Source organism: Gorilla gorilla, chromosome Y (assembly GCF_029281585.2).
Source record: "Gorilla gorilla gorilla isolate KB3781 chromosome Y, NHGRI_mGorGor1-v2.1_pri, whole genome shotgun sequence".
In the NCBI taxonomy this organism is placed as follows: Eukaryota; Metazoa; Chordata; class Mammalia; order Primates; family Hominidae; genus Gorilla; species Gorilla gorilla.
This window is the reverse complement of record NC_073248.2, coordinates 9269616-9341059: the sequence shown is the minus strand read 5'-3', so window position 1 is coordinate 9341059 and position 71444 is coordinate 9269616. Positions and strand designations below refer to the sequence as shown.

Genomic DNA, 71444 nt, shown 5'->3' with positions numbered 1-71444 from the left:
CTACTGAGACCTCTCTCCTTGGCTTGTGGATGCCATCTTTTCCCTGAGTCCTCACAGGGTCGTCCCTCTGTGCATGTCTGTGTCTTCATCTCGTCTTTTTATAAGGTCTGCAGTCCTGTTGGATCAGGGCCCAACCTAGTGACCTCATTTTGCCTGAATCACCTCTTTTTTTTTTTTTTTTTTTTTTTGAGACAGAGCCTCGCTCTGTCGCCCAGGCTGGAGTGCAGTAGTGCGATCTCGGCTCACTGCAAGCTCCACCTCCCAGGTTCAAGCGATTCTCCTGCCTCAGCCTCCCAAGTAGCTGGGACTACAGGCACGCCCAGCTATTTTTTTTTTTTTTTTTTTTTGTATTTTTAGTAGAGATGGGGTTTCACCGTGTTAGCCAGGATGATCTCCATCTCCTGACCTCATGATCTGCCCGCCTCAGCCTCCCAAAGTGCTGGGATTACAGGCATGAGCCACTGCACCCGGCCTGAATCACCTCTTTAAAGACCCCATCTCCAAACACAGTCACAATTGGAGGTCCTGCAGGTTAGGACTTCCATTTGTAAAATTGAGAGGGGTACAATTTGGCTCACAACAGATTTAAACCATGGAACATGGTCAATTACAATGGGGATGCCATTGGACAGCCTGGTTCAGTGGAGATAACCAGGGTTTGGGAATCTGGAGAGACAGTTTCATCTCAGCAACATCATGCGCCTGGCCTATGCCCTCAATAATACTCTTCCTTAATTTTTTTTTCTGAGACAGAGTCTCGCTCTGTTGCCCAGGCTGGAGTGCAGTGGTGCAATCTCGGCTCACTGCAGTGCAATGGTACAATCTCAGCTCACTGCAACCTCTGCCTCCCAGGTTCAAGCAGTTCTCTCACCTCAGCCTCCCGAGTAGCTGGGATTACAGGCACACGCCTCCATGCCTGGATCAGCCCAGAATCCAGCCACATGCAGATTCCAGATCAGCCCAGAATCTGGCCACATGCAGATTCTGAAGCACTCCCAGAGGTTGGGATTCACAGACTACAGCAGAGGTTCCCAGCCTCAGCACCGTGGCTGCACACATCGCTCACAGGTTTAGGTGCCTCTGGCCCCTGATCCATCGGGGGAATCCCCAGGAGCTTAGCCGTGTCTGGCAGAGCCCCACCTGCAAGCAGAACCCCACTTTTCTACCCCCTGTGTGCCAATGAGAAAGAGGAAAATGGCTGGAATGAGGGGGGCCCTCACAGGAAGGGTCAGTTGTTATCCAAGAAAGGGGAGACATTTCTTGGACACTGTGCTTGTCTGGTAATTGGCTCCAATATTTGCCAGATGTCTTCACACTCAGGTGCCAAACAGCCGTAGACTTTTTCTGCACAGCCCCTTCCTACTCCAACAAGGAAACTATGGAATGCTTAGCTTCTGGGTTATATGTGCCATGGCTCTATGCCCTATGGGAAAAAGATCCTACAAGTGCATTCTGACAGTAAGATCCATTTAGAAATGCCCCAGACAACTATACCATACCTCCTATACTGTACAGGACAACTATACCTCCAGACAACTATACCTCCGGACAACTATACCTCCTACAGTGTACAGGACCATGACATTTCCAACCTGTCCCCTTTCGCAGGGTTAGAAGTTACAACTAACAGCAGGTTCTCCACTACAGCACTAATGACACTTGGGGCTGCATAACTCTCTGTCATGGGTGCTGTCCCGTGCACTGTAAGGTGTTGAACAACATGCCTTGTCTCCACCCACCGAATGAGAGAACACCCATCCCAGTGCAACTACCAAAATTGTTTCCAGACACTGCCAAGTGTTACTTGAGGAACACAATTATCCCTGGGTAGCAGAAGAATGTCATAGATAGATGATGGACTACTAGATAAATAGATAGATTGATAGAGGGAGGGATAGATAGATACATAGATAGATACATAGATACATAGATAGGTAATAGAGATGAGAGTTGGATAGAGAAGTAGGTAGAAAGATAGATAGATAAATAGATAGATAATAGATGACAGAAAATCACTGACAGATAGATTAGGTAGATGATGGGTGTATATAATAGAGACAGGTCGATGGATAATGGTAGACAATAGATAGATCTAGAGATAGGCAGACAGACAGACAGGGTCTCTCATGCTAAGGCAAGATTCCTCAGCCTCAGTCCTACTGACATATGAGGTTGGATCATTCTTTTCTGTGGGGCGTCCTGTGCACTGCAGGGTGTTGTCCAGCATCCCTGGGCTCCACCCACTAGATGCCAGGAGCATCCCTGCTATCAGTGTGGCAACTCAAAGCCTCAAGATATCGACAAGTGTCCCTGTGGATAAACATGATCCCTGGTTGAGAATGGCTGGATGGCAGCATCTGTATCTGGGGGTGTCACCTTGGGCCTGCATAGAGTGAATGACACATCTCTGAATTGGAGAGCACAGAGCTGCCTCCCCACTGTGGCAGTGATCCATGAGACTCCACGCAAAGGTAACCACATGGTTGCACACAGAGTCATCATCTCTTAAAAGAAGCACATAGCTCCGCTTGGGCGTCACCTGGGGTGCTTCTTAAAATGCAGGTCTCCCAGCTCCCAAATGCCTGACCCACACCTGCTGAATAAAGATCTCAGTGGGTGGGGATTGGGTGGTGCTTTTAATACCTCCTCCCTTCAAGGTGATGACCTGCACATCAAAGACAGAGAATCACTGCACTAAATGGCTACATGCTCAAGGTGACAATGGCAGGGAAATGACCCATTTGTGGTTCCCTTTCCACACCTACAAATTTGCTAGATCCTTTGCAGGGAAGGAGAGGGCAGGGAGAGAGGGGGCACCAGAATGGAAGCAAGTCAAGAAAAATATAACTGAGACGTAGGATGAGGCTGGCGTGGTTTGGGGTTCTGTACGCTGGCATGGTATGGCTTCTCACCTTAGGCGATCATCATAACTTTTTTTTCCTTTTTTTTTTTTTTTTGTTTTTTTTGAGATGGAGTCTTACTCTGTCACCCAGGCTGGAGTGCAGTGGTATGATCTCAGCTCACTGCAACCTCTGCCTCCTGGGTTCAAGCGATTCTCCTGTCTCAGCCTCCTGAATAGCTGGGATTACAGACACCCCCCACCATGCCTGGCTAATTTTTGTATTTTTAGTAGGAACAGCATTCTGCCATGTTGGCCAGGCTGGTCTCAAACTCCTGACCTCAAGTGATCTGCCCAACTCGGCCTCCCAAACTGCTGGGATTACAAACATGAGCCACTGTGCCCGGCCCACAACTTCCCCATATCCCAATTTTTAGAAGTAAACTAAACAGCCTGTGACAACCTAATGCAGCAAGTAATGAAAAATACTTGGCACAATCCTCACTTACCTTTACTCAACAGGAAGTACTCAGAAATATGATTTGCTACTGTTCAGAGCTCTGAGTGATCTTTTTCATAAGTCTTTTTTAGTCTTTACATAGAAACACAGCTCTATACAAATGCACACACATTTTAAGTCACGTTGATACGGACAGGAGGCAGGAAGATACTAGATAGAAGAGGGCAGTTCCCCAGCAAAGGCCCCGCCCTCAAGCCTGGAAACCTGTAGTCCTAAATGGAAACAGGCATTCCTATTTTTGGCCCAAATGTTGCCTTTTGACCCACCTTGCCTGCCTGTCCTGTACCCATATAACCCCAAGCCCCAGACCCCATGTGCAGACAGACAGATGAGCAGAAAAGGCGAGGAACCAAAGAGCAGCACAGCAGAGAAGGAGAGAAGAGAAGGAACATCTGAACACTGAGAGGTGTTCAGCTGGGGATGGTTGGAGAAGAGGTTAGCCGCAGGACAACCAAACTCCAGGGGAAGATCATCTGCCCACTCCATCCCCTTTCCAACTCCCCAACCATCCCGCTAAGAGTCATCTCCATCTGGCAACAAACTCTTCTGCATTCACCATCCTTCAGCTGGTTCACGTGACCTGATTCTTCCTGGATGCTGGACAAGAACCCGGGTACCAAGACGGCACTGAGCTGGCTAACACTTAAGCCACGTGCGGATGGCAGAGCTAAAAGAGCACTGTAAAACGCCCACTGGGGCTTCGGGGGTCGCAGGCACCCATCCCTAGATGCTACCGTGGGGCCCAGAGCTCAAAAACACTCACAATAGCTGCTGTACCTGCCCATCTGCAAGTTCTGCCTCCCATAAGAGGTTTCAGTGTGTGGCGGTCAAACAGATCAAACATACCCCTGTCACACATCCTGTGAGGGGGGGTCAGAGAACTCTCAGGTTTCAAATCTGATAAGGGAATAATGTACAATAGACTTGGAAGAGACTGTCTTAGCTGCTGTATATCCTGGACATTATCCTTTTCTTTTAATTTATTTTTAATTGATGCATAACAGATGTACATAGCTTCAGGGTACATGTAATAATTTAATACATTTATATAATTTGTAAAGATCAAATCAGCCTACTTGGGATATCCATCCACCTTAAATATCTGTCTTTCCTTCATATTAGAACCATTCCGACTCTTCTATTTTGAAATCTACAGTAGATTATTGTAAACTAAAGTCACCCTGCTGATGATCTAAACACTAGTGCTTATTTCTTCTATCGAACTCTGTCATTTTCTTTTTTTTCCCCACAATAAATGACATTTCATACGCTGCCCTTTGGGGTTTCCACTTCTGGTTCTCAGCTTCTTCTCAGCTGTTAGAAGACCTGATTTTGTCTCGTGTTCCTTCATGCCCCTCTGGATTGGACGGCAAATACTAATTAAATACAGTGGAAATATGGGGTTGCTAAAATGTCAACCTCTGTTAGGAATATGGCCGTCTTGTGATTATCTTGTTTTGTATTGATAATTTAGTAATCATAATAATGATTTACAGCATATTAACCATTAACAATATTCTGTCTTCTTTATTTTATTAAGTTCCGGGATACGTGTGCAGGACGTGCAGGTTTGTTTCATAGGTAAACATGTGCCATGGTGGTTTGCTGCACCTATCAACCCATCACAGAGGCATTAAGCCCCACATGCATTAGCTATTGATCCTGAACAATAATCTGTTTTCTTAAGTACTTCGTAGCAATCATCGCACCAGCCTTGCAGAATGTTTTTGGGATCTTGGAAATGTGCTCCATTTCCAGCTGGTGATGGCTGGGGATGTAACAGGGTCGTCTGTGCATTTAACTAATTTTTACCCAGGACATACCCAGCTGCTGCATGTACATCATCTTATTTACACAGAAGGGCCCTGATCCAGACCTCACTTTCTTTCCAGTCCCTCCTGTAACCTCCCTAAGGGGTGCTACTTGTGTCAGAGGCACTGGAACAAGAGCGACTCCATCTTGAATAGGGTCTGGGCAATAGAAGGCTGAAACCTACTGGGCTGCATTCCCAGATGATTAAGGCATTCTGAGTCACAGGATGAGACTGAAGGTCTGCACAAGATACAGGTCATAAAGACCTAGCTGATAAAACAGGATGTAGTAAAGAAGCCGGCCAGAACCCACCAAAACCCAGATGGTGATGAGAGTGGCCTCTGGTTGTCCTCAGTGTTACACTCCCACCAGCACCATGACAATTACAAATGCCATGGCAATGTCAGGAACTCGGCATGGTCTAAAAAGGGGAGGCATGAATAATCCAAGCCTTGCTTAGCATATCACTAAGAAATAACCATAAAAATGGGCAAGCAGTAGCTCTAAGAGCTGCTCTGCGGAGTAGCCATTCTTTTATTCCTTTACTTTCCTAATAAACTTGTTTTCAGTTTACAGACTAGCCCTGAATTCTTTATTGAGCGAGATCCAAGAACCCTGTCTTGGGGTCTGGATCCGGACCCCTTTCCTGTAACACTTGGAGAAGGGATGATTCTGATTTTCAGAAGACAAGGCTTCGGATAGAGCAGGATGCTCACTGGAGTCTTCCCAGAGAGAGCTACAAGACAGCTCAGATTCTGCTGCCGGCTGCCCCCGTCCAATCCTCAGGTGCTTCAGTTTACCCATATCTGTGATGGTTAATACTGAATGTCAACTTGATTGGATTGAAGGATACAAAGTATTGATCCTGGGTGTGTCTGTGAGGGTGTTGCCAAAGGAGATTAACATTTGAGTCAGTGGACTGGAAGGGGCGGACCCACCCTCAATCTGGATGGGCACCATCTAATCAGCTGCCACTGTGGCTAGAATATAAGCAGGCAGAAAAATGTGAAAAGAGACACTGGCCTAGTCTTCTGGCCTATATCTTTCTCCCATGGTGGATGCTGGAACATCAGACTCCAAGTTCTTCAGTTTTGGAACCTGGACTGGCTCTCCTTGCTCCTCAGCCTGCAGACGGCCTGTTGTGGGACCTTGTGATCATGTGAGTTAATACTTAATAAACTCCTCTCTCTATATATATTTCTATTGCATTAGTTCTGTCCCTCTAGAGAACCCTGACTAATACACCATCTGTAAAATGACATCAGGCACGACACTCCCGTCATAGGGCTGAGGGACAATCAACTAAGTTAATCCATGCCTAGTGCATAGGAAGTGCTGCTGTCATTCAAAGAATTTGGCACAGGACAGGGTGTGGTGGCTGATGCCTGTAATCTTAAGATTTGGGGAGGCCAAAGCAGGAGGATCGTTTGAGCTGAGACGTTCAAGTCCAGCCTGGACAACATAGTGAGATCCCGTCTCTACAAAAAGTTTTAAAAACTAGTCAGGCACAGCGGCAAATGCCTGTAGTCCCAGCTACTCTGGAGGCTGAGGTGGGAGGTTTGTTCGAACCCCTGGGGTGAAGACTGCAGTGAGCTATGATGGAAACACTGCACTCCAGCCTAGGTGACACAGTGGGACCCTCCCTCAAAAAAATTAAAACACATTAAAAAAAAGAAAACATTTTATGTCACAAGTGCATTTAATACAACTACCCTACCAAATGCCATAGCTTAGCCTTATCTGCCTTCAAAGTGCTCAGAACACCAGCCAACAGATGGACAAATCATCTAGCACAATGTCGACTTTATGATGAGGTGTTGCATACATCACATAATTTATTGAATATTGTACTGAAAATGAAAAACAGAATGGCTGTATGGGGCCGGGCACGGTGGCTCACATTTATAATCCCAGCACTTTGGGAAGCCGGTGGATCACCAGAGGTCAAGATTCAAGACCATCCTGGCCAACATGGTGAAACCCAGTCTCTACTAAAAATAGAAAGATTAGCTGGGTGTGGTGGTGGGCGCCTATAATCCCAGCTACTTGAGATGCTGAGGCAGGAGAATTGCTTGAACGTAGGAGGTGGAGGTTGCAGTGAGCTCAGATTGTGTCACTGCACTCCAGCCTGGGCAAGAGAATGACACAACATCTCAAAAAAAAAAAAAAGAAAAAAGAAAAAAGAAAAGTTGTATGGGTACTCAAAGTACAGTTTTACTTTGTACTGAATGCATACCAATTTTGCACCATTGTAAAGTTGAAAAATCTTAAATTGAACCGTCATGTCAAACCATGGTAAGTTGGGAACTGTCTGTATCCGCACTTTGTAGAAGTTGATTTGCCCAAGGGGATATGGTTAACCTTTGGCTCTTACTGTGAATGATACAAACTCCTGGAAGTACTTTTCTGGGGAGGTGGGTTTACTGTTGAACATCTCCCTGTAAACAGAAACTAATGAATGCATGGCCGCATTGTCCACTTACTCGGTGAGATCTGAAGACAGCACAGAATAATAAAAAATTCTCACTGCAGATCCTAGACTATGTCCACCAGGATCTATCCATCCCGACACCGCCTCCGCCCATAAACAACCAACTCCAATCTTAATGACGTCCATGTCTTTAAATAGGATAAACAGGAAATGCTGCCACAGGGACATCTGAATGATGTGTTTTAACTCCTAACAGAAATACTTCTCTCTCTTAAGATGCGCCCAGGCGTTCCCTTCTCTGAAATCGCCACATTAAAATGACCAAAGAAACTTACTCAACCGTTGTTCAAATCCTATACTTTATGAGTTCGTTGGAGTTTCTTAAAGAGGTCCTCGCACGGAACTAAAAAATCTAATCTTGGATCTGGGACAGCCAGCCTGCAAGTTTATATCGAAGTTTTTGATGTGAACAATTCAGGTGGTTTTAATTTGCAAGAATGAATGACAGTGTTTAGGAAAAGATTTAAAAATCTGAACAAATGCAACCCTTCCGGCAAACGAATCTCTGGTAATCTGCCCCACGGGATGAAGTAGTTTCAACTCTACTTTTACTGTATGGAAATGGTCAGAACTAATTTTTAAAATCAGAAAGAAATGACTGACATTCCACACACACCCAGTCATGCTTGAATCATGGAGTTAAATAGGTCATTTTTTAAACGGGTGGGACACATGGATCAAAACAGGAAAATATGGCGAATATCTAGATGGTATCAGCTAACATCCTGCCCTTCTGGATCTAATTCCCAGATTCCAAATTGGAGCAGCCCGTCTTCTCCCTCCCCTCTCAGCCACCCTTCGCTCTTAGTCTCCTTTCTAATCCCATTGGGCAAATTATCCCCATTCACTTCATAGCAACTCCTTTGGAAAGAGTTTCTTAAAGCAAGAATAGAAAAATCCATGCCCAGGCAGATCTCCCTCAAAGCAAAATGACTCTTACCTCGGGCGTGCATTAGAAAACACAGGAACGCAAGACAGGGAAGTCCCCACCAGCTCTCCATGGTTTGCTTCAGGATGCAAGAACCTCAGTGGACTCCCCAGCCAAGCGGATTGTGAGGTCCGGCCTCTCCACCCTCCTGTTGTTGACTTCTGGTCTCCCAGCTTGGAAGGAAGGGAGGCGATGTCTTCAAGTGGAAAATATGAGCCGAACTGCCAGAAACAAATGGGCTCCAAGCTCAGATCCCAAACGCCACAGCTGAAAACCTGTGGGACCAGTGTGGGCACACTCAGTCGTGTGTCGGAGCCAGCCTCCCCGGGCCGCCTCAACCAATCTGCAGCAGCACAGAGGATGGGGAAACTGGGGTGGTTCCCAAGCGCCAATGGGCATCTCAGGCTTCTGGAAGCCGGCACACTTGCTTGGCAACTCTGCTCGCTGCGGGTGTGGGAGCTGTAGCAAGTTCAAAGTCACCAACCCAGAAACCAGAGAAGACACTGGCCGCCTGTAATCTTCCTCCTGCAGGACGTGATTGTACAGTGATACCCAGCGTGGGGTTAATGTACACATCAGTGCAAAGACCTCAGTTGAAGTCTTGGCTTTTATACCTAACAAACTCAGTGACTTCCAAGATGCATTTTTTATCCTCAGCCTTCAGTTGTCTTTGTAGGTGGCAGAACTAATATTTCAGCAGAGACGGTTGTTCAGGAAAAGGAGATGACATGTGGCTTTTTGTGTCTTTCATTTAAATCTGAGACATTTTATGTAACTACCAAAATTTACATCTTCTGTTTGAAATCTCCTTGGAGAAGAAACATGACTGGATAGCTGAGTTCGATGATGACTCCTGCTTTCACAATGGTTTTAATTATATTCTTCCCTGCAGATCCGTGAGTATGTCTAATTTATCCATATACAACTCGTGGGTTAACCCTTACACTCTACCTACCATGAAGCAGTAGGCAAGCACTTAAAAAGTTACCATTTGCAAACAGCTTTGAAGTCCTCTGGTAAATAGATTAACTGCAGGAGAAAGGGGAAAATCAGTCTTAGTTATGAGGGCAGCTTCTAAATTCCCAGAGAAGCAGGATTCATGGCAAACAGACCCAAAAGGAGAAATAAACCTTGGACTTTTCTCTCTGCAAATTTGAGCATCTGGAGTGTTAAGTCTGTTCATGTTGTTGACCTGGTGTTTGGGAGTTGTCTTCTATGAAATATCTTCCTTTTTTTTTTTTTTTTTTTTTGAGACAGAGTCTCACTCTGTTGCCCAGGCTGGAGTACAGTGGTGTGATCTCAACTCACTACAACCTCCGCCTCTCAGGTTCAAGCGATTCTCCTGCCTCAGCCACCCGAGTAGCTAGGATTACAGGCACCCGACACCACGCCCGGCTAATTTCTGTATTTTTAGTAGATACAGGGTTTCACTGCATTGGCCAGGCTGGTCTTGAACTCTTGACCTCAAGTGATCCACCTGCCTCGGCTTCCCAAAGTGCTGGGATTACAGGTGTGAGCCATCACACCTGGACTGCAACGTCTTTATAAAGGTAAGTTACTTGGATGGATTAAGTTCCTGTGCACACAGGTGTGTGTGTGTGTGTGTGTGTGCACGTGTCTGTGTGTGTGTGCATGTGTGCGTGTGCATGTGTGTGCGTGTGTGTGTGTGTGTGTGCGCATATGGGGGAAATGCTCTAAGGCAGTTAGCTTGTGCAGTCCTAAGCTCTGAGTGGCAGAGTCCAGGAAGCAGTTGATGCATTTAGAAAGATATTTCCTTCAAAGTCCCCTGACCCTAAAGAGGACTGACACTGTGACATCTGCTACAAAGTGGATGGACGTCAAACACTGGATGCTGAATTAGAGAAAACAGACGCAGAAGAACGCATTGTGTAGGATTCCATTTCTCCGAAATGTCCAGAACAGGCAAATCTGCAGAGACAGAAAGCACATTGCCGGTTGCCAGGGGCTGGAAAGACGTGGGAATGGATATATTATGAGTTGCATTTTTTCTCCAGCAAACTTCATATACTGAAGCCCAACCCTTCAGTACTTCAGAATGTGACTTTCTTTGGAAATAAGATCTTTGCAGATGTATTACTTTGGTGCAAAAGTAATTGCAGTTTTCACCATTACTTTTTTTTTTTTTTTTTTTTTTTGAGACACAGGCTTGCTCTGTCACCCAGGCTGGAATGCAGTGGTGTGATGTCAGCTCACTGCAACTTCTGCCTCCTGAGTTCAAGTGATTCTTCTGCCTCAGCCTCCTGAGTAGCTGGAATTACAGGCGTGCACCACCACACCTGGTGAATTTTTGCATTTTTAGTAGAGACGGGGTTTCACCATGTTGGCCAGGCTGGTCTCGAACTCCTGACCTTGTGATCCGCCCACCTCGGCCTCTCAAAGTGCTGAGATTACAGGCGTGAGGTAGCGTGCCCAGCCCCTCGCCATTACTTTTGAAGGTGAAAACTGCAATTACTTTTGCACCAACCTAATCATTAGTTAAGATGAGGTCATACTGCAATATGATTGGTATTTTAAAAGAAGAGAGAAATCTGGACACTGACATGCACACAGGGAGAAGGCCTTGGGAACAGGAAGTGGGAGATTGGGGTGATGCACCTACAAGCCAAGGGACACTGGCAGCAAACCACTGGACGCAATGGGAGGGGCATGGAATCCATTCTACCTCACAGCGTCAGAAGAAATCAGCCCTGCTGGCTGGGCCCGGTGGCTCATGTCTGTAATCGCAGCACTTTGGGAGGCTGAGGTGAGCAGATCACTGGAGATTAGCAGTTCGAGACCAGCCTGGCCAACATGGTGAAATCCCGTTTCTACTAAAAATACAAAAATTAGCTAGGCATGGTGGTGCGCGCCTGTAATCCCAGCTACTTGGGAAGCTGAGGCAGGAGAATTGCTTGAACCCGGGAGGCAGAGGTTGCAGTGAGCCAAGATTGTGCCACCACACTCCAGACTGGGCAACAGAAACAGAGTGAGACTCAGAAAGAAAGAGAGAGAGAGCAAGAGAGAGAGAAGAAAGAGAAAGAAGAAAGGAAGAAAGAAAGAAGAAGAAGGAGGAGGAGGAGGAAAGGAAGGAAGGAAGGGAGGGAAAGGGGAAAGGTAAGGAAAGGAAGAAAGAGAAAGGAAGGAAGGAGGGAAGGCAGGAAGGGAGGAAGGGAGGGAGGGAGGGAAGGAGGGAAGGAGGGACGGAGGGAGGAAGGGAGGGAAGAAGGGACGGAGGGAGGAATCCACCCTGTTTGCTCCTTGATTTCAGACCTCTATGCTGCAGAACTGTGACAGCTTAACTGTCTGGTTTTTAAGCCCTCTTCCCAGTTTGAAGCATGTTTTTATGACAGCCCCAGGAAGCCAATATAAAAAACAGCTGCTAATGGGATTTCTTTTGGGGGCAGTGAAAATATCTTGGAACTAGGTAGAAGTGGTGGCCACACAACACTGTGAAAGCAGCAAGCAACCTGAATTGTTCACTTTAAAATGGTGAATTCTCCTGTCATCCCAGCACTTTGGGAGGCTGAAGCGGGTGGATCACCTAAGGTCAGGAGTTCAAGACCAGCCTGGCCAACATGATGAAACCCATCTCTACTAAAAATACAAAAATTAGCCAGATGTGGTGGTGACTGCCTGTAATCCCAACTACTTGGCAGGCTGAGGCACGAGAATTGCCTGAACCCGGGAAGCAGAGGTTGCAGTGAGATGAGATCACGCCAGCCTGGGTGACAGAGACTCCGCGTCAAAAAAAAAAAAAAAAGGTTAATTCTATGATTTGTGAATTTCACCTTAATAAAAAAAATGTTTCCCAAAAGGTAGTGAGGAATTAGGTTAAATGGTTAAATTCAGGAAATCCTCTCAGATGTAATGAAGGTGCAAAATAATTGCTATGATTTCCACCATGCCTAACACGTGCCAGTGTTGTAAGTATTTTACATGCTTCTTAAGGCAAGAGTAGACAAGCTTTTCTGCAGAAGGTCAGATAGTAAAGGCATTTCTCTTTGCAAACCATATGGATTCTGCTGCAATATGTAACCAATGTCTGTGCGCCAAGTGGACTTTATGAACATAAAAACTTGAGTGTCACATGATTTTCATGCATCACAAAATATTATTGTTCTTTGGAGTTTTAAAAATTATTCAGACATGTAAAAACCATTCTTGGCTGGGCACCGTGGCTCATGTCTGTAATCCCAGGACTTTGAGAGCCAGAGGCAGGCGGATCATTTGAGGCCAGGAGTTCGAGACCAACCTGGCCAACATGGTGAAACCCTGTCTCTACTGAAAATACAAAAAGTAGCCGGGCGTAGTGGTGCATGCCTGTAGTTCCAGCTGCTCAGGTGGCTGAGGCAGGAGAATCGCTTGAACCCAGGGGCGGAGGTTGCAGTGAGCCGAGATCATGCCACTGGACTCCAGCCTGGGCGACGGAGTAAGACTCCATCTCAAAACAACAATAACGACAATAATACAAAAAACTTCTTACCTCGAAAGCTGTACAAAAACACACTGTGGGCAGATTTGGCTCCCGGGTTCTAGTTTGCCGACATCAAAGCTGTGTGTTGCGGGAGTCCTGTGAAACACAGTTTTATCACCTCTGCTTCACTAAAGTATGGTCAGGGCAGGCCGTGTGCCCAGCGGTAATACACGCAGGCTCCAGATCAGAGCACGTTAGGGAAAAAGCACTCTACTTCACCGCTCGAAGCCTCAGCTGATCAAATGCTGGGAGCTCACAGACACAGCAGAATTTACAAAGCCGACTTTAATTTTCACATCCTCGATAACCTTAAAAAGCGTGAATGCATCTCCTTTTCAATGTTCATGGGATGCTCCTGAAAATTCACAATTGCACTACAAAGAAAGCTTTAGCAAACTGTTTTTTTAAAGTAGAAACAAGACAGAAGACATTCTGTTGCTGTAAAATTGGAAATAAGAATATTCTAGGCCACGCATGATGGCTTACACCTGCGATCCCAGCACTTTAGGAGGCCGAGGCAGATGGATCACCTGAGGTCAGGAGTTTGAGACCAGCCTGGCCAACATGGTGAAACCACATTTCTACTACAAATACAAAAATTAGCCGGGTGTGGTGGCATGTGCCTGTAATCCCAGCTACTTGGGAGGCTGACGCAGGAGAATCACTTGAAGTGGAAAGGTGGAGGTTGTAGTGAGCTTAGATCAGGCCACTGCACTCCAGCCTGGGGGACAGAGTAAGACTCTGTCTCAAAAACAAAATAAAAAGTAATAAAAAATAAAAGAATAAAGATATTCTTATTTTGTGTCACACTAACTTCCTGACTTTGTGATTCACCCTGGCACACATACAGACATAGATACAACAGGTTTTTAAGATATAAAATCAAGAAAAAAATCAATCTATTCCTTTCTTAGGAGCGTTGGTCAGGAATGGGCAGGAATTAGGTAGAAAGGTGTGTGCATGTTTCATTGTTTGTAGACACTGCCTGTGATGGTTCATACTGACTGTTAACCTGATTGGATTGATTGACACAAAGTATTGATCCTGGGTGTGTCTGTGAGGGTGTTGCCAAAGGAGATTACCATTTGAGTCAGTGGGCTGGGAAAGGCAGGCCCCCCGCCCTTAATCTGGGTGGGCATAATCTAATCAGCTGCCATCAAGGCTAGAATATAAAGCAGGCAAAAAAATGCAAAAACAGACCCTGGCCTAGCCTCCCAGCCTACATCTCTGTCCCGTGCTGGATGCTTCCTGCCCTCAAACATTGGACTCCAAGTTCTTCAGTTTTGGGACTGGGACTGGCTCTCCTTGCTCCTCAGCCTGCAGATGGCCTATTGTGGGACCTTGTGATCGTGTGAGTTAATACTTAATAAACTCCCCTTTGTGTGTATACATATATTCCATTAGTTCTGTCCCTCTAGAGAACGCTGACTAATACAGAGCCAAATCACTCCCCAAGGAGACGGTGCAAATTCACAGCAGCAAAATTGAAAATGGATAATGAAACCAGGAAAGCAAACAAAGCAACAATATCACCCGGACGTTTTAAAAAACTTTTAATGTTGAGTTGACAGGAAACAAAAGCTGAAAATGCTAAATACTAGAAAATGACCGTGATACAAACTCCCCATGAAAGAACTTGAGAGCTTGTAGTACACAGATGAAAAGTTAGAACCTCGCCTGTTTACAACATTAAGCAAGAAAGAATGAAAATAAATGGAATGAACATTCAACCCAAGAAGTCATCCTGTGTGGGGAGAGTGGGTATCACATTAAACTCCAGAAAAGCAGATGGAGGAAATTAATGCATTGAAAATTGAGAAATGATTTGCCAAATAATTTAAACATTATCTGAGAAAACTAAAGTAGACGAAGATAACAAACTAAAATAATGACAGCACAAAAGAAGAATGCGAGCTTCTGCATACACTTGGAGGATGCGGAAGAATTATAAACAACTACTTTGCTCTAATCTGCACTGTGATATTTGAAAACTTAAGTAAATACGAATTACTTTCCAATGAAGAAGTAGAAATACAGAAAGTTTTTTTTAAAAAAAAATCATTTCCCAGCCGGGTACAGTGACTCATGCCTGTCATCCCAGGTCTTTGGGAGGCCGAGGAAGGCAGATCACTTGAAGTCAGGAGCTTGAGCCAGCCTGGCCAACATGGTGAAACCCCATCTCTACTAAAAATACAAAAATTAGCTGGGCGTGCTTGTATATGCCTGTAATCCCAGCTACTTGGGAGGCTGAGGCAGGAGAATTGCTTGAACTTGGGAGGTGGAGGTTGCAGTGAGCCAAGATTGCACCACTGGACTCCAGCCTGGGCAACAGAGTGAGACTCCATCTCTAAATAAATAAATAAATATCTCTCCATCAGAAAGAAAAAAAAACCCTTTGCCCCCTCTAAAACACACACACACACACACACAGCCCATGCCCAGAAAACTTTAGCCAATCAGATTTTCCACAAGAGAAAGAAGAAAATCTACCAAAATGTATGAAGAAAGCACAATATTGAAATATATTACATGCAAACATATAACACACATGAATTTGACTTTTGAATATTGATACAATAATCCTAAAGAAAATAACAAAACTAAAGTGTAACACCAAATAAGATTGGATTGAAGGATGATCGATGATATGTCATTATATTTATTTCACCATATTAGCAGGTCAAAGTAGAAAACCATAGTCATCATGATGCATCCCAAGAAAACACTTGATTGAATTTAATACCCATTCCTGACAAATGTTCTTAAGAAAGGAATACATTTTTTCATTATTTTATAGATGAAAACCCGTTGTAACCCTCACAAAAGTGTTAGAAGAATAGATACTTTTTTTCATGATTTTTTTTTTTTTTTTTAGATGGACTCTTGCTCTGTGGCCAGGCTGGAGTGCAGTGGCACGATCTTGGCTCACTGCAACCTCCACCTCCCGGGTTCAAGCGATTCTCCTGCCTCAGCCTCCCGAGTAGCTGGGATTACAAGTGCGTGCCACCATGCCCAGCTAATTTTTTGTATTTTTAGTAGAGACAGGGTTTCACCATGTTGGCCAGGATGGTCTCGATCTCCTGACCTCTTGATCCAGCTGCCTCGGCCTCCCAAAGTGCTGGGATTACAGGCGTAAGCCACCGCACTCGGCCTTTTTCATGATTTTATATATGAAAACCTTTTGTATCCCCACAAGGGTGTTAGAAGAATTTTTTTCATAATTTTATATATGAAAACCTGTTGTATCCTCACAAAGTGTTAGAAGAATAGATGCATTTTTTCATGATTTATATATGAAAACCTGTTGTATCCCCACAAAATGTTAAAAGAATAAACTTTTTCATAATTTTATATACGAAAGCCTGTTGTATCCATGACTGTATGTATGCCCATATGAATCATGAATTAAGGAAGTTAGCATGGCACAGAATTAACATAAGTAGGTAGTTTAAATATATAGAAAATGAAAGATACAAATCAATATAAAAATATGAAAAGGCTATGAAGAGATACAAAAGAAGTCAACTAAGAAAAGAAATGTATTGGGCCCGGCGCGGTGGCTCACGCCTGTAATCCCAGCATTCTGGTAAGTCGAGATGAGCAGATCACGAGGTCAAGAGATCGAGACCATCCTGGCCAACAAGTTGAAACCCCGTCTCTACTAAAAATACAAACATTAGCTGGGCATGGTGGTCGGTTCTCTTCTCTGCAATACATGACAACTTTTCCACATTGAGAATTGTTTCCCCATTAAGGCTTCCAAAACACGTGTCTATGAAAGCTTGGAGAGGGCTCCACTTGCATTTTGTGCTAACATCATAGAGATTTAAAGTCCTGATATTCAGAATGGGATTGACGTCACAAACTTTACTCCACCGGAAAATGAGGATATCATGAGTACGTCCTCAGTCGCACAGGCAGGCTAACGTGAAGCTGTTTAAATAGTCATCCAGAGAAAGGCGATTTCAAGGGAATGTTTCATTTCGCCACTGATGACGGTGTTAAAAACTGACTGCTGCACGTCACAGCAGCTAGGCTTCCCATGAATGTCTCTATGCAAACGTACGGTGTTACCATACCCATGTCAAAAATCGCCTGATTTGGGGAAAGAGGTTGGATGAAGGAGTCAGTCATAAATGCTGGGTCTTTCCCCTTTCTAAGCTCAGAAACTCCGTCTTCAATTTCAGTTCTGGGTGGGAGTTATCCAAGCAGTCTCCCTGCTGTTGAGGATTCCACACCTTTTCACATCCCATCATTCTCAGGATATTGAAGGGCACAGCCAGCTGGCTTTTTCTGGCACTGGAGTTATTTCTTCTGATTTTGACACTAGTGATAACTTGGAGTATGTAAAATTGGGTGAACACAGTGGCGGGAACCTCTTGGTTATTTATCTTACCCTTTCATTGCTTCCTTGAGCAAATACCTATAGGATGCCACCTGTGGTGCAGGTGTGTGGAGATGACCTTCTAGATTCTCCAGGATGTATTGAGACATCACAAATGCCTCATCCTCTCCACCCTTGAGGGGGCCGACCACGGATGTGCATGTTTAATTGTTTAAGGACACTGTCAGTCCATTCCCCATAGAAGTTTCGCAAATGCCCAGGACTTACATGATGTCTCAGATCTGTTTCCTAAGAGCCCTACAAACTTTCTGATTATTGCCAATCTCTTAGTTGAAAAACGATATAAAATGGGCTATCTTCATAAAATCATCTGCGTTCCATTTCTGGAAAACATGTGAATTGCCCTTTGTTTTTATACGGGTGTTGGGTCCTTTTCTCATTGATCTATAGGGACTGTTTACGCCTTAGTGAAGTAGGTGGCAGATATTCTTTTTCACTTAATCCTTAGTCTGGTGAATCTTCAAGGGCTGAAAGCTGGATAAACCAGCATGCCTGGCCGCTTTGCTGAGTGACCAATGACACGTTATAAAGTTAGAGGGTGGTGTTTCTAGTCCTCCCCAATGAATCATCAAGAATTGTCTTTGAGGTCAGATTCTTCACACTGACTAACTTTAGAATAAAAAAAAGAAAAAAATGCATTAAATCTGTTGTCATTCTATGAATAACACTGACATTTTTGTAAGTATTATAATCATACCATCCACACAAATGGCTCATTGTAATCATACTATCCACAGAAATGGCTCATTAAACAAGAAGCAGAAGAGTAAAAAGTAGTAAAAAAAAAAAAAAGAAAAAGGGTTTTTTTTAGATATGTCAAATTAGGGCTTATTTATAAATAAATCTATACTTCCAAGAAATGTGTCAACAAGACTTATTTTTTTGTGGAGGGTGGATGTCCGTCTTTGTAGATGACTCATTTTAATTTCTCATGGACATAAAAATAAACATGATTTTATTGAAAGTGGGTTACTTGAAACATAGAGTTTAAATTATATGGCTTGTTGGATCATTAAATACCTGGGTAAAACAACTCTTTTGTTTCATTATTTCGGAACTTCTATGTAAAGAAAGTCCTATGATTTTGGGAATGATGATTAAAAAGTTACTTCAGGGCTGGGCCAGGCACAGTGGCTCACACCTGTAATCCCAGCACTTTTGGAGGCCTTGGCAGGCAGATCACTTGAGGTCAGGAGTTTGAGACCAGCCTGGCCAACATGGTGAAACCCAGGCTCTACTAAAAATAGAAAAATTAGCCGGGTGTGGTGGCGCACGCCTGTAGTCCCAGCTACTTGGGAGGCTGAGGCAGGAGAATCACTTGAACCCAGGAGGCGGAGGTTGCAGTGAGCCAAGATCGCCCCACTGCACTCCAGCCTGGGTGACAGAGCAAGACTCCGTCTCAAAAAAAAAAAAAAAAAAAAGTTACTTAATGGCTAATAGAACATAGAATAAAATACTTTATAAATTTTTGAAATAATAGTATTTGGAATAGTATGGTAGTTGTTGGTATCAAAGCCAATCTCTAACTTCTTAAGGAGAGAGGCTTTTCTGTGATTTATTCTGCAAGTGTTTACTGAGCTTCAATACATGCTAGGCAGTGTCAGTAAACAAAAAGACCCTTGACTCATTCATTCTTTTTAACAAGGCAGAAGATCCATTGCAATCTGGGCCATAATGTATTTAACCAACCCACTTAAGCTGTGGTCAAGTCTTCAGTGTTGGGAAAATGCGGTACATCTTGTACATCTTAGGAAGTACAGTATCTGGATGTAGGGAGTACCTGGATTTAGAGGAGTATCTGGATACAGAGGAGTATCTGGAAGCAGGGAACATCTGGACTCAAGGGGATACCTAGCTGCAGGGAGAGTATCTGGAAACAGAGTATCTGGATGGAGGAGAGTATCTGGCTGGGAGTATCTGGGTGTAGAAGAGTACCCATCCCGATGTGGCAGGACATGGGAAAGGAAAAGAGCCCAACAAGGACATTTTGGAAATAAAGAGCTAGCATTTAGGCTGGAAATCTGCCTTAAAGCCCCAGAAGAAGAGAACTTGGAACCCATCCTGTAAATTACCACGGCCTTCTTTAACATCCACCCACGGCAAAATATTTAAGTAAAAAAAAAAGTACTTGGTTTCTAATTTCTTTTTATTAGTCTGATATGAAAAAGAAATATCCCTACAAATGAAAGAAATATTGAAGAAACAAATTGAAGGGCTTACCTTATTTTAATTAAAAAAAAGTCAGGGCTACCAAGGGTTTCAGACGTGCTCAATGGACACGTGATTTGTAAACAGCGAAGATTCTGGGGGACGGGGGGGTGCCTCGGTGGGGTTGACATTTGAGTTACAGGGACTTAATAATGGCCAGCCTTTCACATCCCATGGGAAACCGCCCCCCCGGGCCTTGGAGAATGGGGGTCCAAGTGCCTATCCCCCTTTGGATGTAAAATTCATCATTAGTAAACATCATCCGCCCAGCAACAAGCAAAGCACATCGCAAGATTAAAACAAAGAATCCGCCGTGAACAGAAGGCCTCCATCTCTGCTCTCAGGCAGGTGTCCTTCAGGGAGGAGCCTCAGGCAGCTGTTCTAACCCTGCTGCCAATGCCTGGGCTGTTTCTGCCGACAATCTTCTATTTCTCTAGAAGAGTACGCTGAACTGTGGGAGACAGAGACAAAAGAAAGTCATTCCCAGTTCCCTGAGCACTCACGTGGACACAGTTCCTACAACTTTCAGGAGCCAGTGGTTTTATTTCTGCATAAGATAAATGGGCCCAAAACTCATCACGAAAAAGCAAAACCCTAAATCTCAATCAATTCAATCAATTTCATTGAATGATGCCATTCATTAAAAAAAATGGATGCTGCAGAAAAAGCAGAAGGAAAACAGCAGAAGGCAATTTCCACTAACGACGTCACAGAGACACTAACAAATGCCTAAAACTTACCAGATGGAAGACTAAATCTTCTAAATGAGAGTGTGCAGTTTTTATTGATTGGCAATGATGCTGGGCTGAGATTTTCTGGTCCATTCATTTAAGTTTTGGAAACTTTATTCTGCATGTCAGTCTTAAAACTATTTTGGAGGGAGAAGCGGGGATTTGGAAGAAGGAATTAAGAACAATGGTGGCAGAAAACACCGGAATGCCAAGCCCTTCAAGTAAAGAGGGCTCCATACATATATACCAATGTACTGGCTAATGAAGCCAGACAACTTCATTGCCGTGGGCAGAAGGAATCTTCCTTTTCTCTTTAAGATATAGCTTGTTCTAAACATCTTTCCCTGACTCGAAAGAGCAGTCAACAAGACACTAACTTTCTTTTATTATTATTATTATTTTTGAGACAGAGTTTTGCTCTTGTTGCCCAGGCTGGAGTGCAATGGCGCGATCTTGGCTCACCACAACCTCCGCCTCCCGGGTTCAAGCGATTCTCCTGCCTCAGCCTTCTGAGTAGCTGGAATTACAGGCATGCGCCACGATGCCTGGCTAATTTTTTTTTATTTTTTTATTTTTTTTTATTTTTAGTAGAGACGTGGTTTCTCCATGTTGGTCAGGCTGGTCTCGAACTCCCAACCTCAGGTGATCAGCCCACCTCAGCCTCCCAAAGTGCTGGGACTACAGGTGTTAGCCACCGCGTCTGGCGAGACACTAACTTTCTAGAAGTCTCTATCTTTAAAATGGAATGCCAGGCACGGTGGCTCATGCCTGTAATCCTAGCACTTTGGGAGGCCAAGGTGGGCAGATCACTTGAGGTCAGGAGTTCGAGACCACTCTGGCCAACATGGCGAAAGCCCCGTCTCTAGTAAAAATAGAAAGAAAATTAGTGGGGCATGATGGCGGGTGCCTGTGGTCTCAGCTACTCAGAAGGCTGAGAAAGGAGAATCACTTGACACTGGCAGGCAGGGGTTGCAGTGAGCAGAGGTCGCACCACTGCACTCCAGCCTGGGTGACAGAGAGACACTCCATCTCAAAAAGAAAAAAAATTAAAATACTTTAAATCATTTCATTAAAAATCCCTCTCAATTTGACAGCTGCTATTAAAAATAAGCACTGCATCTCTCAGGCAAATGAGAAGGTTCCAATGTATGCACAAACAAAAGAAAAACATACACGCACATAAACACACACACATTTTTTTCTTGCCATTTTCAAAAGTGGTTCTGATGGCAAAATGCCTGCCTTTTACCCCGAGAAGTTTCTCACGAATTAAAGTCTCTTCTTAACCACATTTTCCACCTGGTTGAGAGGATTTTTAGAAGGTGATAGCAGGCTGGGTGCGGTAGTTCACGCCTAGAATCCCAGCACTCTGGGAAGCTGAGGTGGGAGGGTTGCTTGAGCTCAGGATGGGCAACATAGTGAGACCCTGTCTGGGCAACCTAGTGAGACCTCGTCTCCACAAAATAAAAAAAACAACAACAAATCAGCCGGACATGGTGGTGCACGCCTGTGGTTCCAGCTAATCAGGAGGCTGAGGTGGGAGGATCCCTTGAGCCCAGGAGATCGAGGCTGCAGTAAGTTATGATCGTGCCACTGCACTCCAGCCTGGGCGACAGAGTGAGACCCTATCTCTAACAACAAAAAAAAAGTTGACAGCAAAACTTAACGAGTTATATTTCAGGAGATGGACTTTTAATTCCCAGTGCACACCAGCCAGCTGTGGACTTCCCAACAATGCACCAATCGTGTGCCACTTGGAACTTTTTTTTTTTTTTTTTGAAACGTCTCACTGTGTCGCCCAGGCTGGAGTGCAATGGCACGATCTCGGCTCACTGCAACCTCTACCTCCCCGGTTCAAGCAGTTCTCTTGCCTCAGCCTCCCAAGTAGCTGGGATTACAGGTGCCCACCACCACACTCAGCTAATTTTGTATTTTTAGTAGAGACAGGGTTTCACCATGTTGGCCAGGCTGGTCTCGAACTCCTGGGAAAACTTCCTTAATATTTTGTTAAACAGAGACTTAAGCACATATAGGTCTTCTCTGAAGGCCCAGGCCCTAGGAAGTTTACACATTCATTGTCTTTTGAAAGTATCCCTCCAAAGCAACGAGACATAAAGGAAGACATTCAAAGCCATGCAACCAAATTTGAGAATGTGAGCAGGACAGCAAGATGGGAGAGGATGGAGAAGATAAAATGGGAACACTGGCCACGTGTGCAAGCCACCGTTCCCCGTCCTTCTTACCAGCTGGCTCTGCGTTGGCATTCCGGTGGCTCTCCATGTCCACCTCCCCTTGTTCTGCTGAAAAGAAGAAGAAAACACACAGAGAGGCTCAGTGCACCAGATAACCCACTCCTCAAAATACACACAAAACACCTGGGCTTTCCTGAGGTCGACGCTCCTATTGCTTGGATGAGAGCACTCAGTTCTGAACCCCAAGACCCACTGAGAACATGGAGTCTAACACTCAGATATCTAAGTGAAGACTTTGCCAGTATTTTTTCATGCATGGTGCAGGCAGAGATGAACTTCAACAGGGTAATCCAAGCAGCTTCATTTTCCTCTATTTTAAGGCTTGCTTTCTTCTCCCTAAACACTGAGGAACATACACATGGAAGCTCTTTCTATAAAAAAAAAAAAAAGTACGTGCATCTATGAAAATAAGATTCTTATTTATAACTGCCCCCAAACTCATCAAACAAATGCAGACGGCTGGGCGTGGTGACTCACGCCTGTAATCCCAGCACTTTGGGAGGCTGAGGCAGGTGGATCACTTGAGGTCAGGAGTTCGAGACCAGCCTGGCCAACATGGTGAAACCCCGTCTCTACTAAAAAATACAAAACTTAGCTGGGCGTGGTGGTGTGCACCTATACTCCCAGCTACTCGGGAGGCTGAGGCAGGAGGATCGTTTGAACCCAGGAGGTGGAGGTTGCAGTGAGCTGAGATCACACTACTGCACTCCAGCCTGGGTGATAGGGCAAGACTGTCTCAAAATAAAAATAAAAATAAATAAATAAAAATAAATGCAGAGGCTGGGCATGGTGGCTCACACCTGTAATCCCAGCACTTTGGGAGGCCCAGGTGGGCGGATCACGAGGTCAAGAGATCGAGCCCATCCTGGCCAACATGGTGAAACCCCATCTCTATTAAAAATACAAAAATTAGTTGGGCGTGGTGGCGTGCACCTGTAGTCCCAGCTACTTGGGAGGCTGAGGCAGGAGAATCATTTGAACCCAAGAGGTGGAGGTTGCAGTGAGCTGAGATTGTGGCACTGCACTCCAGCGTGGGTGACAGAGCGAGACTGTCTCAAAATAAAAATTAAAATAAATAAAAATAAATGCAGAGAATCTCAGCAGATTAGCATCTTTTCAGTACCTAGGGAAAGGGGACTTTCTTCCTTTACCTACCTCCACCGATCATCCTTCTCGGGTTGAATTGGCTCTCCTGTCCCCTCTTCTACCTCCCTCAGAATGCAGAGAGGTGAGTGAGGACTCCGAGCACTAAGAGCTGCCCCAGCCATCAAAGGACAAGACAGCCAAGGGGTCTTGTGTACCCGGTTTTCTTCCTCCTCCAGCATTTTTTCCCAGTCTTGTTTCCATTCCCAAATTTATTTATTTATTTATTTATTTATTTATTTATTATTATTTCTTTGAGACAGAGTCTCGCTCTGTCGCCCAGGCTGGTGTGCAGTGGCACGATCTCAGCTCACTGCAACTTCCGCCTCCTGGGTTCAAGCAATTCTCCTGCCTCAGCCTCCTGAGTAGCTGGGATTTCAGGCATGCACCACCACGCCTGGCTAATTTTTTGTATTTTTAGTAGAGATGGGGTTCCACCGTGTTAGCCAGGATGGTGTTGATCTCCTGACCTTGTGATCCGCCCACCTCGGCCTCTCAAAGTACTGGGATTACAGGCCTGAGCCACCACGCCCGGCCCTCTATTCCCAAATTTCCATTAAAAAATGTTTCAAACATGCCACAACGCAAACAGGGTCAAGTCCCCAAATGTTGTCGGTGTCGCTTCTTTTCTGACCCACAGCATAAGCCAACAGAATTGGAAACGCGTAAGAGATGCACAGATCAATAGGTATTTATTTATTTCCAGTGCTGGTGTGAAGGAACACCCACGTTTTCAACACAAAGGGAAGCAGCAGAAGCTCATCGAATCTGTGGCCATGCATTTCCCCCTCACAAAGACCGTGCTATTTGTAAAACGGCCCCATCTGTGGTTCAAATGCCTTCATAAAGGAACACATTTGTATGGTGCAGCAGTGTAACTTTTCTTTTTCTTTTTTTTTTTTTTTTTTTTGAGACAGAGTCTTGCTCTGTCGCCCAGGCTGGAACGCAGTGGCACGATCTCGGCTCACTGCAACCTCCGCCTCCAGGGTTCACGCCATTCTCTTGCCTCAGCCTCCCGAGTAGCTGGGACTACAGGCGCCCGCCACCATGCCCAGCTAATTTTTTGTATTTTTAGTAGAGACGGGGTTTCACCATGTTAGCCAGGATGGTCTCGATCTCCTGACTTCGTGATCTGCCCACCTCGGCCTCCCAAAATGCTGGGATTACAGGTGTGAACCACCGTGCCAAGCCAGCAGCGTAACTTTTAATGACAGCAGCAGAGACAGCCTTGCCAGTTTATGCTACGTGAACTCCACAGTTTCAACTGTTCTCCCTAACCACTAAATGACTCCCACATAAAGAGGCCAAATTCTTTGATTTAAGAAAAAGAGAGGAAAACCCCCCGAAGAGAAGAACATTCGAAATGATCCGAAAATGTTCACCACAAATGTCATTTGTTCTGCCAGTCACAAGTTGTCAACACGGGTGCATTTTGCAGCAAACTGTCCTGGCTAGAAATTGAAAACCTGCATTCATTTCAGAGGACAAATAATTTCTCCCTCTCCCCTCATTGGTTAAAAAGCATAAAAGATATTCTTTTTATTCCTGTAATTTTATAAAACACTACATAAAAGCTGGCGAGTTTTAAAGAGGGAAAAAGTCCATTGAAAAGTATAAAGTCTCACAAGGGCAAAGTCCATCTGGGGCAACAGTTCCGACATCACGGACCTGTCAGGAGGAGAACTGGTCTCATGAGATGCTCCGTACACCCCTACCCACATACCTTTCCTGTCAAAACTTAGACCGAGCATGCCACATCTGACAAGTCAACTTCAAACAATTCGTGGTGCTTTTCTTTCAGGCTAGAAATCATCTGTAGCTATTAGAACCATTCAGCAAAGCAATATGGCTTTAATGGGTCCCTATGCTTTGTGAAGATATATTTATACACACACACACACCATGTACTTGGGGCCAATCCTGAGACCATATACCTGAGGATCACTGTCTAGCAGTGGCTAATCTTTAAGCGGTGTTAGGACAGACACTCTGGGAAACACGCAGGACATTCTGGACTCAGTCCTGTGGTCAATGGGGGGCAGCTTTCATTGCATCAGACTTGAGACACCTTGGGACACATCCTTCAAAGAGCTGGGGGGCTGTAAAGGTGACCTCTGTGAGAAGGTGACCAGACCCATGTGGGTCAAGGTTTTGTGCCCTCACACCATACAGTGCCCCAACACAGGAGGATCAAACCATCCGTGCTCAGCTAGAACTATGGCTCAACCATAAGGGAGGCTGTGCCTCATTTCCACAAGAGGGCAAATAAGAAAAGTAAAAGAAGTAAGAAAAAATTAAAAGGAATATGAAAAAAAAGGAAAATAAGAAGAAAAAAGAAATCAGAAAAGTCAAAGAAATAAGAGGAAAAGAATGAGGAAAAACGGAGAAGAAATAAAAGTAAAAAAAGAAAAATAAGTAAAAGAAATAAGATAAAAAGAAAAAGCAAAAAGGAAAACAAATAAGAAAAAAGAAATAAGAGAAAAAAAAAAAGCAAAAAGAAAAAGGGCCAGGCACAGTGGCTCACACCTGTAATCCCAGCACTTTGGAAAGTTGAGGCAGGCAGATCACCTGAGGTCAGAAGTTCGAGATCAGCCTGGCCAACATGGAGAAACCCCGTCTCTACTAAAAATACAAAAATTAGCTGGGTGTGGTGGTGCGCGCCTGTAGTCCCAGCTACTCGGGAGGCTGAGGCAGGAGAATCGCTTGAACCCAGGAGGTGGAGGCTGCAGTGAGCCAAGATTGCACCACTGCACTCCAGCCTGGGCAACAGAGTGAGACTTCAATTCAAAAAAGAAAAAAAAAGAAAAATGAAAAAAGAAGAAAAGAAAAAGAAATATAACAAATAAGAAAAGTAAAATAAATAGAAGGAAAAGAAATAAGAAAAAAAGAAAAGAAAGAAAAAAATAAGAAAAGTAAAAGAAAGAAAAAAAGTTAAAATCAATTACATTGAAGAACAAGTTGGTGGACTTTGGAAACAGAAGGAAAATCCAGGTACAATTTGTGTTTTTCAGGGATATGAGAGAATCCAAGGAAGACGGCCGCAGAGGCTCCATGCTCAAATGTGTGAATAGGGACCTGACCACCCACCAATTCCCAACACGCCTTACAGTGTGAAGATCAGGAGATGTTTAGGTGATTCTTCAACGTATGAATTTTGTTTTTCTAGGAACCAAGATGTGCACCTGTTTGGAACACTGATCACAGAAAGAGTTAAGAACCGCTTCATAGGAAGTGCAGTGAGAAATGCAAGTCCACGGCCGAAAACGTTGAAGATTTAAAAATCCATGCATGACCTGGAAGGTCAAATCCTTAGGACGTGAGTGAGCTTAACCTAGGACACTGCAGGGAAGAGGGTGGCCACCCTGGGCCCCAGTTTGTTCCCTTGGCAGGGATGGACTTAGGGACAAAACTCATTAAAACATGGAAGTCACTGCCCTGTTTCTGTTAGATTTACGTTTAAAAGAAAATATCTGCATTTCTCTTCATTTTCTGAGGCTCTTATGCAGAAATATGATTTGCTATAATGAGCTTCTGTGCATCAAGAAAGGCAAAAGCATATGGAACTGAAGGCAGAGAATCTGCCATGTGATTGAGAATCCCATCGTGGTGGGAATTTGCCAGCAGGGCGAGGGGAGCGCAGATGGAAGGGTTTGCTTTAAGGCTATGTCTTAGCAGATAAAACGATTACGGTCAGGACGCTCCGCAGGCCTGGGCTGGGTTCTCTGCTCACCCCTAGGTCTTCAGCCATCTGAAATGGAAGGTTGAAAAAGACAAAAAATAATAATAAAAAAAGTAAACTGGTGCTGGGTCTGCTTTTGCTGTGCGCTGGGGCTCCCAGCAGCAGGGAGGTGTTAGAAAGAGCTGCTCTGAGCAAGGAAGTAATGGGATAGAGGCTCAAAGTGTGAGAGTGGGAAGTGGAAACCAAAATTAAGGAGTGGAGGAAGGGAGAGACAGAGGAAGGCAGGGAGGGAGGCAGGGAACAGGGAGAGCAGGAGGGAAGAAGGAAGAAGCGATGGGAGAAAGGGAGGGAGGAAGGGAGGAAGGCAGAAAGAGAGGGAAGGAACGAGGAGGGAAGGAGGTTGGAAAAAAGGAAGCAGGGAGGTATGGAGGAAGGGAGGGAGGAAGAAGTGAAGCAGGGAGGAAGGAAATGAGGGAGGGAGGAAGGGAAGGAGAGAGGGAAGGAGGAAGGGAAGGAAGGAAGGAAAGAAGGGAAGGAGGGAGAGAAGAAAGAAGGAAGGAAGAAAAGAGGCATGTAAGAAAAGGAGAGATGGATGAAGAGAGACAGAAAGAATACAGAGGAAAAAAGGAAGGAAGGAAAGGAGGAACGGATGGAGGGAGGAAAAAGGAAAGAAGGAGGGAGGGACGGAAAGAAAGGAAGGAAGGAAAGAAGAGAGAAAAAAGAAAGAGGTACATAAGAAGAAAAGAGAAGGAAGAAAGGAAGAGATAGAGAAAAGGAAGAGAGAAAAAGGAAAAGCAGGAAAAGAAGGGAGGGAGGGAGGAAGAAAGAGGGAGAGTTCAAGAAAGAATGAAAAGAGAGAGGGAGAACTGAGGGCAAAGGAAGAAAGAGAACAGCAGGGAAGGAAGAGAGAAAAGAAGGAGGGAGGGGCAAAGAAAGGAGGAGGGAAGGAAGAAAGGCAGAGAAGAAGAAAGAGAAAGAAGGAGACAGGGAGAGCCAATCGCCCATCTTGCCAAAGCCTCAAGAAACCCACTGTGAGCCCAGGGCCCTGGTAAACAGAGCAGTAGGACCAGCCACCACAGCCAAAGGACAGCAACCTGAACACCCCTTGCCAGCCACGGAAGCCGGGCTCTGTGGGAAGCGGTCAGGCTCCGTGCGGTTAGCGGTCTGAGCCAGGCCCTCCGCGAAGCCAACACACCCAGATGTGAAGTCACAGACCCCGAGTGCATGAGAGAAGCAGCTTAAACAGGCCCCTTCGTATCACATGGACAAAAACCAGGAGAAGCCCAAGCACCACAAACTCAAATCTGTAGGAAGGGAGGAAGGGAGGCTGGTGCAAAAGTAATTGTGGTTTTTGCCATTAAAAGTAATGGCAACATAGCAAGACTCTGTCTCTACAAAAAAAGGTAAAAAATTAGCTGGGAGCCACCACACTCAGCTAATTTTTTTTTTTTTTTACGTTTTTTGTAGACACGAGGTCTTGCTATGTTGCTATTACTTTTAATGGCATAAACTGCAGTTACTTTTGCACCAACCTATAACAGACAGAGCCATCCGATTCCACAAGGAGTTTCTAATCCGTGAACCCCAAAATATAACACTGCAAAGCTTCTCAGTAAATCTATATCAAGTCACAGGATTTGATAAAGGCATCTCCTTGTTGGAAAGATGCCGAAGACTCACCTATGTCTACTCACTCGCCTGGGACTCATTTTAATACAAATTTAACAAACACCACAGATTTCAATGCAATGACACAGTCCCGGAAAATGAGCCTGTCTGGTAGAATAACAGTATCCCCAAAACTGGGCATGGTTTCTTTTCTTTTCTTTTCCTTTTTGAGACAAAGTCTCACTCTTGTCCCCAGGCTGGAGTGCAGTGGCTCAATCTCGGCTCACTGCAACTCTGCCTCCTGCGTTCAAGCGATTCTCTTGCCTCAGCCTCCCGAGTACCTGGAATTACATGTGTGCACCACCATGCCCGGCTAATTTTTGTATTTTTAGTAGAGCCAGGGTTTCACCATGTTGGCCAGGCTGGTCTCAAACTCCTGACCTCAGGTGATCCACCCGCCTTGGCCTCCCAAAGTGCTGGGATTACAGGCGTAAGCCACCGCGCCTGGCCCATGGTTTCTTGAAGGACCAGGGCATGCTATACTCACATCCTTCTTATGAAATCTCCAAGCTCCCCATGAACCTATGGGGTTGCCAGATCTCAAAATCACCATCGCGGAAATCGAACCCATAAAGCAAAATCCTGCCCCAGAGGCTGAGGGCTCTGACATCTTTCGTCTTCCGGATAACTCGATCCAACATCGCAATTCCATGTCTACTAACAAAACCATGTCACTGAGATAAATATTAAACTCATTTTGTAATTCAGGTATAAAAACCAAGCTGTGAGTGGATGCAGTTGGAAAGGTCCTCTTTTGAGGTAGGGTCTTGGTATTTATAGAAGAGTGCCTTGTTTTTGTTTTCTTTCTCTTTTTTTTTTTTTTTTGAGACAGAGTCTCACTCTGTTGTCCAGGCTGGAGTGCGGTGGCACAATCTTGGCTCACTGTAACCTCTGCCTCCCGGGTTCAAGCAATTCCCTGCCTCAGCCTCCCAAGTAGCTGGGATATTACAGGTGCCCACCATCACGCACAGCTAATTCTTGTATTTTTAGTAGAGACGGGGTTTCACCATCTCTTGCTTCTCTTTGTTATGCTTTATTTTCTTTTTGGCCCTTTGCTTTGTGCATTTACAAAAGGCCAAGAAAATCAATCCCCGGATAACTAGAAAGCAAACCAGGAATTGAAAGTTGGACCTTCTGTTAATTTGGCATCAGAATAAGAGACTTATAGAAAATATTAGAAGAAAATTAGCCTAGCATCTCATTAGTATAAAGTGAATCTTGGACTCCCCTGAGCCAATTCTTCAGAAAGGATGCTTTTTTAAAAAAAATTATTTTGGGGGCCGGGCACGGTGGCTCATGCCTGTAATTCTAGCACTTTGGGAGGCCAAGGCAGGTGGATCACGAGGTCAGGAGATCAAGACCATCCTGGCTAACACAGCAAAACTCCGTCTCTACTAAAAATATGAAAAATTAGCTGGACGTGGTGGCATGCGCCTGTAGTCCCAGCTGCTCGGGAGGCTGAGGCAGGAGAGTCACTTGAACCTGGGAGGCAGAGGCTGCAGTGAGCCGAGATCACGCCATCGCACTCCAGCCTGGGTGACAGAGTAAGACTCCGTCTCAAAAAAAAAAAAAAGGTATTTTTATTTTTATATCTAGAGACAGGGTCTCTGTCTGTCGTCCAGGCTGGAGTGCAGTGGTGCAATCATGGCTTACTGCAGCCTCCAATTCCTGGGCTCAAGCAATCCTCACACCTCAGCCTCCAGAGTAGTTGGGACCACAGGCAGGCGCAAGCACGCCCAGCTAATTTTTTACATTTTTTGTAGAGATGAGGTTTCACTATGTTGCCCTGGCTGATCTTGAACTCCTGGGCTCAAGCAATCCTCTTTCCTTGGACTCCCAAAGCACTGGGATTACAGGTGTGGGCCACCTCGCCAGGACATATTTGCTTTTGTTCTTGCAGAATCTAGGAAAATTGTTTCTACCCAGTGAGAGCTTTCATTGTTCATGCCTGCCCCACCTGCTGCAATAAACAAAGATAATGCTTCCACCCAAGACCAAGACCCAGGGGTGGCGGGGCAGATAAGGTAGAGGAAAAGTTGTTTTTCCTTTTCCCAATTCTATTTCCAAATTTTTGACAAAACCAAGTCTATTAAGCCTCCTGGGTGCTTTCCCAAGTTTGTGTGTCTTCAGATGTGATATGGTGAGCCTCTGTGTCCCCACCCAAATCTCATCTTAAATTGTAATTCCCATAATCCCCACGTGTCCAGGGAGAGACCAGGTGGGGGTCACTGAACCATAGCGAACGTTCCCCCATGCTGTTCTCGTGATAATGGGATGGTGCCTTGCGTCCCCTTCTGCCATGATTGTAAGTTTCCTGAGGCCTCCCCAGCCATGCTGAACTGTGAATCAATTAATCCTCTTTCCTTCATGAATTATCCAGTCTTAGGCAGTTCTTCATAGCAGTGTGAAAACGGACTAATACAGGATGTGAATATGAAATACGCTTACAAGATCCCAAAAGTTCCTACGTCTGCACGCACAAGGTAATAAACATCCTTTGCAACTCATGAATCCAGTTTGGGTTGACCTAAAGATGTTCAGAGAATCATCAATCAGAGACTTTGTAGTTTAATGCAAAAGTGTTCAATAATTGTCTGGGATTCTAAGAAAGAGGCCGGGTGCTTTGACTCACGCCTATAATCCCAACACTTTGGGAGGCCAAGATGGGTGGGGGGAACCACCTGAGGTCACAAGTTCGAGACCAGTGTGACCAACATGGTGAACCCCCATCTCTACTAAAAATACAAAAATTAGCCGGGTGTGGTGATGCACACCTGTAATTCCAGTTACTTCGGAGGCTGAGGCAGGAGAATTGCTTGAACCCGCGAGGCTGAGGTTGCAGTGAGCCAAGATTGCACCACTGCACTCCATTCTGGGCGATAGAGCGAGACTCTGTCTCAAAAAAAAAAAAAAAAAAAGCCAGAGAGTTTGAAATACAACATCTAGAATATTACGCATCCTGTCCTGGCAAACAAGCCTTCCTCACCTCCTGGTTGAATATTATGCTGTGAGTTGAACAGTTTCAGAAAAGAAAAAGAAATGTCATTGAAAAGCAAACAAAAATTCCCTTCCATTGAGTCCCTACTGTTTTAACCCCTCCGCTACTTCTAGAAGAAGCAAGAGGGGAGAAGAATGTTTTGCTGTTTGCTTTTTTCCAACGTGATTCTAATTGTACGTCTCTTATAGGCATCTCCTTGAATGTGGTCATCTGTCCATTTGGGTCCCGCTCAAAACTGCCATTCAATCAACCAAACACCAGCTGGGCATGGTGGCTCATGCCTGCAATCCCAACACTTTGGGAGGTCAAGGCGGGCGGATCATCCAAGGTCAGGAGTTCGAGACCAGCCTGACCAACATGACGAAACTCCATCTCTACTAAAAAAACAAAAATTAGCTGTGCGTGGTGGTGCACATCTGTAATCCCAGCTACTCGGGAGGCTGAGGCAGGAGAACCCGGGAGGTGGAGCTTGCAGTGAGCCAAGATGGAGCCATTGCATTCCAGCCTGGGTGACAGAGTGAGACTCCATCTCAAAAAAAAAAAAAAAAAAAAAAAGAAACAACCAAACACCATTTCCCACTAGTCTGCCCACCAGGTAGGAGGCAATTGTCTTCCACGCACTGCCCAAAACCCCACAGCAAGAACGGGGAAATAAACACGAGCAGCTCATTTAAAGCCTTGAGATCCGAAAGCTGTTTAGGACTCTCCATTTCACGCTCTAAATAATGTTTGTGGATGTCAAATGCTGGAATGATGGGAGATTACGGGGAAACTCCACCCCTACAGTCTAACTTTGTCCACACCAGCATCTATTCAAATGTTCTAGGAATCCCTCTAAAATCTTCAGGAGGCAGTGCTTTGGGTGAATGACATCAGTGACCAAGAATGAATAAGGACTTAAGATCTAAGTAGGGTGAGAAGTTCAGACACCCAGAGGCGTGAGGGACCCCAGGGGCTCCTCCATAAAACAGTAGCTGTTGGCCGGGTGTGGTGCCTCACGCCTATAATCCCAAGACTTTGGGAGGCCGAGGCGGGTGGATCACTTGAGGTGAGGAGTTGGAGACCAGCCTGGCCAACATGGTGAGACCCCATCTCTACTAAAAATACAGAAATTAGCCGGGCGTGGTGGCGGGTGCCTATAATCCCAGCTACTCAGGAGGCTGAGGCAGGAGAATCACTTGAACCTGTGGGGTGGAGATTGCAGTGAGCTGAGATCGCGCCACTGCACTCCAGCCTGGGCAACAGAGCGAAACTCTGTCTCAAGAAATAAAAAATAAGAGTAGCTGTTCCCGGTCGATGGGATTCCTGCAAACCACAATGCTTGGTCATGCAAGAGGGAAGGCAAGAGCTAAATGTAAGTGCCCAGTGATGCATGCACGTTAGCTGTGTTCCAAATAGCAGGGTTTACTTCCCAGCTTCACGGCGGATCCTAAATGATTTAGGGACTTTTGAATACAAGGTCCCAAAGAGCCTGCCGACTGACCTAGGAGGATTGCAATGGTGAGTATGTCTTCCTCCTAATTCCCCTGTAAATTTTAGTCCCGACCCAAGAAACTTCCCAGGTCCTGCGTGCCTGTGGGTTTTTGGTACTAACAGAAAGGGAATCCGCTGTGCTGGTTTTTGTTTTGTTTTGTTTTTTGAGACGGAGTCTCACTCTGTTGCCCAGGCTGGAGTGCAGTCACATGATCTCAGCTCACTGCAAGCTCTGCCTCCCAGGTTCACACCATTCTCCTGCCTCAGCCTTCCGAGTAGCTGGGACTACAGACGCCCGCCACCACGCCCGGCTAATTTTTTGTATTTTTAGTAGAGACGGGGTTTCACCATGTTACCCAGGATGGTCTCGATCTCCTCCTGACCTTGTGATCTGCCCGTCTCGGCCTCCCAAAGTGCTGGGATTACAGGTGTGAGCCACCATGTCCGGCCTTGTGCCGGGTTTTAACTTAACTCTCCTGGGTGGAGAAAGGACCGTGGCGGCCCCCTGGTCACGGCTCTCCTCCTGATGATGACATCGGTTGTAAATAACAGGGCAGGAATGATCAGAGCTAAGTGTCTTCCACCTTTGCTCTCTGCAGGGTAACTTGTAGCGGCTTTCCTGCAGGACTGTCTCTAACCCCAGCAACAATTCCGCGGCATATGTACCAACCATTTCCCACTTGGTAGACGTAAACAACCCAAGCGCTGCAGCAGTGGGGAACTTGTAAACTTTCACACAACAAAACACAAGGCAGAACAGCCCTGAAATCAAAGCCAGAAGGTTCGATTCCAGAGTTTTAGCAGTTTCACGAACCATCAGCCATCGTGCACCTGTTTCAAGCCAGCCCGAGTTTGGTTTCTGCCTTTTAAAGAAAGCACAGTTTTCCAATCAGCAACGCATGAAGGAGAGGCACCGGCGGAGCGAGACTCACCATTTTCTTTGAAGCATAGCTTCTTTTTCTGGTAAGCAATGAAGCTAGAGATGGCTCCAGCCACGGCGACCACGACAGCCCCCACAATCCCGGGGATCACGCCTGGGGCGTCGGCTGCAGGAGGAAGCACACAGCATCGTGATTGAGACACGCACGGTGCAGAGAAGATCCCAGGGGGCAGTGGCTGGCAGAGACAGTCAGTCTGAGAGCGCCAAGATCCTCAGAACATCTCAGACGCCTGAGCTGACCGATTTGCAAAGGAAGCATGCCGAGAATGATACACAGGAAGGCAAAGCAAGGCACAATCTCCCATTGCACGTGCTGGGCAGACCTGGTCGGACCATGGAGGGAGTGGAGCAGGAGAAAAGAGACATGAAGAGAGGCCAGCGAGGTACGGGCAGAAGCTCAGCAGAACCAAGGCAGAGACAAAAAAAGACGAAGACAGATGGAAAGAGAGCTGGGGCTGGGCGTGGTGGCTCACGCCTGTAATCCCAGCACTTTGGGAGGCCGAGGCAGGTGGATCGCCTGAGGTCAGGAGTTTGAGACCAGCCTGGTCAACACGGTAAAACCCGTCTCTATGAAAAATACAAAAATTAGCCGGGAGTAAGGGTGGGTGCCTTTAATCCCAGCTACTCAGGAGGCTGAGTCCAGAGAATCACTTGAACCCGGGAGGCAGAGGTTGCAGTGAGCCGAGATTGTGCCGCTGCACTCCAGCCTGGGCGACAGAGCAATTCACCATCTCAAAACAAAACAAAACAAAAAAGAAAGAGAGAGCTGGACATCAAACCAGGAGGAAAGAGCCCAGGCAGGGGCAGAAGATAAAGAAGCAAAGACCTGCAATGCTTGGGGCATTTGCCAATGCGTTTTGTATCGTTAGAATGCTCCTTTTTCACCCCTTGAAGATAGCTTTGGGTTTCAATGCAAACATTTTAAATCTATCTCTATTTAATTAATTATTATTATTGTGTATTATTTTGAGATGGGTTCTTGCTCTGTCAAACAGGCTGGAGTGCAATGATGTAATCACAGCTCACTGCAATCTCGAGCTCCTGGGCTCATGAGATCCTCCCACTTCAGCCTTCCGAGTAGCTGGGACTACAGGTGTGCACCACCATGCCTGGTTAATTACTGTGGTTTTATAGAATTGGGGTCTTGCTGTGTTGCCCAGTCTGATCTCCAACTCCCAGCCTAAAGCAACCTGCCTGCTGCCTAGGCCTCCCAAAATGCTGGGATTACACGCATGAGCCACCACACTCAGCCTTTTTTTTTTTTTATGTTATTCCAGCAATAATTCTTTTTTTTTGGCCGGGAGACAGAGTCTTGCTCTGTTGCCCAGGCTGGAGTGCAGTGGTGCGATCTCGGCTCACTGCAACCTCTGCGTCCCGGGTTCAAGCTATTCTCCTGCCTCAGCCTCCCAAGTAGCTGGGATTACAGGTGTGTGCCACCACCCCTGGCTAGTTTTTTTTTTTTTTTTTTTGAAATGCAGTCTTACTTTGTCACCCAGGCTGGAGTGCAGTGGCACGAGTTCAGCTCACTGCAGCCTCTGCTTCCCGGGTTCAAGCAATTCTTGTGCCTCCTGAGTAGCTAGGACTACAGGTGCATGCCACACGCCCAGCTAATTTTTGTATTTCTCATAGAGATGGGGTTTCACCATCTTGGCCAGGCTGGTCTCGAACTCCTGACCTCAAGTGATCCACCCACCTTGGCCTCCCGAAGTGCTAGGATTACAGGTGTGAGCCACCACACCTGGCCTAATTTTTGTATTTTTTGTAGAAAAGGGGTTTCACCATGTTGGCCAGGCTGGTTTCGAACTCTTGGCCTCAAGCAATCCTCCTGCCTCAGCCTCCCAAAGTTCTGGGATGACAGGCATGAGCCAGCGCGCCTGGCCATTGAAGAGATTATTCATTCCAAACGCCAGATGTGAGCTTCAGAGGACCCTTCTCCAGATAGAACCTTCTCCGCCCTCCATGACGGGGAAGGAGAATCGTCTGACTTTCAGCAAAAACACTGGCTCCAAACATGGCCTGCGGGTGGTGTGTTCACTCGGCCAGTTTGTAATATGTGCAGGACACAGTCATGTCATAGAAAGATTTTTCAAGCTTAACTACCCCTCCCTGATGAAGTGACATAGTAGACATTAACTCTCTAGAAGGCCAAGAACGTTGGCCTGAGATAAACATGCCAGACATGTGTTTTCTTAGCTATTTTTAAAAAAATGACCTTGTAGTCCTAGGTGAGGGCTACAGATTACTACCTCTTCAAAGAAAGCCTAGAGTTCAAGAACTGTGCCCATAAAAATAATAAATACCTAAAACAAGGGTAGACTACCCACTTCTCTTTTTCCACAAACATTCGTTGCATATTTTAAGAATCCACATTTTATCAGTGATTAAAATGGCAAACGGGTGTTAAAATCTTTGGCCAAATTAGTATCTCTTCTGCCAAAGAAGTTGCTTAAAACCAGGCATTTTGCTAGAAGCAAAGTCCCTGAGAATTGAGAGATACTAAAATACGAAGGTATTGTCCTCGCCCCTCCCTCTCTCCTGCCTCTCCTCTCTCCTTCTCTCTTTCCTTCCTTTCCTCCTTTTCTTCTGTTTCCCTTTCTCCTTTCCTTCCTTCCTTTCCTCCCTTCCCCTTCCTTCCTTCCTCCTGCCTTCCTTCCTTCCCTCCCTCCCTCTTTCCCTTCACTCCCTTCCTTCCTCTTCCTTCCTTCCCTTCCTTTCCTTCCTTTCCTCCCTCCTCCCTTCCTTCTTTTCCCTCCCTCCGTCTTTCTTGTCCTTCCTTCCTCCCTTCCTTCTTTCCTTCCTTCCTCCTTCCTTTTTTCCCTCCCTCCCTTCCTCTTTTCCTTCCTTCCTTCCTCCCTCCCTTCCTTCCTCCTCCCTTCCTTCCTTTTTTCCCTCCCTCCTTCTTTTCCTTCCTTCCCTCCCTCTTTTCCCTCCCTCTCTTTTCCTTTCTTCCCTCCCTCCTTCCCTCCCTTCCTTCCTTCCCTTCTTCCCTCCTTCCTTCCTTCTCTCCATCCCTCCTTCCTTCTTTCCTTCCCTCCTTCCCTTTTTTCTTCCTCCCTACTTCTCTCTTTCTCTTTCTTACCTCATTTTGTTTTCTTTACAGTTTTAAAAGGAATTCTGTCTGTCATTATTTTCTTGTCCCATCTAAGGGAAAAGGTTATGAAAAAGGAGACAGGAGATACATCACCGGCACTTCCATGGAGAACACAATGCCTGTTACAGCCAGGGTGGAAGCGATCCACATTCCCACCTCCCACCTGGTTACTGACGTTCTCAAGGGCCAAGCGCAACCGAGGATACTGCATCACAAGCCTCTGATCGTTAGGGTGAGTGTAGGAGCTTTTGTAAACACAAGGACAAGGTGAAGCGTGATGTAGGGGTCAGGTCGCCAGCCAGGGCATCGTGGGCAGGTGACCAAACATAAAATCCGCGTCACGTGGGCACCTGGAGCAGGGTTGGTTTGCTGGGGGGACCTCTGCAGCTACATCACTTGGGAGCACTTGGCACAGAACACCCTGGCACAGTGCCTCCTGCCAGTAGCTTTAGGAGGCCAATGCCAGTGCAGTTCGCCAGCTCTCAGACATTCTGCTTCCCCTTCTCAACACCATGTGGGAGAGACAAGAAGACAGAAGCCAGGTGCACCTACCCTCTTCCCCTTCTTTCCTGTGGCTGCCTCCACCATCACTGCCTCCTTTTCCTGCAAGACAAAAACAACGTCTGCAATGGGAAGATTTGGGGTCAAGGAAAAATTCACAGCCAGGACCGTGAAGAGGCTGGGGTCCTGCTTCTTATACTCTACGGGGGTACATGTTACCCAGCTACAGAGCTGGGGTCCTGCCTATTACACTCTAAGGGTGCATGTGACACAGCCACAGAGCTGGGGTGCTGCCTGCTACACTCTAGGGGTACTCTGAGAACCCACACTCCCAGGCATTATCACTATTCTCAGGGCTTTAATATTCACATTCCTTAAATTACAGAAAACAGCCTACTAAAATGAAGCTGAAACAACACTAGCTATTTGCAAGAACACACAGGTGAACGGATGGGTGAGGAGGTGGTGACAAGGGCCCATTCATCACGCCCTGTCCCTCAGAAAAGTGGGACAGCTGCCTGGGCCCTGAACTCTTCTCCGAGGACCGAACCTCTACGGGGCAGCCTTTACTTCCCACATCCTTGAAGCCTCAGCAAACAGGCAGAGTTCCCACAGAGATGGCTGAACATTTCACTGTGAGTTCACAGAGAGCTGACAGTTTAGACCCTGTAGTGCTATTCTACAGAGCAGGTGGGCATCATGCGATGGAGAGAGAAAAGAGACAGAAAACAAGATAACTGTACCTTCTCCACCTGAAATGCCATCCGCAAGGTCAGCATCTGAAAAGCTACCTAGGAAAGAAAATACAGCATCACCTGTCAACCTGGAACTCCTCCAAGGGTCTTCATGTCTTAGAATAAAGGAAAAACTCATGAAAACCGGCCTGTTCATCAACATGGTGAAACCCCATCTCCACTAAGAATATAAAAATTAGCCGGGTGTGGTGACGGGCACATGTAATCCCAGCTACTCGGGAGGCTGAGACAGGAGAATCACTTGAACCCTGGAGGTAGAGGTTGCAGTGAGCCAAGATGGCACCACTGCACTCCAGCCTGGGCAAGAAGATCTAAACTCAGTCTCAAAACAAAACAAAACAAAAAACCATAAATAAAGTGGAAAAACGTGAGCATAATATTGCATGCTGGCAATATTTATGTCTGTAAATAAATGAAGAAGGCTTATAAATCAATAATGTCATATCAGAATATAAGAATAAAAGGCAAAGCATACAATACACAAAATAAGAAGTATCCACGGCCAGTTGATGCAGGTTTTTTTTTTTTAATTTTAAAAGTAAAGTCATGAAACCAGGAGAAAGTTGATAGAAAATTTCACACTATTTGCAAAGGTTTCCTAGGTGATAACTAATATTGGAGATGGTGTGAAGACAGGGACATTTGCACACACCCCTGGCATCAAAATAAATTGGTAAAATTCTGCAGCAAATTAACACCCAGGTCAAAAGCTATGAAAGTACTCATATACGTCGATCTAAACTATTTGAATGCTAGAAATGTCTTCAAAGGAATAAAAATAGTGCATGGAGTTGACTCAGATTTGCTTTGTTAATTCATAATTCTAAAATGCCAGAAGAAACATAACATTTTCAGAATTAGGGATTAGTTAAAGGAAGTATATAATTATATATGTAGTATGTAATAGTACACGATTATCAGTAAAATTCATACGATAGAAATGATTACATGACATGAAAAAATGTTCATGGACTATCAGTAAGCAAAAAGTAATGTTACAATGCAGTACAAACAAAAGACTTGGAACTTTATTTAAAATTTATTTCATTTAGATTAATATATAGGCTGGGTGAGGTGACTCGTGCCTGTAATCTCAGAGATTTGGGATGCTGAGGCAAGAGGACTGCTTGAGGCCAGGAGTTTCAGACCAGCCTGGGCAACATACTGAGACCCCATCTCTACAAAAAATGAAAAAACCAACTGGTCACGATGCTGTGTGCCTGTAGCCCCAGCTACTTGAAAGGCTGAGGCAGGGGGATCTCTCTAGCCCAGGAGTTGGAGGCTGTGGTATGCTCTTATATTTAATACGATCACACCACTGTACTCTAGCCTGGACAACAGAGTGAGACCCTGTCTCAAAAAAGAAAAAAAAAAGATATATAAAATACTAGCACAAATAGCCATCAAAATGTCAACAAGATATGGACATCATTAATATTCTTCTGTGTTAAAAATTAAATATGTAAACAAAAAACCCTAAACATATAAACTTTCGACAACCATTCAGCTAAAAAAAAAAACTGGTGCTATTCGAATTACGCTGAAAATGTTGTGATATGTCAGAAAAACTGACTTAAATATTTAAGGGCAGAAAGATTTAAAACACACTAGCTTCTCCACAAGGAATGGGTATGCCAATACTTTTCTCTTTATCAAGTCTACATTTAAATTCTTGTATGCAATTTTTTAGAAGTTCCATAAGATGGAACTTGGAAATAAAAGTAGCAAACTAGTCCAGGCACAGTGGCTCACACCTGTCATCCCAGCACTTTTGGGAGGCCAAGGTGGGTGGATCACTTGAGGTCAGGAGTTCGAGACCAGCCTGGCCAACATGGCAAAACCCTGTCTCTACTAAAAATACAAAAATTAGCCAGGCATGGCACTGTGTGCCTGTAATTCCAGCTACTCAGGAGGCTGATGCAGGAGAATCACTTGAACCCAGTAGGTGGAGGTTGCAGTGAGCCAAGATGGCACCACTGCACTCCAGCCTGGGTGACAGAACAAGACTCTGTCTCAAAAAAAAAAAAAGCAAACTAAAAATAAAATCCAAGCTAAATATATATTTTTGAAATGTACATTTTCCATTACATGAACATGGGCATTACACTGCACAGGCAGTCAACAGTAAGCACACACTCATCTGAAATCACCTCCTCTCAGCTGACATAAATATCGCTGAATTCTGAACAACGTGAAGACATCCCACAGGGTCAGAGACTCTTACCGGAGGAACCAGGGTGGCTGGGGTTTGGATTTGGCATCGGTTTGGGTGGGTTCGGTGGTCGTGGGTCGTCTGTTTGTGAAAGATGAGAGTTGCAATTTTAAGTGCCTTGCAGTAGAGAAAATGAAACATCAGTTTACACACAGATGGTTCCCTGAACAGAAATTGGACCTTGGCCTTTGTCCTGGTGGGGATACCTGTACACACACAGTCTCCTGCCAGTTTCCTCCCATCAACTTTCAGCCACAGTTCTTAATTTCAACTACGTTTAATAAAAATTAAAGTGGGTGTCCACACCAGCTACAGAATTTCTAGGGCCAAAATAAAAAGGTGGGACCCATTTTTCGAATTTTCTTAAGTATTCCAAGATGGCGGCAACAGAGCAGTAAACCAGTATGGTTCCCATGGCAAACCAACATGCCATGAGGTCCTGTGCCACTGCACACGTCACATGCTGGTGAAGCCAGCCCTGGCCAGGGTAGGCACATTTGTCTCATGTCCTTCCAAAGACTGTAAGAGTTTTAAAATAAAAGCACACGTGCCGGTTGTAAAGAAAAACCCAACGACAACAGCAAGAACAAACCAACACACCTATCTCCCTAGGTTTCCACTGTGAAAACTGGTTCCCTTTATCATTTAAATGGGAGAATTCTCTCTGAAATGATCATAATTGGGTGATAATAAGCAGATCAGCAGCAGAAGAGATTAAAGGATAATACTCACCATTTTCTCCATCAACAACAGCATCTCCTAAGTCAAAGTCATCCCCTGAAAGAGGGGAAAGAGCAGTTAATACCAAATTCCAGAGAGAAACGAGGAAGGAATGACCTCGTGAACAGATCAAAAACACACCACGGCCCCACATTCCTAAATACTTTTCTGAATATCAGCTTGACCAGGATCTCATTAGAAAAAGTGCATTCCTGACCATTTTTACATCACTATTCTCTCAGATAAAAAGAGTAAAAAACAGAGAGACAGAGACAGAGAAAAAGCTAGGAGAGAAGCTCTCAGAGAAGAGGCAGTGGGGAGAGAGAGAGAGAAATAAAGTAATTTATAAATGAATTGTGTTGCCTGGACCAAGTTGAAATTCCGATTCTGCCTGCACATGATTTTCTCCTGTTGACTCCCCATCCCATCGTCCTCTCCTCCCAGGTCCCTAACAACTTTGGAAGGTAGACCCTAAGAGAAGGGGACAGATGACTGTGATCAGATTTAGCCTAGAGGGTGTCTAAAACGTGGCTCTACCAACCCATATGTGCTCCGCAACTAATGTGACAGTTCACCATGGCCTCAGATCTTGTCTTCTAGTATGAAGAATGATTTTGAAAACCCAACTAAGATGGAGGAATGGTTGCTGGCAGCCACCCAACAGCATGTACTGAGCCATCCTGAGTGACGTATGGGAATTTCCAGTCCCTTCCTCAAGGAGACTACGATAGTATAAATTCAGACGCTCAACACCTACTCATTGGTGCTATCTGCATGATTGCTTAGTTTAAGGATCTGGGGACACAGGGTCCCTTTGCTCATGAGCTGACACTCTAGACAGGAAGCCCAATAATGAAGTGGAGCTATTAATGTTTTATATTAGAAAACTCAGAAGTGCTAAGACAAGACAGTGTCTTAGCTGTAAGACACTGATGCCATAAGTTTTGGCATCATTTTTACTCTGTTTATCCGCCAGTGGGGTTGACCCTTGGGCAATTCCATCACGTGGACCTCGTTTCTGACTTTTGTTTGAAAGAACAGCATTGAGGGCCAGGTGTGGCGGCTCATGCCTGTAATCCCAGCACTTTGGGAGGCCGAGGCGGGTGGATCACGAGGTCAGGAGATCGAGACCACCCTGGCTAACATGGTGAAACCCCGTCTCTACTAAAAATACAAAAAAATTAGCTGGGTGTGGTGGCGGGTGCCTGTAGTCCCAGCTACTCAGGAGGCTGAGGCAGAAGAATGGTGTGAACCCGGGAGGCGGAGCTTGCAGTGAGCCAAGATTGCGCCACTGCACTCCAGCCTGGGCGACAGAGCGAGACTCCATCTCCAAAAAAAAAAAGGAAAAAAAGAAAGAACAGCACTGAGAACAAATGAGGTGTGTGCCCACAGGTTGAGAGATGAGTTCACTCGTTGCTCATCATGGGGGAGATCTCAGCACCAAATGCCCTCTCTCCCAGGAAGTTGAAATCTAAAGACACAGGCCGTGCATGGTGGCTCACGGCTGTAATCCCAGCACTTTGGGAGGCATATTGCCTGAAGTCAGGAGTTCAAGACCAGCCTGGCTGACATAGTGAAACCTCGTCTCGACTAAAAATACAACAATTAACCAGGTGTGGTGGCTGGTGCCTGCAGTCCCAGCTACTGAGGCATCTGAGGCAGGAGAATCACCGAACCCGGGAGGCGGAGGTTGCAGTGAGCCAAGATCACACCACTGCACTCCAGCCTGGGAGACAAGAATGAGACGCCATCTCAAAAAAAAAAAAAAAAAAAAAAAAGGGAAGAAAAGCTAAAGACAGAGTAACTCAGACCCTTAGAATAAAAGCACACGGAGATGTTGTCCAAATGGCCCCGAAACATTTCACATCAGCAACCATTCTCTTACTGGAATCACTACATGAAATGTAACATCATAACACAATTCCAGTATTAACTATTAACCAGACTCCAGCCGGAGCACTCAAATCACTTCTCTCTTCTTTCTAGTTGCCTAAGTCCCGTCCTGCTGTCCGAGAAAATGATTTGCTCTTTTTCTTTGCATACTAGGAAGAAGCCCTTCTCACCAGCACCGGGTTTCTTGGGGATTGCAGTGGGTTTCTTGTTTTCATTGTCTAAAGAGATAAGATATTTCAGTTAGTAAAAGTTGCAGCTGGGAAAACAAGTGTCAACTCTTTTGTGGTTAAGGATGTTTCATTTTCTTGGAAACAGTCGGAGAATGTTTTTAGCATTGTTTTTTCTCACCAGCCCACACTGAGCTGAGGATTATAGGACGACTCTTGAGCCCAGAAGACAGGCACAGAGGCTGCTACCGGCCATGGTTTCCACAGAGACCAGGAGCCCCTTCTCCACTTCTTTTTTTTTTTGAGACCGAGTCTTGCTCTGTCACCCAGGCTGGAGTGCAATGGTGTGGTCTCCGTTCACCACAACCTCTGCCTCCTGGGTTCAAGCGATTCTCCTGTCTCAGCCTCCCGAGTAGCTGGGCTTACAGGCGCATGCCATCACTCCCGGCTAATTTTTTGTATTTTTAGCAGAGATGGGGTTTCACCACGTTGGCCAGGTTGGTCTCGAACTCCTGACCTCAGGTGATCCACCCACCTCGTCCTCCCAAAGTGCTGGGATGACAGGCGTGAGCCACCGTGCCCAGCCCTTGTCCACTTCTTGACGTTGAATGGGACTATGACTGAAACATAAGCCAGGAAGGCAGGAGAATGGCAAAGTTAGGAGAAAAACTGCCCTTTTCAGAGAGCCCGAGATCTATGCATGAGAAGGAGAGACACCGGATTGATGGCTGAAAGGCTGTTCACATTTCTCATATGAAACACACTTTTGGCTCCGTCAGGCCTCTGCCTAGGCTGCCCCCTCTGAGAATGGAAGCCAATCAGGCAAATCAGGTGGAGGCTGTAAGACTAAGGGCACCTCCCACTGCAGGGAATGGTTGTTCCCAAGGGCCAAGAAGGGGTAGGTGGTCAGGAAAGAGATGATCCCCATCAGCACTGTTTCCGCTCAAACCATGTGCACTGCACCACAGGACATAAAATTAAAAGCTGGCCAGGTGCAGTGGCTCGTGTCTGCAATCCTCTCACGCCTCAGCACTTTGGGAGGCTGAGGTGGCAGGATTGCTCGAACCCAGATGGTCAAGGCTGTAGTGAGACAAGATCCCACTGTGGCACTCCAACCTGAGCAACACAGTGAGACCCCGTGTTGCTCACTGTACCAGGTGAGGTGGCACATGCCTGTAGTCCCAGCTACTCAGCAGGCTGAGGTGGGAGGACTGCTTGAGCCCAGACGGTCAAGGCTGCAGTGAGCCAAGATCCCAACACTGCACTCCAACCTGAGCAACACAGCGAGACAGTGTCTCAGAAAAAAAAAAAAAACTAAAACATAAAAAAGTGAAGAGGGTGGCTGGGCTCAGTGGCTCATGCCTGTCATCCCAGCACTTTGGGAGGCCAAGGTGGGCAGATCACAAGGTCAGGAGTTCGAAACCAGCCTGACCAACATTATGAAACCCCGTCTCTACTGAAAATACAAAAACTAGCTAGGCATGGCGGTGCATGCCTGTAATCCCAGTTACTCGGGAGGCAGAGGCAGGAGAATCACTTGAACTCGGGAGGCAGAGGTTGCAGTGAGCCGAGATCGTGCCACTACACTCCAGCCTGGGTGACAGAGAGAGACTCCATCTCGAAAAAAAAAAAAAAAAAAAAAGAAGGGGGCTGTCCTGGGTTGAAAAGCATTCCTCCAAAATCCACACCCACCCCAAACCTCAATAGGTGATCTTATTTGGAAACAGGGTCTTTGCAGTTGTAATCAGTTAAGATGAGGTTATAATAGATTAGGATAGGTCCTAATGACTGGTGCCCTTATAGGAAGGAAATTTGGATATATGGAGACACAGGGAAGAGACCAGCGTTCACAAAGGCAGAGCCTAGAGTGATGCAGCCACAAGCACAGGGACACCTGGAGCCCTCAAAAGCTGGGAGAAGCAGGAAGGATCCTCCCCTAGAGCCACCAAAAAGAACTGGATATAACTGCAGTGGATTGAGCAGTGGTCCCCGCAAAAGATATGTCTACATCCTAAAGCCTAAAACCTGGTAATGAGACTTTATTTGGAAATAGGGTCTTTGCAGATGTGCTTAAGAGAAGGATCTTGAGATCAGATAACCCTGGAGTAGAGTGGCCCTAAACCCAATGACAAGTATCCTTGTAAGACAAAGAAAAGGAGACACAGACACAGAGGAGGAGGCCCCATGGAGAAGGAGGCAGAGACTGGAGTGATGCGGCCACAAGCCCAGGGACACCTGGAGCTCCCAGAAGCCGCAAGAGGCAGGAAGGACCCTCCCCTAGAGCCCCTAGAGGGAGCATGGGTCTGTCTACACCTTGATCTCAGACTTCTGTTGTCCAGGTCTGGAAGATGATAAATCCCTGTGGTTTCAGCCCCCAGTTGGTGGCACCTTTTTATGGCAGCCCCAGAAAACAAATACAAAGGGATGACAAGACCCAGAAGCTGATAAGAGTGATAAGACGGAATTCCTTCAATTCCTTTTCCCATGCCCTTCACCGAGGGCTCTGGGTGAGGAGCGGGAGACAGGAAGAGCTGCAGAAAAAGGAAGGAGTGGCCCCATGGAGAGAGCGGGTGCCGATTTCCAGAGGGAGGATGCCAGCACTGGATGCCCCTCTCTCCTGGGGACCTCCATTTGCTCACCTCCTCTAGCCCCCTCCCCAAGGACCTGGCAAGTTTTTGCTCGGCCTCTGACCATCACAGGACTGTGAATTATTCCACCAGGGTGGTTCATTTATCTTAACGAGGGCATCTTGCTTTTCCTCGTCATCTATGAGTCTAGTTTTTATAATAAGGCAGGCGGACACATACAGGCGGACCCCCTTCACCGCACTTTGTCTTAAGGTGCTTTGCAAATACTGTGTGTTTTACAAACAGAAGGTCTGCAGCAACCCTGTGGCAAGCCAGACTCTCGGCACCATTTTTTCCAACAGCACGTGCCCCACTTCCTGTCTCTGTATCTGCAATTTTTAGCAATAAGGTATTTTCAATTAGAGTATACTGTTTTTAGAAGTAATGCTATTGCATACTTAATAGACTATAGTTGAGAGTAAACATAACATTTATATGTACTGGGAAGCCAAAAATTGCTATGACTCCCGTTATTGCGGTGGTCTAGAACCTAGCTGGAAATGGCTGCGATATGCCTGTATATACTATGTTAACATAAAATATTGATGGGATTTTAAAAAATGATGTTGATACTCACCAGGAAGGGCATCGGATAAATCGAAACCACCATCTAAGAGAGAAAAAAAGAGTCAACTTAGAAACAAGAAAAATAAAAATAAATTTGAATATTATAGAGATAAAAAAGATATGCGATTTTTCTGACTTTTTGTGATATTTAAAACAGCAACTTAAAAAAATTTACAAGGTGCTGTGATTTCTCTTCTCATTCTAAATATTCACTTCATGCCTAAAAGTAAGAATATGTTAGCCTAGGTTTTAAATAAATGATGACCTTCAAGCTTAGTAGAAATTAAAATAGTGGAAAAACACGATCATTTTGTGTATTATTCTTAACAGGCCGTTCCTTTCAAACAGATGAATAACAATTTTGAATATGTACTGAAAACAACATGGGGAACAAAATTCTCCCTTTTTTATCGGCAACTTTCCTGTAATTACAAACCAAAATATAGTAGAAACACTAGACAACCCTGAAAGACACATGCATTATGCATTTAAAAAAAAATCTCATGGAATCCCACGGAATGAGGAAACTGTCATGCTGAATTATTGATAGGCTATCCTGTTTCTACAGTCTTTAATTACAACAATTTCAATGCTACTTCAACGTGGCTGGCCATCTCTGGTGCACTGAAGAAAAGCCAAATTCAGGAAAATTTGGAAAAGTCGACTTGGACTGTTTGGTCAACTGGAGGAAGAGTTAGGATAATCGTCAACATCCAGTGTCCCCACTCCTCAGCACCAAAGGCATACAACATCTCTCAACCGTCAGGAAGCACCTGGCGGTGGGTGGTGAGCGGTCCAAGAACAACCCGCAGGAGCCCTGTGAACACCGGAAGTGTGTCCAGTTCCACAACAGGTGCAAACGACCAGGCTATGCTCCTGCATGTATAAATGAAGTGTGCATGCATATGTCACAGGGGTATGTGTGTGTGCGTGTGCATGTATATTTGGGCATTTGCAGTGCACATGTATGTATTTGTGGGTTTTGTGTGCATGTATGGGGTGTGTAGGTGGGTTCTGTGTGTGCATACGTGTATGTGTTGTGGGTGCATATAGGCAGGTGCATGTATGCGTGGGTTTGTGTATGTGCATATGTGTAGGCGTGTTTTGTGTAAGTGTGGAGGTGTATGTTGTGGGTTTCTGTGTGTGTAGTGTGTTTTTTTGTGTGCATATGTGTCAGTGCATGTTCATGTGGGTTTGTGTGTGCATATGTAGGTGTGTGCAGTGTGTAGGTGTGTTTCTGTGTGCCTATGGATAGATGCATGTATGTGTGGGTTCTGTATGCATGTGTGTAGGTGTTATGTGTGCATGTGTGTAGGTGCATGTATATGTGGGTTTGTGTGTGTATGTGTAGGCGGGTGTAGTGTGTATATGTGTTTTTCATGTGCATGTGTGCAGCTGCATGTGTGCCTGTGTCAACGTGTTTATATGTGTAGGTGTGTTTGTGTGTGCATGTGTGGGTGTGTGCATTTGTGTGTTTGTGCATGTGTGGGTGTGTGCATTTGTGGGCTTGTGTGTGTATGTGTAGGTGTGTGTAGTGTGCAGGTGTGTTTCCATGTGTACATATGCATAGGTGCATGTATGCATGTGTTTGTGTGCACACATGTAGTTGTGCACACATGTGTGTATGGGTAGGTGAGTATAGTGTGAAGGTGTGTTTTGAGTATGTACATACAGGTAGGTGTGTCCACGTCTGCTTGTATGTCTGTGTGTGTGTGTACTCATGGCTGTGTGTTTCTGTGTGTGTCAACAATAAGTAGAAAGTAGACAAAACCCTCGGAACAGCTCTGTGGGCCCCATGCCGGCAACCAGAGTGGAGTCGTTTCCACAACCTCAGAGCCCTGAAATGGCTGTTTCCACAACAGGACACTTGCCAGACATCATAAATGCAATTACAGCTCCTTCTGCAGCACACAGCAGATCTTTAGACGGTAGCAAGGGAGGATCCTACTGATCCAGAATAAACCATAAGGCAGGTACAGACACACGCATATATACATATATATGCATTCATGTTCATATGTTTCCATAGAAATCTGTAATTGTATTTTTTGAAGTATTATTTTTTCTTTATTTACATCTTACCTCGCCTATTTATTTGTGGTGCAAACAGTTCAAAGCTACTGTCTTAGGCATTTTCAAGTATGCAATGCATTCTTACTAACCACAGTCACCCTGAGTACAGTAGACCCCTGAACTTATCCCTTCCTATCTGATGGAAATGTTGTACCCTTTACCCATCATGTCCCCATTTCCCCCACCCCTCACTCCCAACCCCTTGGTCACTGCCATTGCACTCTGCTTCTGTGAGTTCAATGGTTTTAGATTCCACGTAAGCGTGTTTGGGTCAGACGATATTTGTCTTTCTGTGCTCGGCTTACTGCACTTAACATCACGTCCTCCAGTTCCATCCATGTTGTTGCAAACGGCAGGACTTCCTTCTTTTTTCTTTTTGAGACAGAGTCTCACTCTGTTGCCCAAGCTGGAGTGCAATGATCTTGGCTCACTGCAACCTCTGCCTCCTGGGTTCAAGCAATTCTCCTGCCTCAGCCTCCCGAGTAGCTGGGACTATAGGCGCCCGCCCATCATGCCCAGCTAATTTTTTGTATTTTTAGTAGAGACTGGGTTTCACCATGTTGGCCAGGCTGGTCTTGAACTCCTGACCTCAGGTGATCCGCCTGCCTCAGCCTCCCAAAGTGCTGGGATTACAGGCGTGAGCCACCGCACCCGGCCAACCTCCTTCTTTTTTAAAGCTGAATACCATTCCATTGTGAATATACCCTATTTTCTTTGTTCATTTAACAGCTTTATTGAGGCATAGTTTACATAGCATGAAAGGCACTTATTCTCACTGTGCAAATGAATGACTTTTAGTGAATGTACAGAGTTGATATAGCACATTTTCTTTCTGCATTCATCCCTTGACGGGCTCTTCCGTTCACTGCATGTCTTGGCTACTCCGAATGGTGCTGCAATAAACATGGGAGGGGAGTGTCTCTTTGACATACTGATTTCCTTTCCTTATCCCAAATAAACATATATATATACACACATACACATACTATATACACACACACACATACTATATATACACATACTATATACATACATACTATATATACACACACTACATATATACATACTATATACATACATACTGTATATACTATATATACATACTATATATACATATACATACTATATATACATACTATATATACATGAATTATATATTTATACAAATTATATATATACACATATATATATTATATATATATAGACTTGCCCTGACTTGCTGGGAATACCCTGAAGGTTTAGAAGTCATCTCTGGGGCTGGGTGCGGTGGCTCATACCTGTAATCTCAGCACTTTGGGAGGCCAAGGCGGGAGGATCACGAGGTCAGGAGTTCGAGACCAGCCCAACCAACATGGTGAAACCCCGTCTCTACTATAAATACAAAAAAATTGGCCAGGCGTGGTGACATGCGCATGTAATCCCAGCTACTCAGGAGGCTGAGGCAGGAAAATCGCTTGAATCCGGGAGGTAGAGGTTGCAGTGAGCAGAGATCATGCCACTGCACTCCAGCCTGGATGACAGAGGGAGAATCCATCTCAAAAAAAAAAAAAAAAAAAAAAGTCATCTCTACATATCTTTATATGTAGATACATTAGTAGAGGGACTGCTAGATCAATTCGTAACTGTTTCAATTTCCTCAAAACTCTCTTCCCCGGAAATGACAGTGCTTCCTTGAAGGCTTACCTTTGTTAGTGCCTCAGCGGTAGACGTGACTTCTAAACCCTATGGGCATTCCCAGCAAGTCAGGGCAAGTCCCCTCCCCCTCCACCCCAACAAAGAGATTCCAAGAGTCCATAATGTATTCTTTAGCAAGAAAGACATACTCTTTAGAAAGGTAGGAGGACTTAATAATAAGCAGACAGAACTGTCAGAATGTTAAAGAAAAAAAAAAAAAAGCAGCAATGACAAAAAAAAAACCCCACACATGTGAAAGTAAAGTACAGATATTATTTTAAGTGTAACCCTTCTTATTTCTGTAATCTCACTCTCATAAACAGAAGATGATCATAGACACCGTCACTAAAGAAACAAAACAAAGCAACATAGGACAATCCCCTTAAAGTGACTCATCCTTCCCAAGCTTCAGGAAATACTCAGAAACGGCAGTCAAGGGCGTACGAGACTCGGAAGGTTTCTAAGACCAGAGTCTTGTCTTCTCCCACTCCTCGCTCACAGCAGAACCCAAGAAACTCCAGTGTCAGGAGGTGGCCTCCATTCCCCAGGACACCCCACGGCCGGAACACAGTGGTAAAACTAGGAACTCTCCTCCCAGGCTCCACCCCACACCCTGCACTCCCATGCCCAGCTGCCTGACACAGAACACGCAATCCTAGTATGAGGACTGCTATATATTTCCACGGAAAGGGCATGTCAGCTGCAAAATCGCAGGGCACAGGGAAAACACAGTATGATCTCAATGCCTCCCTCACATGGGAAATGTCACATGTGGTACACATTTTTTTTTTCAAAGACCCTCCTGGCTTGCTGGGTTTTTGCATCTGTCCCTGGGCCTCAGGGGGGCCATTTGCCCACCCAGGTGTCCCCAACCTTCCCCCAACCACCTTCGGGTTTAGGTCCATGCTTCTTGCTGGGCACCTCTGCATTCAACAGCTCTTCATGTGCTCTTTGCAACCAAGCCACATTTTGGATTTTTTCCAGTGCAGGGCCTGGGTATACGTGTGCATGTCTATGTACATGCACGTGCATGTCTATGTACATGCACGTGCATGTCTATGTACATGCACGTGCATGTCTATGTACATGCATGTGCGCGTGTGGATGTGCTCATGTGTGCATGTGTATTTCATATACGCATGCTCATGCATTCATGTGGTTTCTGTGTGTACATGTGCTCATGCACGTATGTGTGGGTGTATGGTGTGGGCACACATGTGCATGCATGTATGTATTGCATTGCATGTGTGTGCACACGTGTTTTCATGTGCATTGTGAGTGTGCTGAATGCACACCTGTTTGCATGTGTATATGTGCACAAGTGCACTGCATGAATATATATGTGCATTTGTTCATGTGTCTGTGTGTTTGCCTGTGTGCTTGTGTGCATATGCGTGAGGGTGCTATCTGAGCACACACCTGTGTGCATGCATATATGTGTGTGCATGTGCACTGCAGGAGTATGTGCATGTGCTTGTGTGTTTTCATATGTGCTCACGTGCACATGTGACTTGCTGTGTGGGTGCACACGTGTGCATGCATGTATATATGCATGGCATGAGTGTGCATCCATGTATGTGCCTGTGTATGTGTGCATGCACATGTGTGTCTGGTGTGTGTCCATGGCCTGCCACCTCCCCAGCCCAGCTTGCCCCTCCCATCCTCCTCCATCACCCTCAGAGTCCACCAGCCTTTTCCTCCACATGACTTCCCTGGTCATAGCCACTGAGCTGGGACCAGGTATCACTTAGAAGCTTCCTCCTTTTCTTGCTCCACCTGCCCTCAGAGGCCACAGTGACGATGCTCTGGCTCACTTCATGTTCCTTCCACTGACCCCAATGCCCCCATGGACCCCACACAAACCCAGTAACAGGGGAGGGCACAGGCCCTCCCGCCACCAGTGTCACCCCCAGGCAAGCCTGGATTGCCAATTTCCCCTCTGCTTCAGGACTACGGCTGACGTCACCACTGAGTGTCCAAACCCACTGCTCCCCGGACCCCAAGCTCAGCCGACGGGGGTCCAAGACAACAAGTCTGAGAGTGGGTGGCAAAGGACACAGTATGCCCCTCATGCCCTTCTCCGCTTCTCCCTCCCTCTGCCCTTAGCCCTAGCCCTTGGAGAACTCGCCTCAGCCCCACACTTGGAGCTTGTCTTCCATTCTTATCTCTGTGCTGTTTCTACAGTTTTTAATTAAAACAATTTCAATGTCACTCCAGGATGTCTGAAGGACAAGGACACCAGAGGAGAGACAACCCCAAGCATTCTATCATCAACCTTGGGCCCTCGACCTCAGCTTCCATCGCTCAAGGCTCTGTCAGTCTGTCCCCTGCCTCCAAGGTCTCCTTTCTCCCAGATACAGAGTCCCACCCTCACCATTTTCTCCTCAGGTGACTAACACTTAAGACAGCTCCCCAAACACCACCCCACAGAGAGTAGGGAGGAAAGAGAGGTGATCAGCTCTCGATTTCATATAGACGTGGGCACCCTGAATCACCCATAATCAGACGTTCACTCCCTGGTGGAATCTGGTACTGCAGACACCTCTGAGGCTAATCTTCCAGGTGTGTGAGGGACGCAGTTCCCTATGTATGTGAAGGGATGCAGTCCCTCAGGTGTGTGAGGGATGCAGTTCCCCAGGTGTGTGTGAGGGAGGCAGTCCCCCAGGTGTATATAAATGGATGCAAATGCACGTGCTATTGGCTTGAAGCCTCATGGGGAAGCAAACCCAATCAATGATCATCAGTCAGTAAAGGAATCTCTGTAAATGAAGCCATCGTCTCCTAACTCAGTCCACTGCTCTCTTTATTGCCTAGGATTCATCTCCCAATTCATCACATTCCCTGAGCTTTCAGGTGGTAGGCAGGAAATGGCGGGCTCACAGCAGACACCCCCACTTGCCTTTTTGCTCCTGAAAACGACCTCCGGGGCTACAAATCTGAAGAAAACACCATCAAAACCCACCCAGCAAGAGCTGCAACCATGCCCTCAGAGAAGGAGCCTGGTGGAGAACTCAGGTGCCTGTGTTGAATGTTTACGGCGTTCAGCTTCTCTGCAAATTTGCAAAGAGACCAGACCCTCAGCAGAACCCCCAACTGCCACTGCTATTTCCACCCGGCCCTCTCAAAGCTCCAGATGTTTCGAGGACAGGGTAATGGCTCATCAGGGCAAGGCGGAACGGACGACAGATGGCATGAGTCAGTCTGACAAGACACTTTCTACTGATTCAAACCATGTTTACTTTTTCTCATCAGCCAGGCAACTCAAAAAACAGGACGAACCCAGAGTGAAGTTCCCGAGGCCACATGGGGTGTGTGAGTTCCTCTGCAATGTGACTAAGGCTTGTACAATGTAGGAATGCACTCAACCATGGCAAACGCAGGAGGAGAGCCAGTACCTGGGTTCTCTTTTTTCTGTTTTTTTCTTTTCTTTTCTTTTGAGGCAGAGTTTTGCTCTATTGCCCAGGCTAGAGTACAGTAGCACGATCTCAACTCACTGCAACCTCCACCTCCTGGGTTCAAGTGATTCTCCTTCCTCAGCCTCCCCAGTAGCTGGGACTATGGGCATGTGCCACCACATCCAGCTAATTCTTGTGTTTTTAGTAGAGATGGGGTTTCGCCATGTTGGCCAGGCTGGTCTCAAACTCCGGGCATCAAGTGATCTGCCTGCCTTGGCCTCCTAAAGTGCAGGGATTACAGATGTGAGCCACTGTGCCCGAACGCTTGGGTTATCTTAAACCCCATCATCACACCATTCAGGTGTTTCACATAAAATTAAAAATTAGCCAGGTGTGGTGGCGCACGCCCGTAGTCCCAGTTACCTGGGAGGCTGAGACAGGAGAATCGCTTGAACCCGGGAGGTGGAGGTTGCAGTGAGCCGAGATCGCACCACTGCACTCCAGCCTGGGCGACAGAGTGAGACTCTGTCTCGAAATAAATAAATTAATTAATTAAATAAAAATTAGGAAGTTTCAAGATTCCTATAACTTTCAGATTTTCATAAGAATAACACAATCATTACATAGTAACAGCAGCAGCCAGGGACATCATTTAAGCAGTGCTCTGTGTGTGCCTGCAGCTTTCTCAATAATGCCGTTCATCTCCATTAAGGGTGGGAGGATGAAGACCCCGCCACTGGCCTGGGTGTCCCTGCTGAAAAATGTCCAATTCACTCAGCCCCAGCATCACCCCGGGGTGCTCACACCTGCTGCTGGCCACTCCAGTACTCATCTGCTCCTGCTGGTTTTCCACACCCTTTTCCAAAGCCCACTAAACACGAAACTTTCAGGACATTGTAGAAAAGGAGGAGGAGGAGGTGCAGAGGGCACGTGTGTGCTCTTTACTCGCTGCTGAGTCCTTTGATGCCAAGCGAAGGCAAAGCGTTTTTTTTTCTTTTTCTTTTTTTGAGACGGAGTGTCTCTCTGTCACCCAGGCCGGAGTGCAGTGGCCCGATTTTGGCTCACTGCAAGCTCCGCCTCCCGGGTTCACACCATTCTGCTGCCTCAGCCTCCTGAGTAGCTGGGACTACAGGTGCCCACCACCACGCCCGGCTAATTTTTTTGTATTTTTAGTAGAGATTGGGTTTCACCGTGTTAGCCAGGAAGGTCTCAATCTCCTGACCTCATGATCCGCCTGCCTCGACCTCCCAAAGTGCTGGGATTACAGGCAAGAGCCACTGTGCCCAGCTCTCTTTTTTTTTTTTTTTTTTTTTAATTTTTTGGAGGTCGGGTGGAAGCACTCACATGGTCTGCCCCTAAAAACTTTCATTCCAGGTTTGGGGGGCCTCGGGAAGGGACCCCCAACCTAGAGATAATTGTAGCTCAGAATGGTGCAAGAGAAAATGCCTCCACATTGGAGCAAGCACCAGAAGTCCTCCTGTGTGGGAATAGCAGGAGGCAGCTGATACATTTCATTTTACTATTTTATTCAAATGGTCAAAACACCCTTATTTTTCTGTTGCTAAAAACCGAATCGCTCTGGAAGTATTGTCCTCTTTTTCAAGATGTGTCATTTAACACCGGGCAGACGATCGGTCACAGGGTACAAAGTGTCCATGAGACAGGACAAATAACTTCAGGAAAGCTCAGAGACACCATGGCGACTGCAATTAGTAACAATGGCTTGAATATTTGAAAACGACTAAAGGAGCCCATTCTGAATAAGTGTTCTCACCACACACAAAAAAGTGCTGCAAAGTCTGTGAGGTCATGCATATTTAAATCCATCTCACCATGGATACATACATCAAGACACCATGTGCAACCGCATAAACACATACAATGTGTATTTGTCAATTAAAAGAAATAAACACATCATTAAAAAAAATCTGGCTCTGAGATCTTACCAAACATATTGTAAAATTACAGAAAAGAGCTTAATAGTGTCATAAATAATTTCAGGAATACACCAGAGTGTCATAGTCTCAGAAATACTCCAGTGCTGGGTCCAGCTTCCCGTCAGTAACAGGATGTGTGCCAGTGACTGCATATCTGAGTATAGAAAACACAATGTGCCAGATTACAGACAAGTGCGAGGAACTCCGAGTTCACCAAACATCCTACACTTTAGATTTAACCGCTGAGTCCAGCGCAATCTGTTCACCCCATGGAAAGCTATGAACGCAGTGGGTGACAGTGGCCGCCGGGCCCTGGAAACATTCTCTGCTGGCAAACTATGGAAAGGAAAGGGCTTCATGTCTGTAGCAATAGTTAAACTCGTCTCTCTGTCTTCTTAGCTTGAAAATTATACATAGGTGGTCGGGTACAGTGGCTCACGCCTATAATCCCAACACTTTGGGAGGCCAAGGTGGGAGGATTGCTTGAGCCCAGGAGTTCAACAGCAGCCTGGGCAACATGATGAAACCCCGTCTCTACAAAAAATGCAAAAATTAGACAGGTGTTGTGGTGCACACCCATGGTCCCAGCTACTTGGGAGGCTGAGGCGGGAGGATGGCCTTCACTTGTAGAGGTTGAGATTGCAGGGAGCTGAGACTGCACCACGGCACTCCAGCCTGGGCAACAGAGAGAGACCCTGCCTCCAAAAAATAGGTAGGGCATGGTGGCTCAGTCCTGTAATCCCAACACTTTCGGAGGTTGAGGCAGGCAGATCACTGAGGTCAGGGGTTCGAGACCAGCCTGGCCAACATGGCAAAACCCCATCTCTACTAAATTAGCTGGGCGTGGTGGCGTGTACCTGTAGTTCCAGCTACTTGGGAGGCTGAGGCACAAGAATCTCTTGAACTTGGCAGATGGAGGTTGCAGTGAGCCGAGATTGCGCCACTGCACACTAGCCTGGGTGATAGAATGAGACTTTGTCTCAAAAAAAAAAGAAAGAAAAGAAAAAAAAATTATATGCAGGTGGTTAAACTGCATATGCTTCCTTGTCTGCGGTGGCCTAAGGTACAAGGTAACATCTCGGCTTCATCCTAACTAGGACGACGGCACAAGGGTATAGACGTGATAGAACAAGCTCTTTCCTGTAATTTTACAATATGTTTGGTAAGAAGTGGGAAACTTTCTTTCGTTCGTGTGCCATAACTCTGGGAATGTCCCCTGAGCTACGCCAAGTTTTACAAGAGGCCAAAGAATGGTGTGAATGTTTGGCCTGGGCTGAGCACGCCTCACACCGGCAGTTCTCAGAATCGCCCTGCGAGGGACCTGGGGAGACGTGGAATCCTGGGTCTCACCCCCAGCCATTTTCATTCTGTGGTCTGGGGTGAGGCTCATGAGCCTGCATTTTTAACAAACTCCAGGGTGATGCTGAAGGACCCCGCCTTCAGGAGTTCTGAGGCTCAGACAACAGCAAGGCAGGGCTGCTCGGGGTTCCCTGCTCTCCGTCCCTGTCACCCCTTCCACTGGCAGATGCTAGCCCAGATCCCATCCCTACAGGAAACTGAGTCATCACCCCCCAAGGCTAACGTGGAAACACCGGAAACTGACTTAGGGGCCTCAGCACTTTTTCCAACTTCATCCCAGGCACTCCCCGACTGCTGATCTCCTTTCAAAGTGGTCTCTGCCCTGCAGTTTTGGACTAGCTTGAAATAACCCCTCCGCCGGTCCCAACTATTAGCAGTTCACAGAGCCCTGTGTGTCTCTGTAAAATGATGTGAGGCCAACACACACACACACACACACACACTTAACAGCTCGGTTTGTTAATTACAGCTTTGTTATTCAAAGTAGTTACGTTTTATAAAGTCTCAGCGAACACTGAATTAGCGAATAGTGAACTATTGCTCCCACGTAAATACAGGGCTACGTTTCCAGAGGTCATTGACCAATCACTACCTAAGCGCGTTTTATGTGGGTTTCTGTATAAAGACACCGTAGTGAATAGACATTGTGGAGTCACTCACATTGATCTCGAAGCCAACAGCACTATAACTCTTGCCTAACTGACGCTCATCAAATGTGTATTTTCCCCGTGAGACCATGCCAGCTTTCCTGTACTTAGGGACGCTAGGTAGCATGTCAGCACTGACTTGGGGATACTTGAAAGCGCAAAATCACTGACAAAAAGCACGAAAACACAAAACACAGGACACCAAATAGACCTTGCAAAGAACCCTGTTGACAGTATGCGCTGGCCCAAGAAGGCAGGGTCTGGCTTTGTTGAACCTCAGCTGAGAACATGTGCTATTGAGAAGCTCAATTCTGGCCAGGTGCGGTGGCTCACGCCTGTAATCCCAGCATTTTGGGAAGCAGAGGCGGGTGAATCACTTGAGGCCAGGAGTTTGAGAGCAGCCTGGCCAACACGGTAAAACCCCGTCTCTACTAAAAATACAAAAATTAGCCAGGCGTGGTGGCAGGTGCCTGTAATCCCAACTACTCGGGAGGCTGAGGCAGGAGAATCACTTGAACACAGGAGGCGGAGGTTACAGTGAGCCAAGATCACACCACTGCACTCCAGCCTTGGTGACAGAGGGAGCCTCCATCCAAAAAAAATAAATAAATAAAAAGTTCATTTTCTTTGCTGTTCTGTGCATGAACAAAATAGCCAAGGGTAAAGAGAAGAACATAAAGGGTAACTATTGGGTCCTGGGTTTAATACCACAGTGATGAAATAATCTGTACAACAAAACCTCATGACACATGTTTACCTAAGTCACAAACTTTCACATGTAACCCCGAACCTAAAATGAAAGTTTAAAATAAAAAAAAATTAAATGCCAGGAATATTGATGTGGGGATGACAAATACATTTTAGTAAGCAGGCAAGTCACAAATACAGAATCACTGAATGATGAAGATTGCGTGTACCTAGGTTAAAACAAGTTAATAACAGTATTTCTCATGGTGTCCAAAATATATCATTGTCTTTCTCAGAAAATTTAAAATCTCTTCCCCTCTGCAGCATCTTGTGAATTTGGTTGTTACACCATGGGACTGATACAGGGGCATCCTGGGGGTGGGGTAGGGGTAGGGGGTCACAGAATTTGGGCCCCTCGTCTGCCTCATTGGATCCTCTACCTGGCCATGAAAGCCCATTCCTTCTTTCTGAACCTGGAAAATTTCTATTCACCCCTCAAGGCCCTGGGAGAATGTCACCTTCTCCAGGAAGCCCTCCGTGATCCTCTCCCTAGCCCACCTGAAGCGCTTTCTCACAAGTATTACCAGAGGCGATCTGTAAGCACATTACAGTTTAAGGAGCACAGCTCCGGACCCCAGTTCTCAACTCCAGCAGCAAATTACACACATCTGTGGGGTTTTCCTAAGTCCTGATGTCCAGGCTAATTAAATCAGAAACTTTCCAAGGTGAGATGCAGGCATCTATATTTTAAAGCCTACCCATGTGATGCAAACGTGTGGTCAACTCTGCAGGCAGGGACCTGTTACAGATTTTAACTTCCTTAATATCTCTTAAAATAGCTTGTGTCTTCTCTTCTATCTCCACTGACTTATCCACGCTCTGCCAAAAATAGCCCCAGCCCCTCCCACCTGTTCTGCATGCTGTTACCCAAAGACGGGCCTTAGGCAGGTTAAGTGTCCCTGCACAGCTGTCTGCGTCAAACCCTTCAGGGGGGCTTAAATCTGCACTCCTCAGCAGTGGCAACAGAGGCTGCCCACCATCTGGCCCCTGCAGCTCCTCTAGCCTGAGATGAACTGCAGCTGCCCCATCATCACTCTTACTGCTTGTCTACCAGGCTGAGACACCCTTCCTCTTCCTTACACCTGGTTTCCTCTGCTCATTCTTGGAAGCTCAGCGTCCAGAGAGGGCCCCTCCTGGGAGAACTCTCTCTGACCCCCTGAACGAGTGTAGTCCCTGCTCTGTGCCTCCAGACATCCAGGCCTTCCATCCACAATGGTGCTTTTATGCCCAAATTGATGCCCTGGTTGTTACCTCCAAGGCAGAGAACAAAAAACAGGGACCACAGAAAATAGCACCAATAGTACATTTAACTTCAACCTATGTTGGCTGAAGGAATACATGAAAGAGCCATGGACTGGGAGGGTGGATGGACAGGAAGGTAAGTGGATGGATGGGTGGGTGTGTAAATGGGTGGGTGGGTGGGTGGATGGATGGATGGATGGATGGATGGATGGATGGATGGATGCATGCATGGGTGAGTGGATAAATTAATGAGTGGGTGGATGGTTGGGTGGATAGCTGGGTGGATGGATGGGTAGATGGATGGGATGAGTGGAAAGATGGGCAGTAAGGGGATGGATGGAGGTACGGGTGGATAGGTGGATGGATGGTTGAGTGGATGGATGAGTTTAGGTGGGTGAGTAGGTAGGTGGATGGATGGATGAATGCATGGATAAGTGGATGGATGGGTAGTTAAGTGGATGAGTGGGTGGGTAGATGGATGGAGGTATGGATGGATAGGTGGATGGACGGTTGGGTGAGTAGGTGGATGGATGGATAGATGAATGGATGGATGGATGAACAGACAGGTGGATGGATGGACAGATGGACAGATGAATGGGTGAACGGATAAATGGATGGATGGTAGATGGGTAAACTGATGAAAGGATGGGTGAATGGATGGATAGATGAGTGGATGGTGGACAGATGGATGTATCAATTGATGAGTGGCTGGATGAACTAAAAGGATGGATGCATGGATGATGCATGGATGGAAAGATGAATGGAGAATGGATGGATGGATGGACAGGTGCATTAATGGATGGATAAAGGAATGGGACGACGGATGGATGGATGGATGGATGGATGCACGCATGGATGGATGGATGAATGGATGGATGGATGGGTAAATGAATGGGAGGATGGGTTGATGGATGGATGGATGGACGAATGGATGGATGGGTAAATGAATGGGAGGATGGGTTGATGGATGGATGGATAAATGGAGGATGCATGGCTGGATGGATGCATGGATGCATAAATGGATGGATAAATGGATGGAAGGACACATGGATACCTAGAACATGGAGACCCTGAGGAGCTGGAGAGGCCTCAGTGACTGGTCTAAGTTCACCACCAGGATTCAAGGGAGTTCTCTTCCATATCAAAATGCCCATCACTGATTCAGGACATTCTCCTCCCCTTCAAGTCACACTAGTGGTGAAGGCAGGCATCCCTCAAGGTCCACAAGGCCGTGCCTGGGGAGCTCTGTTCAGCCCACACACGCAGCCACCAACTCCCAAGCCCAGCAACCCCTGTGCCCACGTCTCACCACCAACAGAACTCATGTCCACATGCATTTTTCCCCATGCTGACCATGTGATCACCAGCAAGCTCCTGAACTCTCTGACCCCAGTGTCTTTATCTACAAAAGGCCCATGAGAAATATCTTAAGGGCTCGCTGAAGATGAAATAACAAACTGAATGCTCTTTGAAAAATGTAATCCATGGCATAGACGTTCACATCCGAGAAGCGGTTATGGGAAATCTCATGTAGGAGGGAAGAAACAGAATATCTAGTAAAATAACAATGATTCTTGACAACTCAGCCACACATGAAGACCCTCCGAGGGGCTTTTTAAAAATTCCTAATAGCGGGATGCAGTGGCTCGCGTCTATAAACCCAACACTTTGCCAGGCCAAGGCAGGTGGATGGCTTGAACTCAGGAGTTCAGGACTAAACTGGGCAACATAGGGAGACCCTGTCTCTACAAAAAATGAAAAATTTGGCTGGGCGTGCCAGCTCACGCCTGAGGGAGGCTGAGGCAGAAGAATCACTTGAACCCGGGTGGCAGAGGTTGCAGTGAGCCAAGACTGCATCACTGCACTCCAGCCTGGTGACAGAGCGAGACTCTGTAAAAAAAAAAAAAAAAAAAAAGGCTGGGCGCAGTGGCTCACACCTGTAATCCCAGCACTTTGGGAAGCCGAGGTGGGCAGATCACGACGTCAGGAGTTCGAGACCATCCTGGCCAACATAGTGAAACCCCGTCTCTACTAAAAATACAAAAATTAGCCAGGCGTGGTGGTGCGTGTCTGTAGTTCCAGCTACTCAGGAGGCTGAGGCAAGAGAGGTGCTTGAACCAGGGAGGCGGAAGTTGCAGTGAGCCAAGGTTGCACCAAGGCACTCCAGCCTGGGCAACAGAGCAAGACTCTGTCTAAAAAAAAGAAGAAGAAGAAAGAAAAGAGAGAAGAGAAGAGAAAACGAAAAGAAAAGAAGAGGAAAGAAAAGAAAAAAACAAAAAGAAAGAAAAGAAAAGATTAGCTGGGTATGGTGAGGTGCACCTGTGGTCCCAGCTTCTTTCGAGGCTGAGGTGGGTAGGCTGCTTGAACCCAGGAGGTTGAGGCTGCAGTGAGCTATGATTGTACCACTGCACTCCAGCCCGGGTGACAGAGCAAAATCTTGTCTCAAAAAAAAAAAAAAAATTAAAACACCTAACACGTCTATAAACCAGACTACCCAGGTAACCCTGGGCAAGAGTGACGTTTCCAAGCTTCCCGCAACGGGGCCAAAGCTGAGAACCTCGGATCTAGGTCAGCAAGAGCTACTGGAGGGTGGTCAAGCAGGTTTGTGTCTGAAACCATCGCTCGGAAATCAGGAAGGCAGGAGGGATGGGCATCAGTTACCGGTGTGTTTTTAGACTGGACTCTGTAGGATTAAAATATGTCCACCAGCCTGGGCGACAGAACAAAACTCTGTATCTACAAAAAAGGTAAAAATTAATTGAGTGTGGTGGCATGTGCCCATAGTCCCAACTACACAGAAGGCTAAGGTGGGCAGGTCACCTGAGCCTGGGGGTTCGAGGCTGCAGTGAGCTGAGATCACACCACTGCACTTCAGCCTGGGCGACAGAGTGAGATCCTGTCTCAAAAAAAAATGATTGCAGGCTGAGCATGGTGGCTCACGCCTGTAACCCCAGCACTTTGGGAAGCTGAGGCGAGAGGTTTGCTTGAGCCCAGGAGTTCAAGACCAGCCTGGGCAATGTAGTCAGACTCCGATTCTACAAAAAGATTTTAAAAATTAGCTGAGGGTGGCACATGCCTGTGGTCCCAGCTCCTTGGAAGGCTGAGATGAGAGATTCACCTGCACCCAGGAGGTCAAGACTGCCGTGAGCTACAATCGTGCCACTGCACTCCGGCCTGGGCAAGTCTAAAAAAAAAAAAAAAGAAAGAAAGAAAGAAACAAAAAGATTGCAAGCCACTGCCCGGTGATATGTTTATGATATGATGAGTGTGTCTAGGGGCTTGTGGTTTAAGAGTAGAAACCGCTTCCCATAGGTGGCTGTAGCTGTCCATCTTGTCTGTCTATCGGATGCTATGTTAGTCTCAAAGGACCACAGCCTCTTGAGTAAAGACCTCAACACAGGGGGCCTCTCCCTTCACTGCCACCTCGGCACGGTCTCAAAAGACAGGTGTTCATATCCATCTCCTGCTTGCCCAGATCCAAATCCCTCCCTGTCCTGCTATTCTATGAGTCTGCACTAAATGCCTAACGCTTCTCTCCGAGTGTTCAATTGCTGACAACATTTTGTGCTGAATTCATCGAAGACAGCCCTGTGTTAATTCATATTTAGAACCCAACCCATTTCCCCCAGAAGAAGACAGCTAGCAACAGCAGCAGAAGAGGCCGACTGGCAATATTTGGGTTCTGGCAGTAGTTATAAAATCTCTATGCGTCCAAGTCCGTTGGCCCTAAAAGACAACGCAGTGTGTTTATTCTTGTCATCATTCCAGTCCGTCGTGTTCCAGTCCATCGTGCAGAAACGAAAGCTCCTTCTGGTCAGCATCCCCTCGTGGATCAATGCTTGCCAGGGTGCATTTGGACAATAATTTTGCAGGGTCAGGCAAAGCAGAAACAAACAAGAGTCAGGCTACCTGGGCGAGCTCAGGTGTCGCTGATGAGTAATGCCTGCAGAGCCCTCCGGCCAGTCTGCTGCCTCCTCAAGAAGGGCTGTTAGCTCAACCAGATACATTATTATCCGCTTTTAAACAGCGCTTTGGAGCAACAGCTTTACTCCCCGAAAAGCTGCAGAAAATCAGACTCTTTCAGGTGATTCTCAAAAACAGGAGACCCACCCCAGCCCATGACACCATTCAAAGTTGAGAAAGCAAAGTGAATTAAAGGGGTTTGCAACTGCTTTCAGACTCATCCAGCTGCCGTCCACAATGACAAACATATATTATATCTCAGCCCAGCCCACCGGGACAGAGGGAGCGGAACAAAAGCTTTGCCCATGTGGCTTCTTTAGCAAGGCTTTCCACGTACCCTGTGGGCATTTTCTCCTCTCCTCTGTTGAATTTTCTTCTTTGCCAGGTAGGTGGCTGCAGGCTACTTTCACAGCCCACTTGAGAAACACTGGTTTGAATCTGACTCTGGGGGAGAAAAAAGGAAGTTTCTGGTTTCCTGCTAAGCGGAAACTTTAATACTATGACTAGGAGACCGTACAAGGCATGGTGGCAACCCTGAGTCATACTAAAACAAAGCCGAAAAACACACCCATGCACCATCTCCTCAAAACTCACCAAGGAACCAAGCCAAGAAAGAATACTGAACAGGAAATTCAAGAAGAGGAAGTCCTTCTGGTCTCTAGAGATGTGAAAAGATACCGTCAGTTGGACAAATGGGAGTAGAAATGTTGGTGAGCTACCATGTTTCAGCCAAGAGACTGGGATAAATCAAAAAAGAATACACTTTAGGAGGCCGAGGCGGGCGGATCACCTGAGGGCAGGAGTTCGAAACCAGCCTGGCCAAGATGGTGAAACTCCATCTCTACTAAAAAAATACAAAAATTAGCCAGGCGTGGTGGTGGGCACCTGTAATCCCAGCTACTCAGGAGGCTGAGACAGGAGAATCGCTTGAACCTGGGAGGCAGAGGTTGCAGTGAGCCAAGATTGCACCATCGCACTCCAGCCTGGGGGAAAAGAGCGAGACTTCATCTCAAAATAAAAAGAAAAGAAAAGAAAAGAAAGAATATCAGCAAATCCTCAAGCCCTGGACAGCCTGCAGCCTGCAGCTACACCAGCAACGATGAGACCACATTCACAAGCAATCCGAACCGCACCTCCCCAACTGGGAGAACAGAGGTGAACTATGGAACACATCAGAAAATCCACATGGGCCTGGGACATGGAACCACAGGACTCAGAACGAACAAGCTTCAATAACCAGCCTTTCTCTGCCATTTCGTTGCTGCCCCTGAAGACTCAAAGTCCTTTGTCTTTCTCTGCCAATTCTCTAAAAATGGACTGTTCTTTGTTGAGGGTACTAGAGCAGCTAGAATCCAAGCCACTTCCTTGAAAACTACCCATTTCTAGGTATCTCCCATATATCAATGAAAAACGCATGTTAATAAAGTTTGGTTTGTTTTTCCCTGTCTTTGGTTAGAGGAGTCGCTTCCAAATAAGAACATAGGACAGTTGATTTTTAAAATGATTTTTCAGGTGGCTCACACCTGTAATCCCAGCACTTTGGGAGGCCAAGGTGGGCAGATCACTTGAGGCCAGGAGTTTGAGGCCAGCCTGTCCAACAGGGTGAAACACCGTCTCTACTAAAAATACAAAAAATAGCCAGGTGTGGTGACATGTGCCTGTATTCCCAGCTATTCAGGTGTCTGAGGCAGGAGAATTGCCTGAGCCCGGGAGACACAGGTTGCAGTCAGCCAAGATCCTGCCATTGCACTCCAGCCTGGGTGACACAGTGAGACTCTGTCTCAAAAAAAAAAGACTTTTTTTTCAGTCTGGGCAACATAGCAAGACCCTGTCTCTACAAAAAAATGTAAAAGTGGCCAGGCACAGTGGTGTGTGCCTGTAGTCCCAGCTACTGAGGAGGCTGAGGTGGGAGGATTGCTTGAGACCAGGAGGTGGAGGCTGTAGTGAGCCCTGACTGCACCCCTGCACTCCAGTCTGGGCAACAGAGCGAGACCCCACCTCAAAAAAATATTTTTCAGCCTGGTCAACATAGTGAAACCCCATCTCTACTAAATATACAAAAATTAGCCAGATACGCGGTGCATGCCTGTAGTCCCAGCTAATTGGGAGGCTGAGGCAGGAGAACTGCTTGAACCTGAGATGGAGAGATTGCCGTGAGCTGAGATCGTGCCACTGCACTCCAGCCTGGACAACAGAGGAAAATTCCATCTCAAAAAAAAAAGACTTTTCCTCCTTCGCACCCCGAGAGACACATAGGTCTTATTTCTTACTGTAAATCACAAAGGACATGTAATTCTTTTCCCCTAAAGTAACAAGAGTGCTCAGAAAAGTTTCAGCAGGACTGAAAACCAGCCCAAGGTCCACGTGGCTACTGAGAAGTCTATTTCCCCGGGGGAAGATATCTGAGTCCGAAAACATTCCAGACAGTATCCATGAAATCCCGCCATGATTCCTAAATGCCGAATTGGGAAAAGTACTGTATGAGCTGCATTTCTTTCTAAATGACAGCATGTACCCATCATAGGACCTTCAGGAAGAAAAATGATTTCCAGACAGTCATTTACTTGAGTATCTCCAAAGTGTAAAGACATGTGTTTGTCTTTACATGAAAACTCTGTCTCATACACAGACAAAGGAGAAAGAGCTAAAGCAGGAAGTTGTTTTTTTTTTTCTTTGAGACTGAGTCTCTCTCTGTTACCCAGGCCATAGTGCGGTGACACGATCTCAGCTCACTGCAACCTCTGCTTCCCGGGCTGAAGTGATTTTCCTGCCTCAGCCTGCTGAGTAGCTGGGATTATAGGCGCTCACCACCACGCCCGGCTAATTTTTGTATTTTTAGTAGAGTCGGGGTTTTGCCATGTTGGCCAGGCTGGTCTCGAACTCTTGGCCTCATGTGACCCACTGGCCTCAGCCTCCCAAAGTGCTGGGATTTACAGGCCTGAATCACCGTGCTCGGCCTAAAGTAGGGAGTTAAATGCAAAGCAATCAACTTTTACCAGAGCCAAACACGCTGATGGAAAATCAAGGCAAACTCGCTGGATGATAAAACCCACTTCCTCTGCCCAGAAACATTCTCCTAATAACTTCCACACACACCCACAGGGGCAGGACACAAGAGCTCTGGAGAGAGTAAAAAAAAAAAAAAAAAAAAAAACGAAGCCCACACTTGCTCTACTGGGGCGAGGGAATCCTGAAGAGGCCTGGTATTGTTCAAGAGATGTCGGTTCCGTAGATGTTTGGAGTTTTTCAAACTGCACAGGCCGCTGTGCCGTTGCCCCGGGGGGTGGGGCAAATCAGCCTTTGCCAGAGAGCAGGGATGCATTGGATGTGTGCAACTCTACTGTCGGGATGGCAGGCTCCTAACTGCAGGGGCAGCCCTGAATCAGCGCATACATGCAACTCCCAAGCCCTCCTCAGGGTTTTCCACCCTCAACACCATTGGCATTTGGGACCAGATGAATTCTTTGTGCTGGAGGCCGTCCTGGCCCTTGAAAGATTCTGAGCAGCTTCCCTAAGCTGCCCCACCCATTGCAGGATGGTGGGATGTCCCACCCCAGGGTGGCAACCAAAAATGTCTGCAACCATCACAAAGTGTCTCCTCGGGGCCAACGTCGCCCTGTGGGAACATCTTGCTCTCTACAAAGCTGAAGCCTCCTCTTTTCCTCTATACACCTCCCTCTGTCCATCCATCCCTCACCACATCCCACCTGTACCCCTGAGAATTTATGAAGGAACCAAGGAACACAGGGTCCCCAACACTCTGAGATCAGGCCAGAGCTATCAGCACCAGTCTGAGAACCTACTTCAGGCTCAACGGGGTTTTGCAGCCTGATGCATGTTGCTATAAGAAAGTGTGTTCTGAGCATCACCAACTCAAGTCAACTTTCCCGATGAAACGTGTATTAATATTATTGGGACAGGCTGTTTCTGTCTTCATCTCTAGCAGGGTCAGACTGCAAAGAGGGGGTGAGAAGGGTCCCTCAAGGAGATCCATCAGTGCTGATGACCAGGCCCTCCTCTGCAATTAGAAGGATAGGTTGGCCCTGTTATGCCCCTATCCCACTGCTCTTCCCTACCCACCCACCCCATAGACAGGTACTCTTCCCTTTACTCAAAGCATCAGTAGCTGGAGTTCCTAAGCCCAGTCTGCTTCCAAAATCAGGAGTTCCAGATGAACACTGCTGTAGGTTTAAAAACTGTGCAACGCCAATGAGCCGACATCGCGCCACTACACTCCAGACTGGTGACAGAGTGAAACTCCGTCCAAAAAAACAAAAAAAACCACCATCAACAACAACAAAAATTTAAAAACTGTGCAACGACTTGTTTGGGGCTCAGAGAATATAAGGCTTTCCACTCACTCTGCTCCAGTGACCTGGAACGCCAGACCAGCCGGCAAATCTGTCCCCAGGGCTTCAAAATCCAGCCAAGCCCCTCACCAAGATTTACCACTGGGAACCCCTGAGTTATTTCGTGATGGAACTATAAAGGTCCCTGTGGCCCTGTCTCCCGTCTGCCTGTTCAGATGCCTCTGTTCTCCAGGAAACTCAATTCTTAGGCCACCAGCACTCCCTTGGATATATTTCCCTGACCCCAAGCCCACAGTAGGTGCAAAAGAAGGAAGGAAGGCATGAAGGATGAAGGAATGCATTCGCAGAGAGACAAGTGAAAACCCCGTTCATCTGCAGGTGCCTGGGGAACAAATGCAGCTGATAAAACCCTACAGAGCCATCCCGTCCGTGGTGACAGCTTGCCCGCAAGAAGGAAGGACATTTAGGAAGAAAAGGGAGAAACAGGAAGCTCTGCTTGGAACCTCCCCTGCAGGCTGGAAAGTCCTCCAAGTTTTCCTCTACGGAGCAGGCTTCATTATCTCTAATCTCTACCAAGTGAAAGCACAATTTCTAGGATACCCGGGACCCCTTTAAAGAGGGTGTAAATCCATTAGCAACTCCTCCCTAAAAATAGAGACCCGGCCTAGTCACCGCAGCTCTAGGCTGAGCTAGATCCTATCAACACAAATCGGGCCTCCTCCGTCCTCCCCAGGGCTGGGCGTTCCCGCGTCTCCTTCCTAAATATGTCCAGCCCTGATAAGGCCCGTCCTGAAGTCTACACTGCCCGCAAGCCGGTCTACTTAAAAGCCTGCCCATACGAAGAGCAAAAAATGCACTGGCCACTGGAAAAAAGAATTTATAATATACCACATCCAGCAGGGTCCCCGTTTCCGTTTCAAAGGGAGGGAAACAGAAAAACATGATTAGAGTAATAATTAGAAATAGGCCCGGTTTAGGGCGTGGGAGGGTGACCGTGGCTCTTTCTTCCCTGCACACTTTTTCTGTTTTCCGAATTCTCCACCGCTGCAGATGGACAATTTGGTAAGCACACGTTTCTTTCTGCGCCCCGTGTTGCTTGGCGCACAGCACGCGCTGAAATTCCCGGAGCCTGCATCCACAGAGTATTTTTGAACATGTTCAGGGCTCAAAGTTTTTTTCTAACTTTTCCTTCCCTTCCCCCCACCACCCGGGTCTCAGGCTTCTAGCGATTCCAAATTTAGGCCCGGGACGCAGGGCGTGGCTGTGACAGGCAACTCCAGGGCGGCCTCCGCGCGCGGCCTAAAGACGCAGGTCCCCAAACCCTGGGGGTAGATAACGGGGTGGGGTGAGGGGCTGATGCAAAGGGAGAGAGATCTGTAAGAAAGTCCCCTAGATTGGGAAGAATCGGACGCACCTCTCCCAAGGCCGCCCCAAATTTAAGAGTTTGCAACTCCGACAACAAACGCTGACTTTTCTCTCTGGAACGGCTCCAGAAAAAGCGTTGGGGAGAAAGTGGGCGCCTCCTCCGGGCCTGGGCCCCTGTGGGCACAGCGCGTCCTGCCGGGCAGGGAGGAGGGTCCGGGTGTCCCCGCGGGGCGCCCCCAATGCCGCATCTCAAGCAGATCCCCAGTCGCGGCCCGCGCCCTCGCGTCCCCCAACCCGGATCCCTCCGCTCGCTCACCCGGGGCGGCGACCAGAGCCCCCAGCAGGCCGAAGAGCAGCAGCGCCAGCGCAGCCCCGCGGGCCATGGTGCGCCCAGAGCGCGCAGGGACGGTTCCGGAGTGCAGGGCGTGGGCGAAGGCGGCAGGACAGATACTCCCCCACGGGCCGGGTGGGGCGAAGCCCGAGGACTCGAAGGGGGCGGGTGAGGGGAGCGGCCCTGCAAGCTCAGCGCCGGCTGCGCCCGCCCCGCCCCGCCCCGGGCTCCACGCGCGCACAGAAGGGGCGGGAACGCCGGGCCCGGGGAGGGGACAGAGGAGGTAGGCGGGCGGGGGTGGCCCAGGCAGCGCCGAGGGGAGTACGGTACACGCCCCGCCCCTTCTCAGGAAACTGCCCACGCCCCCTCACCCACCCACAAGGCCGTAGCCAGGGCGGCGCCGACCCGAAGCAAAGTGAACTACAACATTCTCAGGAAAGTGCGGGTCCCTCCCGGTTTACAGCCCTCTGAATGCACGCCCCAGGGCGGCCCTTAACTGTAGTGGCACAAAACTGCCGCCCTTCTTGGAAACATAGAGCCCCCTCTCCCCACTCGCCCCTGCAGCCACTTCTCCGCCCCTTTAACAAGGACCCCCCTCACCCCGTGGTCTCCAGTGGGAGCAAAAAAACAAACTTTCCCAGCAGCTCCCCTGCTCGGGAAAGTGCGGGTCCCTCCCTGTCTACAGCCTCCTAAATGCACGCCTGTAACTGTAGCGACACGAAACTGCCGCCCTTCTTGGAAACGTGAAGCCCCCCTCCCCACTCGCCCCTGCAGCCCCTTCTCCGCCCCTAGCAGGGACCCTCCCCTGCTCTGCAGTGGGAGCAGAGGAAACTCCGGGCTCCCCTGCTGGGAAAAGTATGGGGGCCCCTCCCCGCTGCTCACCTCAGGGAGTTCCCCAAGGGGAGCAAAGTGCAATCCTCTCCCTGCTCAGGAAGCGTGGGCCCCCGCTCCACAGGCAACCCCCGTCCCAAGTCCTTTCTAGAGCGTCCGAGCGGGGGGTGCGCAGCCGGGAGGGTGGCGGACGAACCCTTTGCGCCGGACCAAGGACAACCCTTGGAGTAGCCTCTGCGCTGGGGCAGTTTCTCCCCAGAATCCCCAGGACAAGGTCGGGAGTGGGGACTCCTGGTCATGGGAGTTAGTGAGGGGCAATAGGGAACGAGGTCCCTTCTATCTGGGGCACCTGGGCCCTAGTCCTGGTCATGGGCGACTCGCCTTCCAGTGGGCTTTGAGTTTAGAGACCCTCCTGCGCCACTGGCCACAGCTGCAGTGCAGTTGTCGCCCTTCCCACACTTAACAATATGTTATCT

The 71444-nt window shown here is 46.7% G+C and overlaps 1 protein-coding gene and 1 long non-coding RNA gene across 10 annotated transcripts; both read right to left on the bottom strand.

Annotated features, from left to right (window-relative positions):
* Positions 1–19597: 19597 nt before the first annotated feature.
* Positions 19598–70561, bottom strand: CD99 (CD99 molecule (Xg blood group)). 9 transcript variants are annotated; one of them, XM_055377231.2, is made up of 10 exons: positions 70123–70561; positions 47105–47137; positions 43904–43951; positions 41853–41897; positions 41133–41201; positions 38897–38944; positions 38205–38255; positions 34554–34667; positions 22652–22708; positions 19598–20128 (listed from the first exon to the last, which is right to left on the bottom strand). In XM_055377231.2, exons 1-10 carry the CDS (start codon positions 70187–70189, stop codon positions 20103–20105), a joined length of 558 nt encoding a protein of 185 aa, XP_055233206.1. In that variant the 5' UTR covers positions 70190–70561; the 3' UTR covers positions 19598–20102. The 9 variants fall into 9 exon arrangements, 5 of the variants coding, with proteins under 5 accessions (XP_055233206.1, XP_055233207.1, XP_055233208.1 ...); XM_055377232.2 differs by having other exon boundaries at positions 22652–22705; positions 70123–70460; XR_010132632.1 differs by lacking the exons at positions 19598–20128; positions 22652–22708 and adding exons at positions 24479–24826; positions 26513–27551 and having other exon boundaries at positions 70123–70393.
* Positions 49876–65078, bottom strand: LOC134757901 (uncharacterized). Its single transcript, XR_010132636.1, has 2 exons — positions 64469–65078; positions 49876–50060 (listed from the first exon to the last, which is right to left on the bottom strand). It is a non-coding gene; the product is annotated as an uncharacterized lncRNA (long non-coding RNA).
* Positions 70562–71444: the final 883 nt, after the last annotated feature.

Bases quoted from the DNA above. Each gene is read 5' to 3' on its own strand.
- CD99 (XM_055377231.2), bottom strand. From the start codon at position 70,189: ATGGCCCGCGGGGCTGCGCTGGCGCTGCTGCTCTTCGGCCTGCTGGGG. The intron at 43,952-47,104 runs GTGAGTATCAAC...TTATCTCTTTAG, and splicing joins TTTATCCGATGCCCTTCCTG to ACAATGAAAACAAGAAACCC. The intron at 22,709-34,553 runs GTGAGTCTCGCT...TCTTCTTTTCAG, and splicing joins GCTATGCTTCAAAGAAAATG to CAGAACAAGGGGAGGTGGAC.